Raw genomic sequence first — 71,113 nt, 5'->3', positions numbered from 1 at the left:
CAGTCCTGCTGCTCCAGGGCCTTGTCATCCCCAGGCCCTTGGCCCACAGCTGGCCAAAAGCTAAAGGGAGGTGCAGAGGAAGGGAACAGGGGGATGGGAACAAAGTCAGAGCTCTGGAGTGCAGTGGTGAGGGGGAAGGAGTGCAATGGAGACCCGGGGTCGAGCTATGGGACAGACAGACTGAGTGTCTAAGCCTAGCTACTGGAGGGACTCACCATCTACGTACGCTATATGTTTCCCACTAACGGGCCTTCATCCTGATCAGCCAGAGAGGGGAAAAGGATGAGGCCATTAGTGCCATTTGCATTTTTATGAGCGCTGAATGTTGCTTCCCATGTCAGTGTGTGTGGTTGGCACATGTGTGTGTGCATGTGCCTGGGAACAGGTGCCCAGCCCTCCACTTGCCGGACCCAGTTCAGCTGGGGTAGAAAGGACTGCCAGGCTTTGAACCATGAAAGAGCTTCGTGCTGCTGGAGCCACAGAAAGCTCTGACCTCATTGGGATTATCACTTTGCCCAGAGACTTTTTGCCCAGTGTCGTGCTGGTGAAAGCGGGCAAGTGGAAACTTAGGTGTGGAGTTTCCAAGCTAAACGAGCAGAGGGGCAGATGGAATTTGAGGATGTTGTGCTGGTTAAACCTCTTAAATGTATGCTTGTGGGCGTTTGCTACAGTCCTAAACCATCAGAATTGCAGGGAATCAGAAACGTAGGCCTGGTCCCTGAGGGACAGATTTGTGAATGCAGTTGAGTTTGGCATATAAGTAAAAAAAGTGTTTCCGAATGTGCAGATAAGCACTTGCTATTTCTGAACAGTCCTTGTCTGTAGGTTTTGGTTGAGGGGGTCCATCACCCTGTCAGGCAGACCTGACCGTGCTTTGCTTTAACACACTGCTCTGGGGCACAAGGGCCACCCTCATGGTAAAGTGCTGAATACAACTTTGGCGGCTGCGACTGCTGTAAATTAGTTAAATCTTGTATCTTTCTCTTTTCAGTGTTTCTTGGTGTTTAAAATAACAGTATCAGGAACAAAAGTGCCACAGACAGTTCCTCTCCTACCACCAACAGACAGCCGTCTAACAGTATCTTAAGTGAGAGAGACATTTATGCAGACAATGTGTTAAAAATGTGCCGCCTTTCATCACTGATGCCTAACTTATGCATGTGTGAGGGAGAGGTGTCTTTCCTACGTATATATTTACCTTTTTTACTTTACAGTTAAGATCCTTTCTGACACTGGTTGTTCCCTGTTCCTTTAAGTCACTTAGTTCTTTTACCACAAAGTGATTAAGCCCCTGTGGCAGCTTAATCATTTCTCTGCTCATTTTTTCTTTGTTGGTGTTGCTCCAGCTCCCTGATGAAGATCTTCAAAAACAATATGCACTGAGTATTTTCAACACAGCAGCTATCACCCTGTAGCTTGCTAGTTTCCCCTAGTGTCACTGCTGCTCGCTGTTAGGAAAACGCCTGATTTTACTTGCTGCTTCTATTAACCCCCCTGTATTTCACCTGCAAATACACGCACCACAGACCCGAGTGGAACGTAAACCCTTCACACAAAAGCATTGCATTAATCACCAGCTTTCTGCTGCAGTCACTCGGCCCACCAGTTCTGGGCAGTTAGACTGCGTTTTTTTCAGTGACCACCTTTTAGTAGGTGACGTGAATTTTCAGCCTGCTTTCACCATAACCACCTTACTGTTACTGTGATGCAGGGGCTAAGCGGAACACTGCAGATCTGCAGGTTGCTGGCTCCCTGCAGAACTGCAAGAAGCAGGGTTGTCTTTACATCCTAACAGCCCTACAAAGAATCTTTTCCTCTTCTTTCATTTACCTTTAGTTCCCACAGGCCTTCATTATGAAGGTTTCAATAGATTGCTGTTAACATATATTTGAATTCAATTATTTGTGCTATTCTTAGTTAAATGCTCGTTCAGCTGAATGCTTGGCCGTGTCAGGGCTCTTTCGATCAAACTGAATAAAAGACTCGACCAGGTATTCTGCATAGCCCCAGGTCGTACAAAGGAGTTCACCAGGGCAGGGACCACATGCAGCACACATTGTAGATCACGTCCAGGGTTCCAGCAGACAGAAGGAAACATTCTGCCAGGGCAGGACTTGATCTGACTATAGAAGCCTTTCAGGGCATCCTCTAAGTGGAAGGCAGAGAGTGGTAGATAAGTGTATCCACGTAAGATGATTCTTGTGATCCAGAGAGTGAAGTGCAGGCTGCACACAGACACATTACTCATTCACTCTGAATGTTTGATTTTTGTTCTCTTTCCCGAGGACTGTAGAGAAATTTGGTGTTGTATTTAACTCCCGTTACCCACCTCAGTGATGGGATACCTCAGTAATAGGATCCCCACTGTCCTACACTTCCCTGTCACCACAGCTCCTTGCTGCCTTTGTGCAGGGAGCAGCCTTCCCTCTCCCCTCGCTGACACCTGAATCTGGAGGACGGGGAGGATGGGGAGGACAGGGCACCGGGATGTAGAGAGCAGCTAGGCCTGTGTGCTCCCACAGGCATCAAGCAGCGTGCCTAGCTTCATCAGACCCGGGGCATTTCTTATGTTATGCAACAGAGATCTTTCATCTCTTCTCAGACATTTTGCTATGCCTGAGCAATGCATTACCCTAGAGCCTGCTGATATTACACTTACACCATTTTTCTGGCCAGAGTAATGCAGAAAGAGATTCTCCCTGCTCACCTTTCTGCCCTGTAGTTCACCTGTCTCCCGATTCTCCTTGTGCTGTTCTTCCAGCATCAGTGCTTTGTAACTCACCCTCCTGGCTTCGTCAGCCTCCCCTGTTAGATGCCACTTTTCCCACTGTAAAAGTCACCTTTGGATGCTGTGAAGCCTTTCTTCTGCATACGATTCCCCTACAGCTCTGAAAGTCTCATTAGAGCAAAAGGGGGCACTCTCGCACTGTGGTCTCATCTGTGTGGACTATGTTAGTCTAACAAATACTCTGTCTGGAGTATGAGAGCTCTGACCAGTAATCATTCATCAGTGGGTAGTTAATTCTCTGGTTTGCAACTGACAGCCTATGGCAAGAATCCTTCTTGACAAATGGATGGCAAAGACATGCTCCTCATGCATGCGTCCTTTCTTAAAGCTGCTTTAAACTGTCTCCTCCTCAAGGACAGACTGCCATTTCCATCAATGGCTACAACACGGTCAGTCTGTGTGTCTCATCCTTCTCTGCTGCTCTTTCTGCTTCCTCTGGCCCAGCAGTGCCAGTGGATGGATGGGAGGGACAGTGCAATAAACTCCAACAGGGAACTTCAAATTAACCTGTCAACGAAGCGGGGAGTGGAGGGGCACGTTTTTAACCTAACTCATTGCCCGGTCTCACAATCAGTTTAACGCCACAAAGGTGGGAGCAAATGGCAGCTGCCGAGGAACGCAACACTGCTGCCAAACACGTACGTCTGCGCAGTGAAGTACCACCGCACTCCTGTGTGTGTGTGCTGTGGGACACCGAGGGCAGAGCCAGGCTGACCCTGCTGCGCTTCCACCTCTCTCCTTTCCTTGAGACCCTGCACCCAGGCACTGCCCGAGAGCTCTGCTGGCCTCCTACCATCTTTCCCTCATTTCTCTCCTTATGTCTGCCCCATGTGCCCAGATTCTGCTGTTTCTTTTCGTGCCATACTCGCTGAGGAACGAAAATGTGTTTGAACTGTCACTTCAGTTGATGCTTGTGTTTTTTCGGTTGTGATTCTTGCTGCTCATATTTAGTGCTTCCTTCCACCTGCCAAAGCCTTCTGCCTGAGGACAGGCACAGGCACCTGTCAGAGGTGACATCCGTGTGTCCTGCAGTGTCTTCAAGCTGTAGCAAATAAGGCTTGGGATCAGCACTCGGACTAAGCCCAGTTCTTCACTGAGCGCCACTGTAGTTTTTCACTACAAATCTGTAGCCAGTCAGTTTTACTCCTGGGTTCACCAAATGCAACTTGCTCTTTCAGTGAACAGCTTCCCTAGTTGCTCTCCGTATCTGGTACTCCTCAGTGGAAGGACCAGAAGCTGAGTTCTTTAGGTGACTCCTATGACCATGGTATTCCACAGAGAGGACACTCACCTTGGAGAGAGGACTCCTGGTTCCTTGTCTCTCTGTTCCTAGTACTATATTGTTTTATTAAATAATCATACAAGCATAAAATACAGGGACAGTTCTTGGGGCAGAGACCAAACGCAGCTCTAGCTCCCAGCCTGAGGGCCTTGTCCGCTATCTCTGGCTCTTTTTCTGCATAATGCCATGTTTCAGAGGGAAAGAAGTAGATAGCCAGAACCATTCCTTCCCCTTTCTCCAAGAAAGACACGGTGTGATGATTTGAAATGTGCGTACCTCCTGGAGTCGAAGAGAGAATTGGACTGGCTATCACTTCTTCAGCCTATGCTTCAGTCACTGGACTAACAGGGACCTGGGGGAGAATGCCGTTGGATGTTAGGAGAAGCTCAGTTTTGACAGCACACATTATGCTGGGAAAACTCCCTGGACCGAGGCCTTCACATGGCATAGAGAAACACCCAGTATCTGGATAATGACTGGACTTACGCCAGCTCTTCACAAGCCACCCGCACTGTTCTTAGCTGACCTAGAACAGAAACAGGGCTTTATGGCATGTTCTCACTACAAAATAAGCCAAAGCCAGAGAGCTAGCTCCGCTTTTGGACCTCAGTCACTCACGCTGCAGGTGCTAGCACGGTTTTGGCTCCTGCTAAGCAGCAATTTGTGAGAGGGCTTTGGTGCAGCACAGAGCAACAGCAGCGACAGCACACACTGGGCATCATTGACAACAGGCAGTACAGATGAGACTGCATCAGAACTGCTTCCCCAAACCCTTTGCAGCCTTCTTCTGCAGGTTTTATGTTTCAAACCACATTATACACCCTAACACCATGCTGCGCAGCAGGCAATGCACGTTCTTCAAGCTTAGAGCGCTTGCCCTGTCTCAGGCACTCTGAACTGGAAAAGCACACATGCAAAAAACCACCCACGTCTTCCATGTCTTAGGGCCAGATGGTCCTCACATGAAACCCAGAGTTCGCAGTCAGCTAGTAGGGACACGTCTGGTCTGCAGAGCATGGACTCATGGCAGAAAGCTGTTCCTGTCACTGTGTCACTTGGAGCGCAGATGTGGCTGAGGCACCATCTGAACCAAAGGGCCAAACAAGCTGGTCCCAAAGTGCTGCAAAGGATGGCAGCAGAAGGGATTTTTTGCGTGGCAGTGCAGGAGTCACGCCTGTCCTTTCCCTTCGGTCTTTCCTTAGCCAGCAACAGCCATCCCAGCCACATCCTCACTCCACACAAGGTGAGACCTCAACATACATGCTCTGTAGGGGCAGGAAACCTGAGAAAGGTAACCTGCATACTCTCATAACAAATTTATATAATATAATTATATTGTATTATTTAAATAATATAATAAAATAATCATATAATAATTGTATAATATATTGTACAAGTATCATAGATGCTCTGGCAGGGGGGTTGGACTAGATGATCTCCAGAGGTCCCTTCCAGCCCTATGATTCTATGATTCTATATGCAATACGCATATCAAATATTTATAATAAATAGAATATGTAATGCATTGTAATAAAGTTATAATTTGTTATTTGTAAAACATTATCATATATTTAATACTTGCATTGAAAATACAATCATTTCCTTATAATTGCATAAGGAAAACATCACTACAGAGGTGGGTAAACACTGGAACAAGGGCCCAGAGAGGTTGTGGGATCTCCATCCTTGAAGATGCTCAAAACTGAAAGGCGCTGGACAACTGGATAAGGCTGTGAGCAAGCTGATGTGACTGTGCTTGCGTTGAGCAGAGGGTTACGCTAGAGCCCTCCAGTGGTCCTGTCCCTGTGTATGTGACTGATTTTTGACCTCTGGTAGCACTGCAGCCACACAATAAACTGTAACATGCACATGCCAAGCAGACTAGAGGTTGCTTAGGTCTTCTGACATACACGTTTCTCTGATGCATCCCAGATATTTTGTGACATGAGTTGTAAATGAAAGGAGGGAGAAGAGTGAGAATTAAAGATCAAGGATCAGATGTTAAATCCTGGCCACGCAGTTTCTGGTATCAAACCAGTTTGTAACTGTGCATTCACCATTAGCACTAGACATACCTTGTGCCACTGTACTCTGCAAGCAGACAATCAGTGTGGTCAAACGTGGCTACGGTGGTTTCTGTTTGACGACATTTAGAACTGAGTAGTTCTTGCAAATAAAAGGCCTTATCCTGGCAGCCAGTCTCCAGCTAGACGTCGCATGACTGTGAAGTAGAGGATGAGACCCCGTGTTAGCAGTCCTAACCAAGCAATGAGGTCAGTATAGGATAATGGGGAAAACTGAACTCTGCTACAACTAAATGTCATGTTGATAAACGCAACTTCACCGTTTTTTATAAACAAAATTAAACTTAATTTGCTTCACAGTAGCTAAGGTGCCGTTAATTCAAAACCCACAGAATAACTCACTGGACACAGTTAATAGTCAGCAGACCACATAGGCCAGGCTTTGAAAGCATTTAATATTCACTGAAGTGCTGCTTGTATCCAATTATAACTCACTACTTGCCATCTTAATAATTTAAATCTGTCCACTCTTTAGAGAGAGAAAAATGCACTAATCAAAGACATGAATGCACCTTTTGCTTTTGACAGCATTAAATTAAAACTAAATGGTAGATCTTGAATGAGTTACTCTGCAAGAATAAAGGCATTAATGAGGTAATTTCATTATAGAGGCTCATCCAAGCCTATGTGAAAACAAGGGAAGTAAATGGAGAGGAAAGCCGCTGAGGAAATTAGGGTTCCTTCCACACTAATTAATGTTTTGGGGCATTTAGTACAGGCAGCAAATTAACTGCTCCAAAGAACTCCATTGAAAAAAAAAATACATTGTTGCCCTGCCATGTAATTAGAAGACAGTACAAGCAGAACACTTAATGAGTATAAAGCTAGCCTTTAACTTATTCTGCCCAGCTTCTGAAAACACGCCATTGTGGAGGCCTAAGTTTAAGGAAGCACTGGGCGTACAATATAGGATTGTTTAGGTCCTTCTGTTCGGTGAGCTGTAAACAGGTAGCCCTGAATGAGAGACTCTGAGACTCCTGGGAGGCCCGGCTTCCCAGAAAAGAAAAAAAAAAAAAGGAAAAAAAAGAAAGTCTTAACTGCATCCAGAGAGAAGGAGAAAAGGTGAATAGGCCCAGCGCAGCCAGCGCAGTGAATGCTCACCGCTGTCTTAAGTGATTACATGATGTTGTGCCACCCCCTCTCATTGAGTTATCTTTACACTGCTTTTGTCTCCTCTAATTGGAGCTGATGAGGTGCTAATTGGTTGCTTTTTTAAAAAAGCACTACTTAAGCACTGGCAAACAGAGTAAGACAGCGTGAGTGGAGTTAATGAGGGCTTAGCAAAAAAAAAAAAAAAAACAAAACCACCAAAAAAACCCCCAAACCACCCAAACCCAACCAACCTCAAAAAAAACCAACCCAAACCTGAACCAGCCCCCATACGAACGTGTACACAGGCACAGGTATGGGCACGCCTGCCCGTCGGTGTAAACAGACACGGGAAGGGAGATCACGGAATTTTGGCCAATGGCTGTCAGGATTTGGGTTCCGTGAGAAAAGGGGCAACCCAGGGGCGAGGACGCGCCCGCTGCTGTGGCTGTGGCGCCTTGGGCACCTCGGCGGTGTGTCCCTTCCAGGCCCGGTGCCATGCCACCCCACGCCGCCTGCCACCCTGCCCGGCACCGCAGCCACCCGCCCCTGCCTCCCTCCCCGCCGGCTGCCCACTCGTGGCCAGGCTGCGGGCGCTGGCCGTGGGTGCCCAGCGCGGGGCTGGCGTGGGCCGCCCGGGAGGTGGTTGTTGCCGCTTGCAGAGGTTGCCGAGGGGAGGTTTACGCCTGCCTCAGAAAAATGTGGGTCGAATTTGTCTCACCCCACTTTGCCGCCCACCGGCGAGCTGCTTGCCACGGCCCCCCTCGTGGCCCTGGGAAGTGCCAGGATCTTCTGGGAGCGACAGCCTGGCTGAGCCGCCCGCTGCCCCCGACAGCGCTGGCAAGCTGGGGCGGGTGCAGCATGGCGGCCACGGTGACACTGGGGTGGCGGCAATGCGTGCCAGCTCTGCCCCTGAGGGCTGCACCCTGCGAAACCACAGCCTCGCAGATCACGCTGGGCTGGAAAGGTTTATGGTCCACAACAATTTAATGTCTTTGCTTTTAAACTGAGGTACAGGCAGGTCAGAAACAGCCCGAACACCTGTGTCACGTTCGACTCCCACTGCCTGCAGTCAATGCCAGCCCCGCAGCAGCAGGAACGCTCTTGCTTCGGGGCGAGCGTGCCGGTGGCCAAAGACATCTGTCCCAGTGTCGCTCAGCCCTTGCAGCCCATCAAACCATGGGGACGTGGGCCTCGGGGGCCATCGGGTTTGGGCACCACATGCGGAGCGGCATGCCCGGCGCTGACAGGAGCTGTTGGCCCGTGGAAGAGGCTGTCGCGGGGCACTCCGTGGCCCCTCTGCCCCCCCCCCGCAGTCAGCACCAAAACCAGTAATGGGGCCTTGGGCACCGAGTCCCTGTCACCATCCTCATTGTAACCTACAGCCATGAGTTACCTGACAGCTATGACAGGTAGCGGGGGAGACTTCTGAATGACATTATTGTCAACAAATGGGCTTGCATTAAAAAATTAATCTGTAAAGCGTTACCTTAAAAAATGTTTAAATGCTTAGTATTTTGGTAATTTTGTGTTTTGAAAATATTCTTAATGTAATTACTTAATTTGGGTATGTAATTAATAACAACGTTTTCAATATCAACTTGGACACAGAAATACCCTGAATATTTTGAACCCCATGAAGAAAAGAAAGATTTCTTTTGAAATGTTTTGCATGGTGTTACCCCTTTTTTTTTTTTTGCCAGCTTTATGCAAAGTATTGTGATTACAGTACATAGTGTTAAACCTGTTGCTACTACAACTGGATCCAGAGGTCCTAGTTTTGCCATAAACGTATGCATTTCCTAAAAAAGCTTGTGAGTGACAAACATTAGGTACTCTGCATTTTACACGTACTCTGTAGATGGGCTGATACTGCCGCCCACGTTTCTAGACCAAGTCTGAAGTTCCCCACTACTGAAAGTATCCTGAGTCCTAAAGGAGAGTACAAAAAGTACCTGGTCAATTGCTGATGTTGCCTGGCGATACACAAAAATAATTCTGCAAGCTTTTTGAAAATGGCACTGCAAGTGCCTGTGTTAAACATAGTCTTCTGCCGTTTCTGAATTTGCTTATATGTGGTCTAACACAGACGTGGGCATGGAGTGCTTTTTCAGTAGCTGCAAGGCTGCATTTCTTACAAGTAAGTGATACCTTTGGGGCTGCAGGAAGTTGCCCAATTATGACAAGCTTGTTCTCTCTGTCACAGGCTCAGTACCACCAGGCAATTCTCTAAATCCTTTAAAACTCCTCTGCTGAGCAGTTTCCCGTTAGACAAAAAGAGGAAAGGGGAGTTGAAACTATAAAACCTACAGTCAGCTCAAAAGGACAATGCACCTTTTATTAAGACAACTCAGATGATCTATTTACGCTGAAGAGAAATAAACAGTCAGGGGTCCCCCTTTCCTCACTTCTGTTCTTTTTTTCTTTTTTTGCCTGTGTATAACCGCAGTTGTTAGAAAAACCAATTAGTTTGCAAACAGCCAGTTACTTGGGTATGTGTTTATGCTCGGTAATTTGTACTCCTATTCACATTCTAAACCGGATTCTTTTCACTCTAATGCATGGTCACTTGCTTTTCTTTCTGTTGTCATGAAAACGAGGGATTTCTTGCTGGTTGGTAGAAAGAAACTTCCTAGTGGACAAAGTTACAATTAATTCCTCTAAACATGTGTTCCTACAGCCATCCATCTATAACATAGGCTACAAAGCAGAGCTCCTTGCTTTAGGAAGTCCCAAAAGAGACAGAGCTGAAAAAAAGCTTGGATCCCTAAAGGCTAATTGAGCAATTTTATTTTTTTTTTCCTCTCTCTTTTGCAATTCATGCACTTTAAAGTCTTCATGTGTTTTCCAAGGCAGGTATGATTGTGCCTGCAGAGGTCTGCGCTTCCGTCACTGCTGCCCGCTGTGTTCTCACAGAATGCTTGCAGGAGGTAGTCCCTCGGGTTTCCTTTGTTACCCATGGGATTAATAGCTTCTGGTTTACCACAAGCCAGTGTGACATGAGTTGTGAAATTGCATGCTGTGCATGCCAAGATGTAATCCTTAAACATGTTCTACCCACTTTCCACTTCCTCCTCCCGTTTACTTTTTGCCTTGCTGCTGTTGGGAAAGGTTCTTCCCAGGCCCCCTCCCTCCCTAATAACCATAGCCAATTGTGCACCGATTTAAATAGGCATGACCTTCATTTTCTGAAGGTGAAGGTGAACCTATTCTTAAGGAACAAAGAGGCAAGAGGGCTGGGGTCCTTCCCCAGCTCCTGGCGGTGGCTCCGGTGGCTTCGTTGCTGCGGTGGCTGCTTCATCAGCTGCAGCTTGGGGGCACAGGCGGAGGGGTGAATGCAGCCTTACCACACCGAGGAGGATGAAAGGTAGGAACCACTTACCCGAGCCCACGGGATGGCGTATCTCATCAACTGCTGCTAATGAGGGGATTAAAGGTGCCTTAAACCACCTCCTCTTGTTGGTAGGTTTAGGATCTGGAAACCTTCTCTTTTCCTGCAGAAGTGGCGAGTAATTCAGTGGTTGCAAAGCGCATGGAGGTGTCATGTGGCAAAGGCAAAATCACATCTGTAATTAGTGTTGCACCTGCTAGAGCAGAAGCATCCTTTGATTCCTGCTGGGAATCATTCCTGAATGCATTTTCAGGCCACCTCATCTGTGAGCCCAAGCCAGTGGCTCCTACCATCGACAGACATTCAATCTCTCATCTTTGACCTCGCAGGGAATTTGGCAGCCACACCTGCATGAGAGGTGGCAGATGGCAGCGTATGCTCAGTACAGTGGCACAGCACCTCGTGTTGAAAGTGGGGAGCATCGAAGCCACTTGCCCACCACTGCTGCCATCAATAATGTCCCCAGAGAAAGCAAGCAGCGGACGAGAGGCAGGTAAGTGAAACCTCCCTCTTTCCCCATCCTTCCTGCTGCTTTGTCCCACTGAGTCTGAAAATGGCTCTTCCTCGATATCGGTCACTCTGGAAATGTTTGTTCAGCACAAATTCACTTGGGCTAATGTTTAATAGGTAAGTCCTCTCAAAGGGAAGTAAAGCCTGTTTACAAACTTCATGTGAAGGGAAAAGGCACAAGGGGTGACAGCAAAGGACTCTAAAGTATACCAGGCAATCTTTGAAAGCGAAAAATTGCTGTTTCCAGAAGAAATACCTTAAAAGCATCACAGAAGGCTCCAAAAGCACACAAAGGTTGGAAAGAATCCTTCCTGGGGAAGGGTGGGCAGGTTTTAATGTTGTCCTTTCAAACCCCTCCTCTGTGCAGGCTGCCCAGGGCAGAAGCTGTTGGCGAGTTGGGCCCATAAGCTGCGTGCTGCGTGCCGTGGCCTGAGACACCACAGGCACAGCGAGCAACTGGGAAAGCTACAGGAGTGATGGAAATGGAAATATGGTGAGCTGGACTCACTGGCTTTAAAGAAAGGCTTACGAATTGGGCTGCCTGAAATTGACGAGAGCAAAGGAAGTGGCGTACTGTCAGTCAAGTGCACAAAGGGAAAGACACATGATTTTTCAGGCTCCGTCTTCCATTTGTACTTGTTGGCTATGCCCACTGGGGCTGTATCTCACGAGCTGATGAAGTGCTCACACACGCGCTACTACCTTTGCCGGAGTTAAAGTACAGCAATTAGGCAGGGCGCTACTGTTAGAGCCCACTCCTTCGGTTTGCGATGACTGGAAACTTATGGGTGTACCAGTAATCAGGAATACACGTGAGAGCTCAGGGATCTGATCCTCTGGGTACTGCATGCACCACTAGCCACAAGATCGACACTCTAGAAAAAGCAAGCAGTATCTCAGAGAAGGGCGAGAAGCAGCTCCTGTGATGCAAGCTCAGTTATCTTCCCTAAGATGATTCTAGCTAACAGAGAATAAAAGTGCAATGTTGGGAAATGCACATGGCCCTTTTTTATAATGCCAAAAGAACTAAGAAATCTCTCCATCCTTTAGGCAATGCTGGATGCTAAAAATACGCACTGTGTGAACCCACACTGAAATAGTTGCTGTGTAGGCTGAAACAAGCCTACAGCTTTCAGTGTGACTGAAGATGAGTGAGAGACAACCACCGTCAGTGGGAATCAGCTGAAAACGGAAGATGTGGGCTTTGAATGCAATCAAGAAAAATACAAGCAGACTCCAGCGAGCCCGTCCAAGCAGGGGTAGGATGTACGAGTGTGGGTGGCCACGGACAGCTGGGGATGGGCTCCGGAATCCTCCCGTGGGAACTGATGTGGTGAACCAGTGCAGTACCAGGGGAGGCCAGGGCAGCCCAGTTGGCTGCACTGTGTGTTTTCTGGTGCTGGGAGCTCTGGCAGCCTCCGTCCTTGGACCTGGCCGGTCGGCTCACCAGGCTGGCGTGAGTGTGCCTTTGTGTGTGTCTGTGTGCCCTGAATTCTGCACATTTCTTCCTTCTGTTTCAGAGAGCTAGTCTCAATAAAACTAAATTGAATGTGGCTTTTATCTGACTGTTATTCCTTTTGGTAAATCACTGAGAACTCCTTCCTGCTCACATATAGAAATTAAAAGGGAAAAGTGTGCAGTACACATGCTTGTGTCGAAAACGATCCAGTTGGCTCTCCATCCATCAACTGATGCTTTAGGGATCACTCCTTGTATTGTCCTTCTCACTCATACTGGCAGTTGTATTGCATTAGAGAAATGATGAAGTATCTGAAAACACGTCCAGCTACTAAGGGAGGGCCTATTGTCAGGAGGCAGACAAATATACCGGAGAAAGCAAACAACAAAAAGAAGGGAGGTGAGGTAAAACCAATGAGAGAAGTGTGGCAGAGCCAAGGCTCAAAGTCTGGGGTAGATGTCTGACAAGTGAAAGGGATTTGTCATACAGACAGAAGAGAGGTAGCGGTGAGAAAACTGAGCGGTTCAAGCTGTGCTGTGCTGAGGATCACATGAGCAGTTCCCCCAGGGGCTGCACTCAAGAAGCCAAAGTTCAAAGCCAGGGATGCTTCCATGTTCTTCATGGTTCACTTCCAGGTCATTTGATTGAAAAGATTCTAAATTTGACAACCTCTAATGTTCAAAGAGGTTCAGATATTTTTAAATCCATTCAGCTCATCCCTGCTTGAGATAAACATGAATGGGTCAATTGTTCATATTAATAACATTTGACTCAAAAATCACCATTCAGAGTCACAGAAGGGCGTGTTAGGAGGGGGTCTCTCACTGAAGAGGAAAGTGAGGATGCTCAGTTTTTAAAATGCTCGATAAAATCGGGGAGGAGCTGGCTGACTCTTGTCACTCTGCAGCCCTAGAGCTGAGTAAAGCATAAAAAGAGGTGAGTATGAGACCGAGGATGAATCATAGAATATCTCAAGTTGGAATGGACCCATAAGGATCATCGAGTCCAACTCCCTGCCCCTCGCAGGACTGCCTAACACTAAACCATATGACCAAGAGCATCGTCCAGACACTCCTTGAACACTTAACAGGCTTGGTGCTGTGACCAGTTCCCTGGGGAGCCTGTTCCAGGGAACAAACACCTTTCCAGTGAAGAATCTTTTCCTTGTGTCCAATCTGAACTGCCCCTGATGCAGCTTCATTCCATTTCCTTGTGTCCTGTTGCTGGTCACCAGAGAGATAAGATCAGCATCTCCCTCTCTGCTGCCCCCTTTGAGGAAGCTGTAGACTGTGATGAGGGTACCCATCAGCCTTCTCTTCTCCCAGCTGAACAAGCCAAGGGACCTCAGCCACTCGTTGTAAGTCTTGTCCTTGAGGCCTTTCACCATCTTGGTTGCCCTTCTCTGGACATACTCTTATAATTTGATGTCCTTATACTGAGGCGCCCAAAACTGCACACAGAACTCGAGGTGGGGCCTCACCAGTGCAGTGTAGAGTGGGGTGACCACTTGCCTCAACCAGCTAGTGATGCTGTGCTTGATGCACCCCAGGACACAGTTGGCCCTTTGAGCTGTCAGGGCATGCTGTTGACTCATACTCAACTTGCTGTCGACTCATACTCAACTTGCTGTCAACCCAAACTCCCTGATCTCTTTCTGTGGGGCCGCTGTCCACTCTCATGTCCCCCAGTTTGTATGTATAACCAGGATTGTGCTGTCCCAGGTGCAGAATCCAGCACTGTCTTGTTAATACGGTTGGTGACTGCCCAGTTCTCCAGCCTATCCAGATCTCTCTGTAAGGCCTCTCTACCCTCGAGCGAGTCCACAGCTCCTCCTAGTTTAGTATCGTCGGCAAACTTAATGTACATCTGATTCCTGTGTCCAGATCATTTACAAAAACATTGAAGAGAACTGGCCTTAAAATTGAGCCCTGGGGAGCCCCACTGGTGACTGGCCGCCAGCCTGATGTGACCCCATTTACTATAGCTCTTTGAGCCCGACCTGTCAGCCAGTTGCTCACCCAGCAATGGAATTGTCTAGCTGCGTGCTGGACATTTTATCCAGAAGGATACTGTGAGAGACAGTATCATAAGCTTTGCTAAAATCCAAACCCACCGTATCTACTGGCTTCCCTCGGTCAATTAGATCGAGGACCATGTAATAGAAGGAAATTAAGTTGGTTAAGCAGGACTTTCCCCTCGTGAACCCGTGCCGGCTGTGACCAATGACTGCATTGTCCCTGAAGTGTTTTTCAATAACTCCCTGAATAACCTGCTCCATGATTTTACCAGGCACTGAAGTGAGAGACAGGCCTGTAGTTACCAGCGTCTTCCTTCTTTTCCTTCTTGAAAATTGGGACAACATTTGCCAGCTTCCAGTCAACTGGGACCTCTCCAGACTCCTGAGACCATTGAAAAATAATGGAGAGAGCTCCTGTGATTACATCAGCCAGCTCTTTCAGTACCCTGGGACAAATCCCATGAGCTGCTGTGCCACTCTGCTCGCCCCTTGGGGATCAAAAAGAATTCTTGCACGGTAAGACACTCCCACCAGTTTCCAGTGGACATTTATGAAAGCTAAACTATCAAAATAGTAATTGCTACCATGGGGCTTCTACAGGCCAAATTTTCCAAACTTGTTAAGCTCTCAGCAGTTCATTTATTCATGTGTTTGTGGATTTAGCCACCCAATTTATGCATCCTTTTGAAATCTAGCCTCTTATACTAAGTGGGCTGTAGACAGACTGATGCCTTTTATTAATTGATGACTACGCATTATTTCTAAGATTTAGTCTTGATCTGGGAATAATAATTAGCAAACTGTGTTTCCTGAAAAAAAAATATCTGTGATGGCATCCACAAATTGGTGGCTGAGAAGGATGTGCCTTGCCTTTGTCTCATATCCATGTCATTTGGTTAACTAACCTGCTATTTATTTTGGCAACTGTAGCAAATATGAACATAAAGCTGTCTGCACAGTGAAAAGTTTTTACCTCCTTTACTATGGAATGCCAGCATCGGCAGTACTTCATTAAGAAAAGTGAAAAAAAGAAGAAGGCTGGAATCATTTAAGAAGTCAAGAGCTTGCTGAATAATAGCCAATACCTACATGGAAGCTACAAAGCCTCACCATAACTTGTTTGTGCATTTCCCACCACTTAACTGGTGGAGTGTCTGAGTTAATCCCAGGGTTCGTGTGTTACACTTGGTAAGATTTTGGCTGATACATCTGCCAGATCAAATGCTAAACTGCATCCGATTAAGTTAAATGCTTTCTTTATATATCAATTTTCCAGGGATGTTGGGATTCTGAGACTGCCTAATGTGACTAGAGAAGATAGGTACCAACATTACTTTCCAGCCCGAGCTCTGTTAAGTCAGGCAGGTTAAGTTCACTTATTCCATGATAAGTTCATACCAACGAACCTCCAAGCGATTTCTGGTACAGCTGAAAGCTTTACTTGGGCTTGCTCAGCAGCCATCTGCACTACAGTAACATGCACCACAATAGTGCATGGGAGACAATTCACAGCCAAGAGGGATGCCACAGAATATTTTCTGCAACAAAACAGCCTCGTTGTACTGTTTGAATCAGGATGCTTTATTCTATAAATTCTGGTTTTAGTCCAGACTGGGGGAACCACAGAGCTCCTCGCTGATTGTTGGGTTTTCCAAGCTCCAGATGAACTTTTTGTTGATTTACTTAAGACTTTTACAGTTACTTTTGATTATTTGCAATCAAAATAACCAGAAAAATTATGTTCTTGTCCCTATTGGTATGGCATTTTCACATGCAGACAAATTATTACTTCCAACACTGCTAAAGTCCTTTCACTGTAGTAGTGTCGTGGTTTAGGCCAAATCGGCTACTGGGGACCTGGAGGACCCCAGATGGGACCGACAGATGCTCCCCTCTACCCCTCTTCAAAGAGAGAGGCAGAGGAGGAAAAAGAGACTTATGAGTTTAGAAGGAACTAAACTAGTTTAATGAAATATTAATAACAAAATAAAAAGAAATAATGAAAAATATATACGTCGGCCATTGAAGGAAGAGAGCTGACCCTTTGATCCCTCAGCTTTTATACTGAGCATGAGGCAGATGGGATGGAATACCCTGTTGGTCAGTTTGGGGTCACCTGTCCTGTCCGCTCCTCCCCGCAGGTGGGACCCCACTATGCTTTTCCGCTTCTGACCCTCCAACGGGGCAAATCACAAAGTTGTTTGGCCGTGGGGGTTATAGCAATGAGTATAAGCAGAGCCTCTCTGCATCCCACGCCCGGGCATCAGCTGTAACCATTGGTCTGACCTCTCTGAGAGAGTGAACACTGTCTGCACAATATGCAGTTAATTTCAGTAGTTAGAAGAGGCCCCGCTAAGAAGCGAAGTTACTGAACAAAATTGGTTCTGTTTTACCTTAAACCAGGACAAGTAGTAAAAATACTTGAGGAACTAAATACTGTTACTATTACTAGATATTAAATGCTACTGTTCTTCAGCCTGGAAGTGTGAAATATGAAGAATAAAGCAGAGCAATTGCTATCATGGGAAGCAGGTGGGAAGGAAAGAAGAAATTCTGAGAGATGATCTGTACTGCACAGCACCAGGCAGACACAGCAGCACAGAGGTTGCTCCAAAAAACGCTTGTGCAGAGATGCTATGGCTTTGTCAGCACTCTCTCCAGGTACTCAGCAGTTGGAACAAATGCAAAATATCCACTAATATTTTGTATAAATTCTCCTCACCAATGTTTAAACCCATTACTTACTTAAAGCCATTATGTTTTTTCCAGCTACCTGTGGACACAGAAGGTAAATTCCCTTCTTGGGGGACGTTTGTTTTTTTTTGGGGGTGTTAACAATAAGTTTTAGGTTTGAATGGCTGTGCTGTGCTTTCCTTCATCTAATCTCTGCCAATGTAAGAAGTCTGCCTTTCTTGACAGGCTGTGTTTTCCAGACCTGTCCTCATTCCGGTGCTCTCCTTTGGTCATACGTTTCTATGAGCAACAGTATACGTATACTGCAGACTCATTTGTGCCAGCTGCTGCCTCAAAGTGTCCCAAACAGCTGTTGTCACAGGTTGTCAGCTCATCTTCAGCACAGTCTTATTTTTATTGTAAGTTCTACAGGGCATGTTTGAGACAGCAGAGTGTCTAAATTCCCCCAGTGTAAGCAGAGGTGGTCGAACACCAAATGGCCTGCTTTTATGCCAAGGCTGCACATAAAAAACCCCCAGAGATAAGGTGGCATCAAAAATTGTCCCAATTCATATATTCACAATGGATGCACATTTCCAAAAAGCATGGCACGAAGTTAGAGGTACCCGTATTCCAGATGCAAGAATGACCCAACTGTTGCAGTATATTGTATGACAATAATGTCACCTGATTGTAGCAAAAAGTAGAGAATGTTTGTTTGCTTTAGAGAAAGCTTTGAAAAATGCCTGTGCAATTCTTCCTCTCACAGATCACAAGGGATAGCTATGGTACAAGTGAACTGAGAAAGCATTTAATATTTAACGGGTGATTCCTACTCTTAGTACTCTATAATATTTCTGTTATGCTGCTCTATAGCACAATAATCTGATTTCCAGATGTTTCTTGCATTATGCAATGCCTGCATATTAACAGAAAATGTTATCTTATTTGCTTGTTAAAAAGCCTCTTCCACTGGAAACTTTGTATATTGCTATAGGAATAAAAGCTGGCGAGAAAAGGAATTTCTGAAGTTAGGGGGATTAATTTTAAATTAGACAGAAATCTGAAAATTTCTCTCGAATTAAAAAGAAAAACATTGGTTCGCTTTCATAAGGATAAAAATACTGAATGTCTATAATGTTCCTTTGGTTAATAAATGGCATTAAAATCCTATACATATACATATTATTGTATCAAAATGAAACATATAAAAGTCAAAATATCCTATTTCAAAATGGTACAGTGCTAAGATAAAAGATGTTTTGCCATCTAGTGAAATAAGTCACAATATTCTTCCCATCATCCAAACTATAGCTGAAATAAATTACCTTAAAAAACCACTAAATTTTGCAATACAACCTTCCCCCACCTTTTCCTTCTCCCCCCTCCCCCCCAAATCCTGTTTTGAAACGCTTTGATTACCTCCAGTTGAAAACATTTTGCTTCCCCTAAGTCTATTGCCATGTTTGTACATAGGGTCATTGCTCCCTTGGTTTAGCAATCTTCAGAGACAGATTAGTCATACCTATTGAAAACAAATTAAAAATTTACATCCAACTCTGCAAGCTGCACGGGCTTACAGGTAGTAAGACATCTTAGAGATAAATTCAAATCCCTGAAAAATCAGGTATGACTTCTGGGCAAGCTGCACTTCCTTTGATTAGCTCTGAAACTTGTTATTGCATACCCCCAGTATAAAACTCTCAGTGGGAGGTTTTTAACATAGTAGGAAGAAAAGCAAACAATTTCTTCCTGGTGCCAGCAATACGTGTTCATGGAGTTATGGGAACACAATCTTTATGTGTCAAAGCCTGCTGGTTATCAGGAAGAGTGGATGGAGACTGAGCCTACATACTGTTTGTAAAGCGTCAAAATTAAGGTTATGAGATTTGCAGAAAAAAAAAACCATGTAAGCTTCCATTTAAAAAATATTAACATGTTTTAGTAAATCAGCTTATGTTTGCTACGTATGAGCTGCTTGGACATTTTAGCTGTGTCCATGATGTTTGTGTGTTTGCCCTGTCACATCTTCCATGAGATTAGCTCCCAGAGCCCACAGTCCTAAGAGCGGATGCGTTACCTCCTGAGCTCTTGGACGCCTAGTGTCTTGCTTTTCAGTGTGCTGAATCCATCAGGCTGATTTCATTCCGCCAGTGTTACACAGGTAGTAACCTCTGTCAGGACCGACCTCAGGCAGAAATGGATGTCTAGCATGGAGTGCATGTGTTAGCAACAGCAGCTTACGCAAACATTGACAGCTTCACACTGAGAAGCCATGAAATCCATGAATGATGACTAAAGTAATTTTAGCTTAAAAAAAAAAAAAAAAGAGGTTTGTCAAGCGTCATCGTTTTGGACTTCTCGTGACCTCACTTAGCAGAATGGTCCGAGTGCCTGTAACCTTTGTCTCCAGTATTTTCAGTGATAACTAGCTTTGTAGGCATTTGTTTTCTATCATCAAATCATTAAATGGTAATGCAATTGTTAGTTTCATTTCCCCCGTTCTAATACATTTTGCAGCCAGAAACCATTCCCAGTTCATTAACTGACTGACCTCAGCATTAACACCCGCTCTGCTCGGGTTGCCTTGGAAACAAAGCTTCCTGTGCGTAATCCAAGCTTATCTAGCTCTTTATCCTACATGTGACCCTTAATTACTTGCTAAATTAGAATGGTTTTCTGAAAATCACAAGAGGAGGTTAATATGTTCTTCCAGAGCTGGTCAAGCTAAGATGACACTAAATTCACAGGGAATTCAAATTACATGATCCCTGAAGGCGTCTCTTTCAGAAGGAAGATGAACTTTCCCAATGGGAGGCAGTGTGCCATGATAATGCTCCTGTCACTCACTTCCCTTGCCCTGCTTGTCCAGCTACAGCTTAATCCAGTATGAACAATGTAGTAAGTAAATATCAGGTTGATTAATTATGGTGCAAGATTCAGTAACCACTTGTCTTCTGTAATTAACATTGTAATTGAAATTAAGCAATACACTTCATACACAAATTTCTGGACTAGGACAAGGAACAAGGGAGAATCCTCAAGGCTGTGACAGGGAAATTAAGAAAATAGTAACAGGGCTCAAAATATTAATTGTCTTTTTAAAATTGTGGTACATTTTAAGAAACTCTTCAGTCAAAAGAAAAATTACTTAATTACTTCCAGATGTCTTGGAGCAGAGATGAAATGGGGTTGGTTTGTCAAAATATTGCTTACAGTTTCTGAAAATACACCTTTCCTTCACCAATTTGATAAATGGAAATCGTAAGAAAAGGTGATGCTCTCCAGGATGCCCAGTGGTTTTCCTCTCCATTGTTTCCAGGGGCACTGTACTTAAAGCAGAATGAGTCTTTTGCTTATGTGAGTGGCCTTATAAATCTGTGCTAGGGCTAAAACGCTATTGCACAGTCTCAGAAAAAGCAAAGCCTGTTACTGTATTTGCATTCAAATGTAATTTTCAGGACAGAATTCTAGAAAGTTCTTACAAATAGGAAACATTTTTTGTTTGCTATAGTGAGCTGATGTAGTCAAAACAACTTGAAGGGACAGCTCCCTGTCTCAACTGCTAATTTCTATAATTTGGGAGTCTCTGGGTGTTTTCTTATGTGTCACAGTGGATTGTAGGGCAGCTTTCCATGCCTGGAAAGAAGACTTCTAAAGGAGTCAGTTTCCATTTTCAAATGAGGTTTTAAAAATCCTCCATGCACATTTGCTAATACAGTGTAGTAACTATGATCGAGTCTTTGGATGCCATCCAGATTCTTGAAAGCCACCTAGGTGTTCACGTGAGCACACACACAATATGCATACACCCTTTCTCCCTCCCTTAGAGTATTAGACTTCACACATTTCATCTTCTCTGAAAAAAACCACCTTATTATCAGGACTGGTGAGCCCTATGACATTTGGGGGTGGGAGGGGGCTTTCCAGGCATTTGGAATATTTTTTCCAACAGTTTTGATTTTCATAAGTACGTAGAAAGCATTTTAAGACATCGACGGCAGATATCCACTGTTCTCTTAAATCACTCTCCACATTCAAGGTGTGGGAAATTACAGAGATGGAAAACAGGATTACTGATGTTCAGTCACCTGCCCCTTCCCTTCCAGCCCCCTATAACACTAGGAACAAAGAAATGAGCTTCCTTCTTCCAAAGGGTACACTTTGGAGAAGGGCCAGTTCAGAAATGTAGGCCTGATCTTCATATTCATTGCGGGAACCTCATGACTACCATAAGAAATCAGACACCCCCCCCAAATTAGAAGGGTGCTGAAAAGAGAGAGAGAAATGGAGATCATGGTGCCTGGTGGCCAGAGAGAGGTCTGACCCAGATTCCCCTGGGGACAAAGGTAAGAGACAATTATCTTTATCTCTCAGTCTCACTCGTGTCCTCTACTCATCGTCTGTGTAGGTAAAAGGAGAGGAGGAGTAAAAAGAGAGAATACCACCTCAAAGAATGCAAAGCTACTAGGCTGCAGCAAGCTGTGATTGGTTTCTCTCATAGCAAAACCAAGAGGGGAATGAAGGTATCTGAATGAGACCTCTTCTAAAAAAACCCTGGCTTTGTTGTGCCATTAGGTTGACAATGTTACAGGGAATGAAGATAATCAGTTTCAAAACAAATTCTGGAGATCCCAAACAGTTGAGATTTGTCTCCAGCTGCTCTTGAGCTATTTCATCTTTGTCCCTGGTTTATTTCTTTGCTTTATATCCTTTTGGTCTCTATCTTAGAATAAGAAAAAAAAAATAATAGTTGTCCAGTAATGCCTTACTTATAGTCTATGGCATATTCCATCTCAGGATCCTAACAAAAGGTAAATTATAAGATATATAGGAATAGTTTCAACTCTGGGTTGCAATGGAAAAACTTTTGGATTCCTATGGCAAAAATGAACAGAATAGTTCAGAAAAGAAAGAATAACAAAACACACGTAGAGTGCTTGAGGGATCTAGGTAGGCAGTCAGCAAGATCCATCAGTTACCTCGGTCTGCCATGTAACTTACCTACAGAAAGAGTTTTAGGGGGTTTATAATGAGCAATAGACTCTCTACCACTGTGGTGTCCTAGGCTGTAGGGTATGGCAGATAAGCTCTGGGGAATCTTGCGGTGGTGTTGCAACCCACAGCCACTTCACAGAGTTTCTCCACATCTTTTGCTATCATCAGTGCTTCGGCGGGGAATGGCAAGGGCTGCATCCTGGCACTTCAGCTGCTCCCGTTCTTAGCTTGGCACCTAATTTTGAATATCTTTGTCAGCAGTTTCCACTAAGAAATTTATCTGAAGTTTAAGCACAGCTTCCTTTTGCTCAACTCCACTACAGCCATTAATGACACCTTCAAGCACCAAAGCGAACTTGTCCAGAGGTTTGAGGCATTTGCTTCGTTTCAAGGCTGAAACAGATCACATAGCTGTGATGATCCTGCTTGTGAAGGTCCTGCTTGACTAACCTGATCTCCTTCTATGACAAGATGACCCACTTAGTGGATGAGGGAACAGATATAGGTGTTGTTTACCTGGACTTTAGTAAAGCCTTCCACACCATTTGCCACCGTGTTCTGGAGAAACTGGCTGCCCGTGGCTTGGATGGGCGTATGCTTTACTGGGTAAAAAACTGGCCAGACAGCTGGGCCCAAAGTGTTGTGGTGAACGGAGTTAAATCCAGTTGGTGGCTGGTCACAAGTGGTGTTCCCCAGGTCCAGTTCTGTTTAATATCTTTATCAATAACCTGGATGAGGGGATCGAGTGCACCCTCAGTAAGTTCACAGACAACACCAAATTGGGCAGGAGTCTTGATTTGCTGGAGGGTAGGAAGGCTCTACAGAGGGATCTGGACAGGTTGGATCGATGGACCAAGGGTAATGGTATGAGCTTTAACAAGGCCAAGTGCTGGGTCCTGCACTTGGGTCACACCAACCCCACGCAGCGCTACAGGCTTGGGGCAGAGTGGCTGGAAAGCTGCCCAGCAGACAAGGACCTGGGGGTGTTGGTCAACAGCCGGCTGAACATGAGCCAGCAGTGTGCCCAAGTAGCCAAGAAGGCCAATGGCCTTCTGGCCTGTATCAGGAATCGTGTGGCCAGCAGGACTAAGGAAGTAATCATCCCCCTGTCCTCAGCACTGGTGAGGTCCCACCTCAAGTGCAGTATTCAGTTTTGGGTCCCTCATGACAAGACAGACATTGAGGTGCTGGAGTGTGCCCAGAGAAGGGCAACAGAGCTGGTGAGGGGTCTGGAGCACAAGTCTGATGAGGAGTGGCTCAGGGAACTGGGGGTGTTCAGCCTGGAGAAAAAGAGGCTGAGGGGAGACCTCATCACTCCTTCCAACTACCTGAAAGGAGGGTGTAGTCAGGGGGAATCAGTCTCTTCTCCCAAGTAACAAGCAATAGGACAAGAGGAAACAGCCTCGAGTTGCACCACGGGAGGTTTAGACTGGATATTAGGAAAAATTTCTTCATCAAAAGGGTTGTTAAGCATTGGAACAGGCTGCCCAGGAAAGTGGTTGAGTCACCATCCCTGGAAGTATTAAAAAGATGTGTGGATGTGGTGCTGAGGGACATGGTTTAGTGGTGGACTTGGTAGTGTTAGGTTTATGGTTGGACTCAATGATCTTAAGCATCTTTTCCAACCTAAATGATTCTATGATGGAATATTTCTGTTTTGTAAAACATGCAACTATGGTTCACTGCTGGCTTCAAGTCAGTTGCAAAAATTCCACAGATTTTAGTGGAAGCATGCTTTGATCCATGGTAATTTTTAATGTTGCTGCTAAGTATTGATGTTGGAAAGTTGTTGGGAGCTTTCCATCCAAAAGTAAGTAGGTTAATCCTGTAATTAATGTTAAGAACTACATTTTGCCAGTTGTTAACCATAAGGACTCTTTTCCTCTGAGTCATAAGGAGTCTGCTAGTGATGCAACAAAAGCATGAGGAAGGATGAGCAAGCCACAGATTGCAAGAGCGCTATCCTGTTTAATCTAGGAAGAGAGAATGTAAATTATTATTTACATGGTAGAGAGGAAAGACCACCCCCTCGACCTGCTAGTGACACTCTTCCTAATAGTGCCCAGGATGCTGTTGGACACCTTTGCCACGAGGGGGCAATTGCTGCTTCGTGTCCAATGCGTTGTCCACCAGGACCCCAAGGTCCTTCTCTGCAGACCTGCTTTCCATCTGGTGGCACCCCAGACTCTCCTGCTACATGTGGTTATTCCTCACCAGGAGCTGGACTTTGCATTTCTCTTTGTTAACCTTGACAAGATTCCTGCTGGCCCATTTCCCCAGCCCGTCCAGGTCCCTCTAGAAACAGACCCACTGTTGCACCCCAGGCCTAGGAAACAGTTCACTTTCTCCTTTCTTCTTCTAGGTACAGTAGGGCTAAGAATGGAAATGGGAGTGTATATGCAGTAAGTAGTGAAACTTTGGTTGTTCATGACTCTCCGTATTCTGAAGATTTAAAGCCTTAGCTGTGCTGAGTGTTGCCTTTTTGATCATGTAGAGGTTTTATCTTTTACCTCTAAACATAGAGGTTTGTTTCTGTTCTTGGATTGGCTAGACAAAACCTTTTAATCAGGAGAAAAGCCTGAAAAAGTCACGAGAATAGTGCTGATAGAAAAAAAAGCAGTCTGTGATTTTTCCTTATTCCAGAAAACTAAGTATTTTGAAGAATTCTGCTCTGCCTTGGCACACCCGTGCATAAAAAGCCTGTCAGGACCACTGGTCTATTATTTTCAAGCATTACCATAGCCACTGACAGACTAACTGAAACACACGCATGTTTGCTTTGCAAAGTCTTCAAATACTTGTACCTCCAAATTAAAAACTCCCTTTTGGAAAGTGACTACATGATTAAAGCCTGGCTGTTGGAGTGTGCATGGCTGCCCGGAAGTGAACTGAAAGCTCGCCTAATGAATAAAACAAATTCTTTTTGTGTTTGAACAAATACGGATAATACTGACAAGCACTTTCCTTACCATGGGTCTAGACTGCAACAAGCAGGAAACTGCAAAGACAGACACAGGTGATATTGTTGAAGGATGGCGAGAAAAGGAGAGGAAGGGGATCAGCTACCAAGCAATTTCATGCAAGATTCATCTTAAATGAAAGTACGTGCCATAGAGATGTCTGCTTCAGGCCTCGCTTGCTCCACCACTGGTAGGAGGAAAACTGTAGTTTGTTCGATGTGTTTTAGGCGTCCACTTAAGATGAGCTGACACTTGCCCTTTTTTTAGTACTCACTTCTCTGTCCTAGCTATACCAGGAGCGCAGGGTGGTCACAGCAGAGGTACATGCCTGTCCTGCAGATGTAGCTGTCTAAAAAGTGAGGTGCGATCCATCTACTGTGTCACCATAGACAAGCCACTACCTACCTACATTAGGTTATGACCACACTTCAAAATTGTGACATGTGATAGGGTCATGTCCTCAACTAACGGCTATACTGGCCCACCTTCCCCTGTATGTGCAATTTTACCCTGCAAAAACCCCTTTTGCCAAGTTTACTGGTAGTAGATGCTGTCGAAGAAGATGGCTTTACATACATTGGTAAGAGTCTTTTGTGCACAGTAAATTGTGCACAGTATTGCCCATTCTATAAAAAAAATGGGAGTGCAATACCTTTGCAGATTTGGTACGATGATGAATAGGTCCACGTTAACAGAACATTATACAAACTGCAATGTATACTTGTAGAACTATCCTGCTGAGAGACATCTCTGGCAGAAATTACATTTTCCGAGACAGAAGTTATCTCAGTGAGACCACAGTGATCGTGACAGTGGGCATTGCAACCAACATGGGCTTTAATGAAGATTTTTCACATAGTTTGCACTGCTGGGGGGCTTCCCAGAATAGCTACATGTTCACAGGTATGGGTCAAACTTCCTTGGCATCAATCAAACCTCCTTGGCACCAAGAGGGATATGAGTTTAAGAGTGTAAGTGCAGGGGCCACAAAGGGAAGACATGAAGAAAACTGGTTGTTTGCTCTTTTTTTTAATCAAATATTTCAAAGTTTGATATCACTAGACTTTCTGCCACTTAGCCAATGTATGTTTAAAATATATATTCATACATGTGAAAGTTTGTATGTGTGCCTATACATATGCACATGCAGTCTGATTACTTGATTTTCTTCTTCAACTGAGGGAAATGAGTAGCTGAACTGAGACAGTTACTGGAGTGTAGAGGAGCCATTCAGTACAGACTGACTGTACAAACTAAGTGGTGTTTTCATTTTTGACAGTATGGTAATAAAGAAATAACCATATGGTGATCTGGGAGATCCTGTTCTTTAACTACAGACTGCTGTCAAGTACTCTGGAATTCTGTATGTTCTGTGACAATTATGAAACAACTATGAAGTGTTATATAAAACAAAGGGGCACAGTCTGTCAAATAACAGAAGAGTTGATAGCAAGAATGACACAGGCAAAAGTAGCTGCATAATGTTCTACTTCATCTACTAATAAGTGGAGACAATTTAATGTAACATCATAAAGTTATGCAGTACAGTGTCTGTTCTCTTAAATCATGTATTGCTTCTATGCTAGTGCCTCTAAGTGGCAGAATTTCAGACCTACTTATGTGTGTGGGTGAGTGGGTCAGAGAGAGATTTGTTTCAAGGCTAGTGCCTTTGGATTTCTAGTTTCTTGCAGTGTGGTTTAGTTATTTTATTAGCATGATAAGTTCCAAAATTACTGCCAAATATATGAGGTAGACAGGACATGGCTTCATGCTGTTCTGTTTGGATCTCTGACGCATACACCATTTTATCCTCCTGAAGTAATTGCAACATGCTGTATTGCTCCAGTGTCCTAGAATTTTACCTGAAAAAAACACTTTCTAGGTCTTTATAGAACTATAAAACAGCTGAGTTTTCTGTGTCTAGTTAGCTGCCAAGAAGAGACTCCCAACTCCCTTAACGTCTCCCACAGATGTACTCTAAAAAAGTAAAATATATTCTTAGACATATTTTTAAATATAATTAGATGGAAGACACTATAAAAACCAAAACATCAAGTACTTCTTTCTCTGTATTAACAAGTATTAACTTATGAAGAACACTTAAGATATACAAGTTCTTCTAAAATTTATCTTAGAAATATTTTTCTTGTATGTCTCATCCAATCAATATATTTGCTTAATCCTTTGTGCAACTGAGAAAGAGAATGTACCTTTCCCAGTGAATGCGTGAGGTTTTACTTTCATCCATGCTGAAGTAGATGTATGCCATTTTAAAAAAAGAATTTAATCTCTCCTGAATGACTCCGAGATCATCCTCTTCTTTAGCAGGCTCTGAACCTAATTACTGACTTTTAAATTGCTCATACTCACAGATTTGGTAAGAGGAAAAGAAGGCATGTCAGAAACAAATGGATATGACAAAGGTAGAACAAAACACAAGGGTGGAAAGAAACTGAAAAAAACCCCCACTCCTGATAATTATTTTCTTCTGGAATTAGATGATATTTAGGAATGCAAAAGGAAGTTCTAACTGTTGGTTCCATCATGGATTTGACAGGGGCACGCTCTGGCCAGGCGGACTGCTACTCCAGCCGAAGGAAGCTGACGCCGGCCCTGCTCTGTGGTGCTGCACACTGACCAGCACCCATCCTTATTCCTCACCTTTCTGCCTCTGGCCCGCTCTGATGCAGCGTCCGCATCACTAACCACCTTCCACTACCCTCAGCTCCCGTAATCGAGGGCGCCAGTGCCACCAAAGGTTAGCTTTGCACGTGTCGACGGAAGAAGGTTGGTCTCATCTGTTGTGAGAAACGGCATCGTTTTTTCGGCAGGATTCCCGACTGTTCTAAAAATGAACAGATAAGAGCCTGTGTAGGTGGCACCTTTGCTAAGGAAGTAACACTGAGGGAAAGCACAGGTTATTTACCCCTCCAACACCGCAGGCTGGTAACCGCGCGCAGCCGGGCAAGAGGCGCAGCACAGGGCAGGCCGCAGAGGTCGGCCGGCCGGCGGGGCCTTCCCGCAGCCGCGCACACCGCCGCGGACCCGCGGAGCCCCCTGAGGGTACGGGAACGGTGTCGCCGTTTGGGCCGGACTAGCCCCGGCGGATCACCGACTCGGGGCTGCTCGGAACCGCGTCCATCCCGGCTCCCCTCGAGCCGCCGAGCCTCGGGCTCCCCCGAGCCCCTCCGTTCCCGGGGAACAACCATCCCTCGTGGCCGCCGGACGGAAGTGGGGGGGGAGGGGGGCAGAGGCCCGGCGCGGCCCGGCCCACACAGGCGGGGCGCCCGCCCGCCCACCGCCCCTCAGGAACGCTCCGCCCCGCCTCCCGCCCCGCCCCGCCCGGCCCCCGCGCGCAGCCAATCAGACGGCGCCCTGTTGGCTGAGCCCGGCGCCGCGCAGCACGGCCCAAGATGGCGGCGCGCGCGCAGCAGGGTGGCCTGGCGGCGGCCCTCCTCGCCGCTGCTCTGCTCGCCCTCGGTAGCGTCCCGCTCGCCCTCGGGCAGGCGGCGGCGGCGGACGGCTCGGCGGTAGCTCTGCCGCACCGCCGCTTTGAGTACAAGTACAGCTTCAAGGGGCCGCACCTGGTGCAGGCGGATGGGACGGTGCCGTTCTGGGTGCACACGGGCAGTAAGTGCCGGGCGGGGGGCGAGCGGGGCCGCACCGTATCCCTGCCGGTGTCCGGCCCCGCGGGGTACGCGTAGTCCTCGCTGCTTGGGGGAAGGAGCTGCCGCAGGCCGTGGCCGAGGGGCCGAGGGGCACGGGGAAGGTGGCCGGGGCCGGTCGGCCGTGGCTGCGTTCCGGGGCATCGAGTGGGAGCGGCGGGGGCTGCGGCGGCCGGCGGAGAGAAGGGCGGGGCCCGGGCCGTCCCCCGCGCCGTCTGAGCCCTGCGGCGGGCGCCCCGCGGGGTGCGGGTGGCTGCGGGGGGGCGGGGGGGGGGGGGGGGGGGCGCCGCCGCCGGCGCCGCCGCCGGCGCCGCCGCGGTGGGAGATCGGGCGGCCCCCCCGGCGCCGGCGGGGGAGGGGCGGGGCGCGGCGCGGTGAGCCCCCGGTGCCCGCGGCGCGGTGAGCCCGGGCTGCGCCGCGCTGACGTGTCACGGGCGGCCGCGGGGGCGGCCCGGTCCCCGGCGTGAGATCCTGCCGTGGGGACTGTGCCTCGGGGGCGGCGGAGGCGGCGCGTGCCGTTGGTGTGTCCCCCGCGGCACTGGTCGTGCGGAACGGCGCTCCCGCCCCTCCCCGAGCCCCCCGTGAGCTGCGTTGGTGTCCTGCACGTAAGGCCCTACCGCAGGGTAGTTTCCCGGCAGTGCCTTCTGCTGAGGTTTTATTTTTTTTTTTTTGACAGACTTTAATTTAGTTTGTATGTTTAGTTTATATCGGTTAAAGTCACGAGTTTTAATTTTTGACTCTTACTTGACCTTATGCTACGAGTGACGTGGACGAAACTGTCTACAGATGAGCTTTTTTCCTGCTTTTTTAAGCAGATAATCACAAAAATAAGTTACTTAATACAAGTGAATGAATCTCTCTCTAAATGTATGCCTGTTGTTCTTTTAAACTATTGAACAGAAAATCAGAACATCTGTTTTCAAAAAGCGGAACAGAAATCTATGATTTGTGAAAAGTTAAATGGGGTACAACAGAAAGCTAAACCTGATTATCCCCCCCCCCCCAGTTAACTTAATACATATCTTACCAGCAAGACCAATGTTCTATGTAAGTTGTACACTGTGGTGCCAAATGGGAGTTGATTAAGTCTTCCGTAACGCAGTGGTAATCAAGTTGTTGAAAGCAAATGTGTGGTGGTGTTTTTTGTCCCCCCCCCCCCCCCTCAAGTAGGTGAGTACTCCACTAAGAAGTTATTTTGAAAACTGTTAACTAGTTGAGGAGATCAGAAAATGTTGTGACTTTAGAAGGTTTGTTAATTGGCTACTTAGGCACTTGCAGTACTTTCTCTTTCATATACTCAGTGTTGGTTCCTTTCCTTTCTAGATGCCATACCGAGTGCAGATCAGATTCGTATAACAACATCTTTGAAAAGCCAAAGAGGATCAGTGTGGACAAAAACCAAATCAATATTTGAACACTGGGAAATTGAAGTGACCTTTCGAGTTACAGGAAGAGGCCGCATTGGAGCTGATGGATTGGTATTAAGAATTTGATCTCGCTGGAAAAAAACAGACATGCTTTAAAAAGTGAACCTTGACTTATGACTCTTACTTGCTTTCTGTAATAGGCAATCTGGTTTACGGAAGAGCAAGGCTTGGACGGACCTGTTTTTGGGGCAGCTGATAAATGGAACGGTGTTGGAATTTTCTTTGATTCCTTTGACAATGATGGAAAGGTTAGTCGGAAGCAAATTCTTCTAGCAAAGATTATAAATTAATTTCCTGCTTGTTTTGTGCGTGTAACTAACTGTGGAAAAAAGTAGGATGTTTTCCTATTCTCACCCATTCGTTTCAAAGGGGTAAATTAAAATAGTCAAGTTTCCCTTATAGAATTTTGTCTAGACTCTTTCACACTTTTTTTTTTTAAGCTTGAAAGTTGAAATATAACACATAATGAATCTCCACTGAACATTGGTTCATGTGTTAGGTTTGGAGGGAAAATACCATGTACAAGCTGAAATTTGGAATGTCCGTGCACAATTTGAAATGTTGATGTATCTGAAGATGTGTGCTTTGGAAGAAGCATATTGTACCAAAATATGACACTGTGGAAACACGGATATCTGTGTCTGTCTTCAGAGATGCTCTTTTTCTTGGAACAAATCTGCCTTGAATAGTTGGAGAGAAATCTGTAGCAGATGGGGGTGACGGTTGCTGTTTTGAATTTGCAGTTTTCCAGTCCAGAATGATCCTGGGAAACTTTAACAATACACAGTAGGTTCGCTTTGCTTTTTTTGCTTTTCCTGCCCTACTTTGGCTTGCTTTTAGATGTTTTGGATATATTTTTGTAGGTGTACAAGCTTTTTTTTCCTACAGGTGGCTTTTGATACATAGCAAACTTCAACATATATAAATGTTGAAAGACTGAAGGTGACATTTATGTTTCTAATCTTCAGATTAGACAAGACATAGAATTAGAGTATTGTTCAACTTACTAAGAATTTTTAAATTTTTCTGTTTTCCTTTATTTCCTGACTTCTGGCATGGATATGGACACTGGTGTAATTTAGCAGGCTGAAGATTCCATCTAACAAAAATTGCCTGCGGACAACACTATTTGCCAGAACTTTGATAGCACTGGGACTCTGGTCACGACACGTTTAGTCAGTGTGGTGCGAAAACCTTTTTTAGAAAGTGATGACGTGTCACTTCTAGTCAAAACAGAAGTCTTTGTCATGCCTGTATTGGTCTGACGTGTCTTAAATACTGGAGTTTGTAAGTCTTTTTTTTAATGACAACTTGTTACTTTCTTCAGTCCTGGTATGGAGAAATTCTTCTTGTTACTGTCTCAGTGTGTTCACTGGAAGATGTTTGGTGCTGTAGCTGGTGCTCAGCCTAATCTGCTGGCATCCAGAAGGGGACTTCGTCTAGTACTGCCAGCTCAAAGCACCCTGTTTGTGATGCTGACTTTAAAACTGCAAAGCCTTTTTTCTCTTCCCTCTAAGGCTGCAGGTTATATGAGAGCTGAGTTTTTATTTCTCTGTAGAAGTAACGACAAGAGCTTTTTAAAAAGAGAAATAAAATTTCACAGCTCTGAACACCTGAAATAGTAAGAACCACACTAAATGTCATAAGAATTTGCAGCACATCTTTCCCGAGACCTTTGGAGGCAAAAAAAATATGAGGAGTTTTTCCCTACTTTGGATTCTCTACTGTCTTTCAAGTTCTTGCATGTGCTTGCATCCAGACATGATGCTCAGCAGAAATTGGACCGTCCATCGACCGTTATCATTGAACAATTTTGTTAGTAGATGTCTGCTGTGCTCTAAGGTAGACTAGACTTGGGTTGCATTCATAAATGCTTGGAAACTGAACTGTTTGTATAAAGTTTGCGCAGAATATATGCAATATGAACTAATTCAATAATACTGTTCTTAAACCAAAAAAAGCAGTAAGGAGATGACATGAAAGTATTCCAGTGGTACTAAGCAGGTAATAGTGATGTCAAAGCAATTAAGCTAAGCAAATTCCATTGCTGAGCAGGAGAAGCACTGGTGTGTTTCTCTATACTGGTGTACTGTGAATTGAGGAGGACATTATTTCTTGAATTCTTTAAGTCTTGAGTCTTGCTTCCTTTTGTGAAGAGCTGGCAGTCTGCCTGGTGGGGACAGTATATGCCTTTACGTCGTGGTTCAGCCCTGGTAAGCAGCTAAGCACCACACAGGGCGGGGATGGGGGAGAGAATCAGAAGGGTAAAAGCGAGAAAACTCATGGGTTGAGATAAAACACAGTTTAACAGGTAAAGCGAAAGCTGTGTGCTCAAACAAAGCAAAACAAGGAATTATTTCACGACTTACCATCGTAGGTAGGTGTGCAGCCATCTCCAGGACAGGGGGGCTCCATCCCGCATAACGATGACTTGGGAAGACAAATGCCATAACTCTGCACGTTCCCCCCCCCCCCCCCCCCCCCTTCCCCCAGCTGTTATTGCTGAGCGTGATGCCGTATGATCTGGGATATCCCTTGGTCAGTTGGGGTCAGCTGTCCCCCCGACTTTCTCCTGCACCCCCAGCCTACTCACTGGTGGGGATGGTGAGAAACAGAAGGCCTCAAGGCTGTGTAAGCAATAACTAAAACTTTGCTGCGTTATCCACATTGTTTTCATCATAAATCCAAAACATAGCCCCATACAATCTACTCTGAAGAAATTTAACTCTATCCCAGCCAAAACCAGTACACTTTAGGAGATGATGAGTCGAAATGTTGAAGAGGGAAGGGAGATTAACTCTGAAATCTTGTGCTCGTGTAAAAACTGGAGTTTACTTCAGAAACTCCTGGAGGCAACTGGAATAGCACTGTAAATCTGTTCTGCCATTATCATTTTAGCCTGTTCTCATCCTCAAGCAATTTAAGTAACTGGGGCTGTTTTTAAAAGACCGTTTAGTCTCTGATAGATAGCTCCTGAGGTTTTTCTAGTGACTGTGACAAGGTCAGTAGGATGTCGACATTATGTGTGTGTTTGGATGTTTTTCCCAGTGGTATGTAGCCAAAGTTGGATGTATTAAGTGATCTATTAGTTTTAAGATCTGTATCTTCACTATATACTAATTTCTCCTACCCGTGGCTTTTATATTCCTTTATTTGTCAAATGATGGTAATGGGTAGTGCATCCGGGAGCTTAACTTGTGTGGGTTTTTTCACCCCTACCTATGCAAAGAGCGTAGCAGTCTCTTGCACAGCATGCTGTATGACACAGTGCTACTGAGTCACTTTGTTTAGGTAGTCCTGAAGTACAGAAAAAATACAAACGTGTATCAGTGATGTTACTTATGTTTCAATTCAAATTAAACTTTGTTTGCTATTTCTTTTTCTAGAAAAACAATCCCGGAGTGATTGTTGTAGGCAACAATGGAAAACTTCTGTATGACCATCAAAAGTAAGTTCATTTTCGGTGTCCGTGGTGAATGTTTGCTTTTGTATGATGAAATGCTGCGTGAAACTTTGAGAAACCTTATAAAGGTCTCTTTGATGTGAAACTTTGTTGTTTCCTTTGCATTTGAGTTTTTTCTGTTTGTTAAAACACTGTTTTGGCAGTAACAGCACAGAAATTGGCAACTATTTAAATGGCATATATCCTTTGGGATGGGTGAACTCAGATAAATGGAGGTCTGGACTTTTTACCTCTCTGTTGCTTACGGGTGTCTTCCACACACAGCTAACAACTGACAAAAGCGACCGACTGAAAGCTAATTGCCTGTTACTAAAATGAATTGATTTAATTTTGATTTCTGATTGTTTATTGCCAACAGCACAAGTGTCATCTTTTTGGATTCTCTGAGAAAGAGACGTGTCTAGCTTAGTTTGTGTGATCCGGACTGTAGCTTGTTTCCATCTCAGTTCACAGGTGCAGGAACATATCTCGGAAGCAAACAGATTTCCCTGTTACTGCCTTCCATCTGTGTTGTGTCCTGTGTCAAGCAGCTAGGACTGATCGCCAGACCTCAGAAAAGCTCAGTGCAGTTGTGGGACAGCTTTTGAAAAACTTGCATATTGAAAAACTATCACGATGTTGCTTAGTGATACACCGATGCTTTTTTGTCTTAGCTGATAAATCATAAGATATAGTTTTATGCAAGTTGTCTTCTTGCATAGTGATGGTTCCACGCAAGCATTGGCATCCTGTCAGAGGGACTTTCGTAACAAGCCGTATCCTGTTCGAGTAAAGATAACGTACTACCAAAAAACTTTGACTGTAAGTACTCTGAAATAGCGTATTTACTCATGTTTCTCAGCTTTTGAGTGTGAGATTGCTGCAACTATTTGAAAACCCAAAGACCCCATATATTAATTCCAATATTCTTGAAAACATTGAGCTCGGTAGCCGAAGTTGGAAGGAGGTGCAGCATGTTCAAATGTTAGACAAGTTCTTTGAACTACCTTAGTGCATCTGTAGTTTCCTGAGCTGATTGCTGATTTTTCTGACGTTACTTAGGAGTGAGTTGCGCTAACGTACTTGTATGTGCTCAGACCCTTCTGTTGCTGTTGACTTGCCTGTAGAGGTGTCCCAAAGCCGACATCTGTTCCTCACCTTCTGAGTGTTTGAGCAGCTCCTTAACTTGAATGGCATTTCTCAAGCTGATCTGAGAGCTGCAGAGGTTTTTGTAGCTGATTGTAAGAGGTTCTTGAAATGCGACTATAAAACCAAAGCTCGGTCTTTGACAGTAGATTTAAATTTGCCACTTGAGGCTTCCCACCTCCAAGAAGTAGCAGGGCTTTGAAGATTAAAGAAGATAGAAAACCACTGGTATAAGGGAGTCTTCAAGACTTCTTAAATACTGTTCAGATGATTGTGAATTCCTTATAGATAAGGAGAGAAAAACACTAATGCTTGGTTGTGGCGGCTATGAAGTGTGTGTTTCTTGCTTTCTGATTTCTTCTGAAAAGGTGCTGTTCATAGGTATTAGCCATAGAACACAGCTGTGATTTTGTAGTAAAAGTTTCTCTAAAAGTAAACATAAATGCACCTAAGAGAGGGTGGACCTTGTACTGTGTTGTAATGGTAAAAGCTATCTGTTACTCTTGAATGAAAATTGAATTTCAGACTCCCAAGGTTGCTCTCTTTTTGAATGCACCTGGTCCCTGATGCCTTATCTAGGAACTCCTCTGGCCGAAATGTTGCTGCTAACCTTGGCAGTTCTGCAAATGCCTCCGTGGAGGAAAAGAGAATCTCGAAGCTTAGAATCAACCGAAGAACATCAAGGAATGACTCTTCTAGATCAGACCAAAAGCTTGTGTTGCCCATCCCATATTGGGACGTGGACTTTAGATAGACTGGCCTTCAGTCATCCCCGAGTCAGGGATTTCTTGAACCATAGTTGATACTGTTAGGCTGTAATCAGTTTTAGAATAGAATAAATCCATTTGGAAGGGACCTACAATGGTCATCTAGTCCAACCTGACCACTTCAGGACTGACCAAAAGTTAAAACATATTATTTAGGGCATTGTCCAAATGCCCTTTCAACACTGATAAGTATGGGGCGTTGATCACCTCTCTAGGAAGCCTGTTCCATGTTTTCTAGCAAAAAAAGTGCTTCCTGACATCCAGTCTGAACCTCCCCTGGCACAGCTTTGAGCTGTTCCCAGGCGTCCTGTCCCTGGATCCCAGGGAAAAGAGCTCAGCACCTCCCTCTCCATGTCCCCTTCTCGGGAACTGCGGAGAGCCATGAGGTGCCCCTCAGCTTCCTCCTCCCCAAACCAGACAAACCCGGAGTCCTCACCCGCTCCTCAGAGGACTCGCCTTCCAGCCCTGTCATCGTCTTCAGGAATTTCCCAGACATGCTTGTCACAGCAGTATGGTGTTTCCAGTAGATCTTTGGGAAGTCGGAATATCCCTTAAGATGAGGACTGCTGATCTAGAGAGTTCTCCGAATTGCCTACAGAATAACTCATCAGTGCTATTGTCCTGGCTGGGTGATCAATAGTGGATGCTCATAGTGACATCTGCTTTGTTTGCCATCCACCTAGCCCTCACGCAGAGGCTCTCAGCCACACCATCTGTAACTGTAAGGGCTGTACCATCAAACCTCTCCATGGCGTACAGTGTGACACTACCTCGCCCGCCCTGCCTCTCCATCCTCAACAGCCCGTAGCTTTCTATCCCAGCACTCCACTGTGGGACTTGTGTCACCAAGCCTCACCAACACCAACGACATTGTAGCTCTGGGAATGGACCAATGCTTCCAGTTTGTCCTGTTTTTCTTATACGGGGTGTGTTGGTGCACGAGCATTTCAGATGTGCCCCTAAACCCTCAGTGCTCCCTGGAGCGGTGTAAGTGCCCCCATTAGCGGTGCCCTGCCGTCCCTTGGCTTACCTTCATCTCTCCTGGTGGGATCCCTTTCCCCCACATGTTGCTTTCCACACACTAGTTTGTCTTGCTTCTTCTTATAACTGAAATGAATACATTTTTATAGGTGTCTAAATTCTATGCAGTATGTCCTCTTAGGTGATGAATAGAAAATGTTGAATTTTGGTCATGCCGAACAGTGAATCGGGCCTTTTTTTCCTTTTTGAAATAGAAAGCTTGTGCGTTTTCTTTGCAAAAAGTGTCTTTCAGAAGAGACACTTTTTTCTGGTTTCTAGTATCAGCTGCAGAATTACCCAGTAAGTGTATTTGTGACCATTACTGTAAACTGACAAAGCTATTAATACAAGTAGGTTTATGTGGTAAAAATTGTATTTATCCTTTTAGGTATTAATTAACAATGGCTTCACTCCGGATAAAGAAGACTATGAATTTTGTGCGAAAGTGGAAGATATGGTGTTGCCCTCACAAGGATATTTTGGAATATCTGCAGCAACGGGGGGACTTGCAGGTAGCAAATGTTAAAAACTGTGGCAAATGCAGTGGAGTCTTGCAGGGTTTGCAGGAGAGGTGTTTTTTTACTGCTGGTGTTGATCCATTATACCAATTTTCCACCGTGATGGTGGAGTTAACCCTCTCCCATTCCCGAATTACCGATATGCTGAGGCCTTTTCCTGGCTAGAGCAGAAGGACTTTCATTTTGTCCTTACGAAGACATGGTACAGTCACATTCCCCACTGCATAAGCTCTTGGGAGGACTTTGGGAGGATTCTGTTGCCTGAAGACCCTTTGCAAGTGCAAGGTTGACTTGGGAAGTAATGGTGGGTTTTTGCTTCATTTGTTGAATACAGATGATCACGACGTCCTGTCTTTTCTGACCTTCCAGTTGACTGAGCCTGGGAAGGAAATAGTAAGCGTCTTTGTGCATAATTAGTAAATTATGTTATTGTATATGTTTTGCACGTAGCACCAGATTCAGGTGTTTCCTCTGAGTTTATACTTGGCATCCCTGTTTTGGGATTTTGGCATGTAGCTGTGCTGTCATCTGTTTTAGAAAAATGAGACTAATACTGTAATGTTTTGGTAGCATTTTAATTAACGTTTTCAACACCAGAATTCTTGAAGCGACACTGAATCAACAAAAATCCTGACATTAAATCAAAACATGCAGAGGAAACAAACTAAAAACTACGCTTTGTTTGGAAAGTGGACAGATAATCTGTTCTTGCTTTCAACTTCCCATACCTCTAGAACACTTCCGTGCTGCTAAGCAGCACCTATCCTTGTAAAACTTGATTTCCTTTCAATCGCGGAAAGTACCCCTCTGTCAGGAAAAAGCTATGGGTCTCCTATGGGCGTCTGGTTTCTCACTTCAGCTGTATATATCAGTGTGTTCTGCTTATTGTGTTATGTCTTCAAATCTGAAATCTGAACAGCCTTGATGGAGAGTAAGTTATATAGGAGTGGTGGAGAACATGAAAAAAAATATCTCTCCCTGTCCCCCCTCTTTTGATAATGTTTTAAAGCCGACACCAGATGCAGAAATTCCTCAAAAAGACAAAGAGAAGTATCAAGAAGAGTTTGAACACTTTCAACAAGAATTGGATAAAAAGAAAGAAGAATTTCAAAAGGAACATCCTGATGTGCAAGGACAGCCAGGCAAGTGATTTGAGCCGTTGTTCAGTTGTCGAGGACAACGTTTGCCTTCCGGCATATTCGGAACTAGGGACTGGTACTCTGACTGATCTTACGAAGCCCCTGCTGATGATATTTGCTTTATTTAAGAATCTTTGGTCTTTTGTTTGTAAAGTGTTTTCTGAGATACGAAGTCCCTTTAGTCATGCCTGGATTGAGAACAAAACAAAGGAACGGGACCATGATGGGAGGGATGAGAGTCTGCACGGAGCAGTGCAAGGGAGAGCAGGTCACACATCCCTCTGTTCAGCCGTGGTTAAGGAAGCATGGCCTTTTTTGTTTTTTGAAACCGTATTTGAAAAGTCATCTTTTTGGTCTGTTTCTGCACATTCGTAACAAATTTTGTTTTTTTCCATCTTGTTTTATGGATGGTTATTAAAGATGGGCTAGTGGATGTGCTGGAGCTTATGCTTACTGGGAAGAGCCTTTTAATGCTTGCCTAATAATTGGGCATGTATTGAGTTCTGCCAGTTTCATCACCACAGCATTAGCTGGCATTCGGTGTTGGTATTTGGGTTGGCCGATAACCAAATTTCCGGCTTGATGTTGTTAAAAACTGTGGCTTTTATTTTTCTACTTTAAGCTATTGATAGGAAATTGAAGTTTGGCTGGATGAGGCAGAATTGCCCTTTCCGCTATTGATACCGTGCATCTGCAGCTCTTGGCAGGTGTTGGTTTAAAGATATTTCAGACTGAACAGCATTTTTCCACTGATTTCAAATGATATTTAATTTAGGAAAATTATAATAATGACTCTTGCCCACTTTTTTGACAGTTTAGCCAAAGTGCTTTGACTTCGATTGTTCTGCTATGGAACATGGTGGAGGTTTTGTTCATTTGCTTGGGTTGCTGTGGGGTTTTCTTGTTTGCTGCTTGTTTGTTCTTTTTTTTTTTTTTTTTTTTTTTTTTAGAGCTGGGCAAAAAAGAATCTGCTTATTTGAAAATATAATGGAAGCCAGTCTGTTTCTTACTCTTGTGGATTGAATTAGCCGTATTTGAACATGCACTCTCAGGAACGTAGTTTAGGCATCTAGAAGTGAAATTGTAGCTTCTCATCTTTATTTGCACAGTGATAAGTTAAGCCTGTTCTAAAGGTCCTACACCACTTAACTTCATCTGTGTTTTCGAAATATTGTCTGGCCTTCCATTGGTAAGAAATAATAATCTTTGTGCCCCAGAGTCTTTCGGACTTTCTTCTTTCCGGTGATGTTGAAGCTGTGGAGGAACTCACTCAAAATGTGCAGTCACTTCTGTATTTACTTCTTAAAGCTCACTTTTTCTAAAAATTAGCTGTTAGTTAATACCTGCAAATCTCTTCTGAGGATAGCTGGTAGTACAATGCTAGCTCGTGCGAAGATAGCTGCCTCCCAGTAATACCAGCGTCCTGTTTCCGTTTTAATGCTGTGCATTGCCCAAGTATTGAAGTAGGAACTCTGAGATGGGATCTGGGCTTGAGTGTGCGGTTGTTATCTCTGTTCAGTTGTTCTGATCCCATTTGGGTATCCTTTGTCATGGCAATGGTGATAAATAAACACCAAATATATCAACTTATGGGGAAAAAAGTATATCCACGTGGAAACTTTAAAGGTGCAAGAAAAATGATACGATGCAACTTATGAGGAATGCATATGTGTAAGAAATACGTGTCCTTTTTTTCTTATCAGCGGATGATGTTTTTGAAACTGTAAGTGATCGTGAACTGAGGCAAATCTTTGAGGGGCAGAATCGAATTCATCTTGAAATCAAACAGCTTAATAGGCAATTGGACATGATTCTGGATGAGCAGAGACGATATGTCTCTGCAGTCACAGATGAGATTGCTAAAAGAGGCGCTGGTGTTCCAGGTCAACAAGGACAGGTAAATAAAAAACCAAACCACTGTGATTGATAGCTCAGCCTAATTTCAGCAGCATGATCGATTTGCTTTTTCCAAGACGCGTTGATCTTTTTCTCCGCCTCCCTTTCCCCCGCCCTGCCAGGTTTCCCAGCAAGAGATTGAGACAGTTGTGAAAACTCAAGAAGAGGTCATTAGACAAGTAAATGAAATAAGGTAAGTGTTTTCTAAATGTTAAGGCTGTGTTTTAATTTTATATTATTTACACCTTTTAAATCCTATTTATTATTTCAGTAGGAGAATATTGACAAACTTGAAACTTCTCTGTGTCAATTTCTTAGTGATGACTCTCCGCATACACTTAATTTCTGTAGTGAAGTAAGTCCATGTCCCTAGGGTGGCTAAGCCCCCTAATTTGCCCCCTCCCCCCCCCTCTTTTTTTTTTTTTTTTTTTTAATGTCATGAGATTCCACTTCAGCAGGTAAGTCGGGTCCCTCTGAAAATAGTCAGTTTCTGCTAATGTGATAACCTGCTACCTCATGGAAAGTTGTTGCTCTGATTTTGGAGTATTGATAACAACTTGAGCATAAATACTGTGGATTTATAGCTAGTGAACCTAAAAAAAGGTGTATTGGAGGGTCTTGTCCATATACTCAGTCTACTCCTGATACAGTGATTAGGTGAGTTTATTATTAATAGAACATTATGAATAAAATATATAATATTATATGAGATATATTTGAGGTTTTGTTTAATGTAAACAACCTGCAAAGGCACGTAAGTAATTCTGAGAAGTCTGTACAAGTGAAAATGTCTGTGCGTGTAATAAAAGTTACTGAGATTTATTGCTTATTCTTCTAATTATTATTTTTGTATTTTTAAAGTAGTTCACTTGTTTCTTCAATGTTGACATATGTCTTTGGCTTTTTTCCCTAATTTTGCTATAACTGCCTAAAGCTCACATGTTAACTGCTCCATAGTGTTCTGTTAGCGTTACCGATTTTGTGTATCACAAAAAGTATTTACAGTTTTATGTCAAGTCTCTCAGAATTCCAGTGCGTACAACCCTGATTAAAGGGCTGGAGCTGCGGGAGCTGGGATTGCGTAGCGTTGAGAAGAGGCTCGGGGGTATCTTATCAGTGGGTATAAATACCTGATTTTGGAGGTGATGAGGGCGATAAAGCCAGAGCCAGACTCTTCTCACTGGGACCCAGCGGCAGAACAGAAGGCAACGGGCACAATCGGAAATACGGGACGTTCTATGTAGACATCTGAAAAGGAACGTGTGAGGGTAGTTGAAGTGTGGAATAGGCTGGTTGACCAGGAAGGTTTTGCAGTCTCCATCCTTGGAGATACTGGAAACCCAGCTCTGACTAAAATTCCTTGGTTTGTTAGGTGCTAAAGCAGATTGTTATACAGCACTTAAGGGGAGGAAAAAGAAAGAAGAAAAATAAAAAGCACTTTATGAAATTATTGTCACTTACTTTGCATAGCGCAGACAGAAATGTGTTGGGTTTTTTTTTCCACGTGCCAATATATTGCGCAGCCCGTTTTAGTGATCTTGTCCCTACTGCTCGTAGGCTAGAGGAGAACGGGAAAACGTTTTTAAACTCCTGTTTAAAAACACCTGTTTGTTCTTTACCCATGGGCTGCATGCTATTACTTAAAAAATACTTTTGCTCTGCTAAGGGTGTGAATGTTTTATGGTCTGATTTTTATTTACTGTGTGGAAACCAGGCCTATCAACTGATTTATCAGTGTCTTTGGTAGCAAAAAATCATCACATTAAAGGAGCCTTTGACGGTTGCAGGCTTGTGTTCTTGCCTGGGTGAAGTCAGTGGTGTGACAACCTTGGGTGGATTATCGGAACGTAACTGTACTGCACTAAGACTCCTGGGGGGGCGGTTTGGTTTGGGTTTTTGTCAGGAGGCTTTCTGCCGGTAAGCTTTCTCAGGAAACTTCTGCGTCTGCAGGGACACTCGCAAGTGCCCAAGTGATTAATAATTTTGCTTTTTAAGATGAGGTTTTCAAAATCGGTTGAGAGATACGCTTTACGTTTTTAAAATACATTACCAAATGAGGTGAGAAATCTTATCTTGAACGTGCTATACTGCTGAAATGGTTTTGAGAAGATTCCTGTGTTTGATAGGAATGTCTGTGTACGGCGTCTAAGTTGCTTTACAGTTGCTATCTTTAGCAGGAATATCTTTAAATTGGTTTAACCCTTCATTTATAGTGGTTAAAACATTCCTTACCTTGGGCTTAAAGAAAGGAGAAAAACAATTCCTACAACTTGATGCTGTAGTCCATAAGCAATTGTGGTTTTGGTTTTTTTTTTTTCCTGTATGAGTTCAAGGGCAGCTCTTGTGATTTATCTAAGTAGGTCAGTTTTTTGCAGAACGAAGATTAGAGTGCTTCCATTTTTGCACTTGTTCTTCCACGAAAGCTTTTGTGGTAATATTCTTGACAAATCTTTATACCTTGCAAGCAAATTAGATTTTCTTGTTAACATTGGCAGTCTGCCCTTTTTGTGACTACTTATTAGGTATGCGTTTGCGCAACATCATCTTAATGTTTTTCTTAGATTAAAGAAATGTTTTATTTATAGACAGAAATGAACAGCCCGCTGTTGCGTTGCTGGTCATCCCGGAGGAAAAGGACTTACTGTCTAAGTAATTTTCTTGTCAAGATTTGTGGATTTCTTAATCATCTGATTACAGCAGAATCTCGCATGTTCGTACAATAGAAACTGTCAGCATGGTATTGTTCATGCAGAAGTAAATGTAAATTAAATTTGATACGGACCGTGTCTATTTAGGGAAGTTATTTTGCTTTTAAGAAAGAGTGGATCAGTCTGGAGGAAGGTGGGCGTGCAGCTTTCGGTTAATTACATGGGGACGGTGGTATTAGGAGGGAGAGGAACGAAATGAGTGTCACAGTTGTGTTCTAACACTGAAAATAAACAGTGTGGTGGATGTGGATAGACAGAATTACTGTCAGCATTTGTTAGCCAGTGGTCGTGATGGTGGTTGCATGGGTTTGTGTGGCTTTTTTAAGAAAAAAATCTTCCAGGGAAGAACTTACTTCTAAAATAGGTTGAGGTAACGCCAATTCAAAGTACAGGTTTACTTTAATCTGTACAGTGACAATACAAAAATATAATTTCTGGATAGCTTATATGCCAATTTAAGTTAGGACAGATGAGAGTTTTTTTGCATTCGTTTTGTACGTTAAGTTCCAAACCAGAAATGTAGAACGAGAGAAGGTAAGGACTGCTGTGATCAGTTTTGTTGGCAGTGGCTTACAGAAGCAAACAGCTGTTTTTTCGGTAACTCCTTTTGATAACTTTGCAATATTAGAAATGAGCTTATTGAGGTAAATGTTGAGAGTTTTGCAGAAATCCGCGGCGAACTCGGTCTGGCCTGGAGCGCAGTACGTTGTCTGGAGTAATGGGAAATGTAACTGTGGAAGGTGACTGAGGTTTGGTTTTGTTGTTTCTTTTTTCTTATGTGAAATTTCCGACACAGTGTTCAAGGCCAGGGCGGACAGGGCTTTGAGCAACCAGATCTAGTGAAAAAGATGTCCTTGCCCACAGCGGGGGCGTTGGACCATATGATGTTTAAAGGTGCTTTCCAGCCCAAACCATTCCGTGGTACTATGGTAAATCGCTGACCGCTGCACAAAGAGTTAGGACTTTACCTTGAAGGCATCGAAGTAAGCTCTCATCAGAACAAAATGCAAAGTTTTAAGTAAATTAAAAAGAAATCCAAAGACACGCATTTTGATTGTTTATTCTGTTAATAATGAAGAGATTAACGTTCACATGATAAATATTTTAGCTGTAGAATAATCCTCTTTGCAACTGAAAAGAGACATCACAGCGGGGGAAAATTATATAAACATATTGATTAGAGATTAAGTATTTTTCTCTCATTGACTAGTTTATCTCGAACAAAATTAGTTATGGAACCTCAACTTTTTACGGATTTAATTTGATTTGTTGTAGAAGCAAAATGAATTCACGTGAAGACAACGTTGAGTATTATGACAATGCATATGGGAAATGAGTTTCTTGTATAAATGATAATCACGAAACAAGGATGTATCTAAATCTTTTCTTATCCCTAAAGCCTCTTCTTTATTTTTTATTTCTTACATGACTGCTTTTATTTATTTATTTTTCAAACAGCTTTTGGTTTTCTTCAAAGATTGCGTTAAACTCTGCTTATCCTAAAGCCTTGCCAAGACCCTCAGATGAAACACTTGTTTTAGACTTCATCAGTCGGGCAAAGCAGATGTCTAGCAATCGAATATTTGCCAGATCTTGTTTTCAGCCTGACTTTGGGAGGTGGTGCACTGTACAAATTGAAACTGTCTGCGGATTTAAATATTTAAAAAAATAAAATCATACTTGGATTAAGGAATTATTTCTTGATAGGTATTCTTGGAAGCTAGAAAAAAATGTTTTCTGCCTGTTGGGGCAGCTGTGTATTTCAAATTAATTTTAATGGACTAAAAGGCGTCCAGAATAACTGCTGTTCGTAGAAAAGCTGTTCTCTGCTGAAAGATGTTTTGTTGTTTGTCTTGTTTCAGAAATTCCATGGCTGATACTCTGCGGCTGATCAGTGGAGCTCAACATCCTGGCTCTGCTGCGGGAGTCTATGAAACAACTCAGCACTTCAATGACATCAAAGAACACCTTCATGTCGTGAAGAGGGACATTGAGCATTTAGTACAACGAAATATGGTAATTTATGTGCTGGTAGTGTAAAGCACGACTGTAATACTTCTTTATTTGGCTGTTAGTGAAAAGCTAGGATGAGCCAGCATGCAATTTACGGAGCAATTAATCCTTCATTAAGCTGCTTCGGTAAAACTGCACTGCCTTGACCTAACTGCATGATCTGTGTCTTGATGAGAAGTTTTGCACAAAGAGCATGATTTTTAGTCTAATTTCCTGTGGAAACAAGGTCAAGCAATTAGGCTTTCTGGGTGCTTTTTTTGTGTTTGTCCCCCTGCTTAACAGCTCCATACAGAGGAGATTCTCTATTGCTCCTGCACAGAAGGGAGAGCTTTAATCAGGGGAAACTCGGGCAGGCTCCGCTTCGGGTCTCGAAGTGTGAAAGATGGCTGCGGTCGCATTCAGGAACACCTTAGTCTAGCCTAGGTCGCAATTAAGCTGAATTAGCTTGTGATCCCGTAGGGGGTTCTTGACTTCTGGGTTCATTCACCAAAGGGGTATTGTTTCCCCTGTAACGCTCAAATTAACAGCAGTCAGTTTGGCTGAGAAACATAAAGGTGACAGGGGAAAGTGAGACGGTGAGTAAGATTATGATTTTTCAGGGTAGCGTTGTTTCTGTCTGGTTTCTGCTTGTATTCTGATTCTTAGATCGCGTTGCGAAGACCTTGTTTTGTTTCTTACATGTGACCGTCTGTCCGTGGCATGGCGTGTTTGCTCTTTTCTCAAATACTGTTTTTTGTGTTTTTTAGCCATCTAGTGAGAAATCGAAGTGTCCGGACTTGCCGCCATTTCCATCGTGCTTATCTACAATGCACTTCTTCATATTTGTAGCGGTGCAAACAGTGTTATTCATTGGTTATATCATGTATAGGTAAGTATGTTTTTCTTTAAAGACAACAGGGCAGATGATTTTAGAACTTCTGACTGGAAATGCAATTGCAATGGTATGATTATGTTAATCTTCTTTAAAGCAAGCAGTCATTCGGATTGGAAGAGACCTTGGGAGGTCTCTAGTTCAACCTTCTGCTCAAAGTGGGGTCGACACTGAATTCAGACCAGGTCGCTCAGTGTTTACAGTGGTCAGGTCCTAACCTCCAAGAACGGAAAATTCACCCCTGTTATGGACCCCATTGGAAATATTTAATTATCATAATTAAGTTTTTTTTTGTTCTAGGTATATCTTGTGGGCACCTGCCCTGTTTCAATTTGACTATTGTGTCTCTTTCTTGTAATGTGCATCATGTCTGTAAGACAACCGTCCTCATCTCCTCAATAATGTCTTGTGGGTATTAGAGAGCTGCTGTTAGACCCCTTGAAACCTTCTTTTGTCCAGGATGAAAAAGCCCAGTTCCCTCCCTCTCTTCTCTTGAGGCATGTGCTTCAGCTCTTGACCACCATCCATCGTTGTGGTCCTCTGCTGGACTTACTGAAGTTTATCGATATCTTAACAAAATCTGATGTGATTTTTTTTTTTTTTTTTTTTTTTGCTATGCGTACCTACAAGCTGCTTATCCCACTTCACAAGTTTCTCAGTGAACATTTTTATGATGCATATCCCTTCATCCCTGTCCTATATAAGATATTGATAAGTGTATGGACTTCTCCCCCTGCCCTGATCTAATTGGCATGCTTTCTCTGGTCTCCTCATTGTAATGCCATAATGTTCAAATTAAATCTGCATTGATGGAAAGGAAAACCTATTGAGAGTAAGGAGTGACTTGCTTGGTAGTCTTCCCTCCTGCTGCTTGCACGCACTAATCGGGATTAAGGAGTAGGGACCAAAATAGCTGCACTGCCCTTCAAAGAGAAGATGCTGATTGCTACCCCTGTGGAAGGATGACTAGTATTAATATAAGACCAGTGCTGCTGATGGCACTAACTGCTATTGTGTGTCCGCTTCTCTACAAAGTGGAGACAGTGTGTTTCTTACCTATGTCACGTTATGCTGTCAGCTGGAAAGATGGCTTCCAGGATCAGAGGCGCTGGTCCCCTCCAGCTCTTTTTGATGCCCTTGTAATTCTAACATCTGTGTGTGGCTGGTCCACAGTACCTGTATCCACTAAGAAAATGAATATGTTTGTTTATTGCCAGAGGGAAAAGGAAATCCCGTTTCAAGTAAATTCTTTCACTGCTTAGTTGCACGTGTTTCCTTTCCTATGGTGATCTTTAGGCCAATTGGATACTGAGAAGCTTTACAAAATTTTAGTTAAAATATTTTAAAAATCAGTTTGTATGTTCTTTCACAGTTCCTGGCTTCTGTCCAGAATGTTTTGTTTCCTTCTGTGTCTGATGCAAAACTGGAACCATAGTGATGCTACCGATGTCTTTATAAACAGAAAAAATTAGTATCCTGGTTTTGTGATATGACTTACATTTGGTTTTCCTAAGTCTCTGTTGACAAGGAATAGAATATTTTAACCCCCAAATAAATGAAATATTTATTTAAACCAGTTAGTTAGTTTTATACCTGTAAGTACTTAATGAATTCTCTTCTGGTTTTTCTTTCAGGACTCAACAAGAAGCAGCAGCCAAAAAGTTCTTTTGATGACCTGTTCCTTTTGTGTGTACATAACAGCAGTATGTATGCACAGAAAATTATACACTTCTGTAAATGAGGGAAATTTTAGTGTCTGATATACTTCAATATTGTAAATTATTGAATTTTGTTAAACAAAATAAGTTCTCATTTAAACTGTTAATGCTAAAGTTGGAAATGGACTGGGGAGCAGCGGAGCAAATGGTGGATAGGGGAAGACTGCAGACCCTATCCAGGTCTGTGTTTTCAGCTAACTTTCTCATAAATACTGGAAGGCAAACGCCGTGTTCCTCCTCTTTCCTTAAGATTCCTGAGGAGGGAATTCAAACACCCAGGTTTAATTGCTGTTCGTAGTGAGAATTGCAGATGGATGATTTGTGCAGAAAGCTTGCCATTAAGTGTCCTGACATAGCAGTTTGAAAAAACAAAAGCAAGCAAACAAACAAAAAAAAACCCCAACCCCAAACAACTGCTCTTCTCTGGTTTTTGAGGGGGTAAAAATTTGTTACAAACATTTCATTTCTTTACCACTTGGACTTAACAGTTTAGGAATTATTTAGTTAATTCTAACTCTTCGTGAAATACAGATTTAAACACTTTTTAATATGTGGACACAAAGACAGGTCTTTAGCAGCCTGACTGTTGATAGCTGATACAGAAAACAAACCATACAGAACAAGGAAATAAAAACATGTCTCCTTACTTTGGGTTTTGGTTTTAGGCAGTGAGAGAAAATATGATAAAGTAGTTTCTTCAAGTATACTGTGGGACTGATTTCTTTTTTGTAGTTTCAAGTCTGTCTGTAATTTTGTTTGGAGATTTGTGGAACTTCTTCAGTGAAGGTGTCATTGCTTTACACCTCTTCAAATCTGATTTTATTAGGCATGTGTTTAGTGTGTGTATATGTCTTCACTTTTATAGAGCTGTCTTGGTTCTTTCATGTATCAAATACAGATGCTTTGATTTAAGCCTTGACACGGCAAGTATCCTAAACTGCAGATACCGAGTTTTAACCCATTTCTTCCCCAGCTCTTGCTCCAGAGATGTTTGTTAATCCAGCAGCTATTGTAGAATCAGTTTTGTGTGTTGATTCCTGCTTTAATATCAAAAGCATAAGACTGAACATGTGGTTTCAATACTGCTTATCAGGTGAACATTTGCTCCAGGAAAGAAACAAAGCAGATAGCCCAAATTAGGAATGTGAAATGAATTCGTTTTGCCGTGTTTACGTATCTGTGGTAACTTTGTCCTTGAGTTGTTTGTGTGTAGAGTTAGAATAGGGGGGTTTGGGTTGTTTTTTTGTTTTTTTTTTTTTTTTTAATTCTACAAAATACATGAATGCATCAGGATATTTCACTTTTAATTATTAATCTGTTTGTCTGAATCTGCAAAACTTATTTGGAATCTAGCATATGAATACTGCATTCCTGCAGGCTGCTCCCTTGGAGTGCAACACATGCTGCCAAATTTGCTGTAACTTCAGTATTGTGCCTGTCAGTTTGGAGAAATGATCCATCTATGCAATATATTTTGTTATTTCAAATACAGTGTCCAAAAAGTGGATGTCTGTGCTATACCAATAAAATGATACTACCTACATACCTATTTACATAGCTACAGTATGTAGTATACTGTAAGTGGTATAGCTTTATAGATTAATTTCTAAATTTGAGAAGATTGTGCTGTACTGGTTGGAGAAACTACTGCCTCAAGCTAATCTTGCTGGATAAATAGGGTAAATCGATGAAGAAAACTTTTTGGATAAGCCAGAATAACACGTAGGCATTTATCCATTCAGTTCTTTCAACACCAGCAAATACTTACAGGTGCCTTGAGTCTAAGCTACGACAACCCTGACTCTTCTAACTAAACTTACCATATTTTCTTAACTTGTCCTGAAAACGTGCGGTGGCGTTCCGTTCAGTTGCAAGCCTTCCTGCAGGAGTGCCTCTCGCGCAGCAGGCTTTGCAGCACCCTTTATAGGGAAAGGCTAGCGGTGGCGTTTTGATAAGTAGGTGCGTGGATCTGGCGTAATGAGGAACAGCTCTCATGTACCAGTTGGCGGAAGGCTGTATTTTCGGTTACTGTGAATTTATCCAACCATAGCTGTGTGTTAAAGCTGGAGCAGCCCGTACTTTGCGGGCTTTGTTAGAAGAAAAGAGAAGGCTGGGGGTGGTGTCTGGGGGCACACTTGTACCTACAGTCGTATGTTCGGTATGAGGCTCGGCTTGTGCGTTTATGCTGCTGATAGATCTGACGCGCCTCCCACGTGCAACTGGGAAACTTTTGTATTAGGGAGCAGGAGGTCTAAAGCGTAGCATCCAAAAAGTGATAACTTTGCTTCATGCTTCATTTCACAGTCGTCTCTCCTTGGAACTTCCGTAATTGCCTCGTCACTTACTGGATCAAAGGAAAGCTCCCAATTGCCCACCTCAAATTTTGTCCTCTCTGTTCTTGAAGTGATAGCGACAAATTTGGACTTTAAGAATGTTTGTTATTCAGTGCAGCCTCCTGTTACGGCTGGCTACTAGGAGTTTCTTTCAACACTGATAGCAGGTTTGGTTCTTATCAAGTAAGATTTCCGGACTAGGAGGAGAAGACGTTTTGGAATATGGTTTGACAATAAGGGGGGGGAACAAGTCTAATCATTGTATTTGAAGTGTGGATGATAAGTAGCAAATATTTGGCAGTGACAAAAGAATCTCGTTGTACTGGTCAGGGTTTATTAAATACATGGTCACGTCTGAATCTTTCAAATGTGAAATTCACAATGTGGTTTATAAATTACCTAACTTCCTGTTTGAAGAAAATTTGACGTTTATCAATGCATCAATTACTGTAACACCGAAGACTGTCTACTGTCTTTTTAAATTCAAACAGCTGACATTTTCATATGTTTGTTTCTGACTAATGTAAATTGACACTTGGAGTTCAGAGATAACCTTATTTGAATAAAGATGCATATTTTTAGTAAGCTTTTTTCTTTTAATTTGGTACATGTCTGTGAAATCCAAGCAAGCGTATTCGAAGCATTCGTTACCCGTTGTTGTTTCAGAGAGTTTGAACGGTTTTGGGTTCAGTCCTACCCGGTACTGGAGAGTTAACGGCATTAAGGGGTTGAGGCTCCGCCTGTGTCGGGGACAGATGAGCGCCGTTGGTCAGCAGGATACGCCGAATCCGGCCTCGGCTCATTCTGTGCAAAGGGATTATATCCCCTGTGTCGCAGTCTAATGCGAGGGTGACTAACCTGAAAGTAAGAGATTCACTTGAAATCTTGTGTTAAGAGTATCAGCCTTGCCATAAGTATCAGACACTGAGGGTCAAACGTAAAGCAGTATGTCAACTTCTAAGTCTCTTCCCAGCAAACCGAGTTGCTTGCTGGCTGATGGGAGTAGCCAAAGTACCTCCTTTTTCTGAGCTGAAGATTGCCTGTATCTCTGAAGCTCTTCCTCCAGATTCCCCGAACCCCTGGCTGCTCTGCTCCTGTTTGCCGGAATACAACGTACCTGCCCAAAACAAGTCGGGCTGTGTCTCCTTGGGGTTTTTGTGGTGTGTGGTTTTTTTTTATTTTTTTTTATTTTTACTGTTCTGTCCCGTAAGCTGTGTTTGTCTGTGATATCCTTCTGCAGGAAGAGTAAGAATTCCCTCATTGACCATCATTTTCCCCCAGCCAGGAGCAATTTCTGTAAGAGGTGGGGAAAGCCCTAAAATATTTATTTCTCTCTTTCTGTGCAAGTGATGTAATGTTCCGGCTTACATAGAAGGTGACAACCTCTTCTAGATGGGTGAAAGATGGCAGTCTTGGGCCTCTCAAAGAACACTGAGATACTTCGGAGTTACGTGTCTGGAGTTGTCGCTGTGACTGCATTTTGGGTCTGTAGTCTCTAGAGAAGGCTGGAGTTGGGATGTTTGCCTGCCTGCAGCGTTTTTGTGCTGGCGTCTCTGAGGCTTTTAGAGTTTTGCTCTTTGTGATTTGCCTTTTTTGAGACGGTTCTGCCCGGGGGCTGGAGGTGCCCATGTTCTTTGGGTTCGGAGCACAGGCTTTTGTCATATCGCCCACTTCTGTCAGACAAAGCAGGAACTGAGCCTTTAATTTTGTTTTCACATAAGCTAGAGGGAAAGGACGTTGATTTCAAGCAAAACGAGTGGCAACAGGAGTACTTAATTAGCAGCTGTCTGTATGTTTTCATTAAGCCTGTGATCCCTGTAATCGACAAGAAGTGGTAAGTGGTTTGTAACTTCCATATAGGCAGTAGTTAAGGCATTTGTCAGGAATGGGAATCACTCTGGAGGTACTGGTCCCTGTTGACACCCAAGGTAGCTGCTTAAAACTTGCTGCTTTAGGTACCCTGTAAGCAATTGGTTCCTCATCAGTCTGAGTGTTTGTTCGTTATTTGTGATAAATACCTAAACCGCAACGAAGTGAGCAGTTTGCTTGCTGGCTCTGTCATGTCTTCCAAAGTTTTGTCACGAGTCTCTCTGGTGTTTCCCAGCAGCTTCCAGTGCCAGTACGGCCAATAGCTTATACAGCACTTTTTGTTGTGTTCGATTTTGAATCTAACATTAGGAAGCCTTTTGCTGTTAGGAAGGTTCGTGAGACCTCTCTCAAGACCCAGAGGTCAAGATCTCTCGGGTTCTCGGCAATCCCTTCCCGAGCCAGTTTTCAGCTTTCTTCCCTTCTCGGTCCATTCGGCGAAAGCATCTCTCGTAGGCGGAGGGTGGTGGTAGCAACACTTCTGTAGGGATCAAAGCCTACAGCCAAGGCTCCTACCCAAAGTTAGGGAAGCTTCTCTTCAGTAAAGACCGATAGCACGGGGTTTAACAGATAAACTTCAAATACGCTTTGAGAAGACACTGAGACCTGATACTGGAGAGAGCAGCGCTGCATGTCGTATTTGGGAAGCGCACGGCACAGACACGCTGGTGCTCCCTGTTCCAGTCAGGAGAATTCTCAATAAAGATGAGCCAACCGCTGCAGGTGGGCTGGAGGGGCGTTTGGTGCTGGGGAGTGATGATGTGGGACAGCATTCTAACGTTTAGTCGGGTGGCTGTCAAAGCACAGAGAAAATGCGAACAGTCAAAAGTTGCATTTATGTGATCTTAAACTTCTCCTGTAGCGAACCAGGGAGGCCTTTGGGCCTAACAGCGTCCGATGGGCTTTGCTGGGCCCCTTGTGGAGTAACCCCCCGGGGCAGGAGCCGGGACACCTTATGTAAAAACTAAAACTCCAGCAGGAAGCTTATAAACTTTGCCAGATAACAAATTTTATTTAATTTTATGCGTTCAACTTCAGGCAAATGCATGCTCAAGTTTAGCATTCTCTGCTTAAACGTTAGACAGCTAATCCAAATTTATGATCCCCGTTCTGTTAGCTGTTTGGGCAAGTACAATAGAGTTTTGGTAGTCAAGGTCGGAGTTGGTCAGATGTAAAAAGTTGAGTCTCCCCACAAATTCTTGCAACTTTTGCGTAGTTCTGAAAGCGCACAGTGATTGTAAAACATCAATTTTGATTTAAGAAAAATGCTTTCTGGGTATTTGTAATATATCAGAGTAGTTTTGTTGTGATTTGGAATTTATGCTTCTGTGTGATACTCTATTTCAAAAAGAAATTTAAAATTTCTTGTTTAATCACTAATAATCCAGGATTACAGAACCTCCTGCTTTTTTTTTTTTTAATAGTAACAGGTCTGCTTTAATTAGAAAGGCTCTAATACAGATTAAGGCATTAGGCAAACTGGAATCCTCCCATCTCTCAGTGAAATTATGAGTGTTGGGAGAACCATTTAGATAATCGAAATTACCGAACGTTTCATTAAGGCGCGCACTGTCAGTCATAGTAGGATAAATGCTCAAGCCCCCAAATCGTGAACTTCTGAGACCTAGCAGATTATTTTCTTTCCCAAAATAGTCTATGATCGAGGTAGCAGGTCCTGCAAATCTTCACCGGAATAGAGCTGGTGGGGCTAATGACAGGAGTAAGTGTGAAAGACGGGGCCCTACGCAGGCAGCCCACAGACAGAAGGTGTCAAGGCTGTGGTATAGCACGTTGAATCAGTCAGATTCGTTTATCCTCTACTGATGGGTAAGAATACAAACAGTAGGTATTCTGAGCAGCACCAGTCAAAGTGGTGATCTACATGGACACAGCCTGGGGAAGAGCTGAAATAAACACGAAGGAATGAAAAGTGGGAAAATGCCATTTGCTTTTTTTCGTGGTTACTTTTGGGGGGGGGGGGGGGAGGGGGAATAAAGTAGTGCCCCATTCATTTGTGAGACAAACCAACCGTGTGAAAAGTGGATGAAGGAAAATCATTCAATATACTTTCTGTCCAATGTGATAAAATATAATGGATAAAAAGGATTGGGTTTTTTGCTTAATGAAGAATTCCATTTTTCAAATCTCATTTGACTGTGTAAATCCAAAGGAGTTTTCTGCACAGTAGCCCAAATTTTAAAATTTTACTATGGCCATTTAGTCAACCAGGTTTTTAATTCAGATCTGTTGTGGTCCAGGGAATGTTTTCATCTCTGTGAAAGTGAGTTTCAAGACTGAAGAAGTCAAAATGCTATTGCACACTATAATTGATTTTTGTGTGTGTGTACAATTAGCTTAAGGTATTAATATAAAAAGTAGGTAGCTGCATCTAATGATTTTTTTTTTTTTTGAGTAATCTGAACCATCTGCCTCTATATATTAAGGAGTTCACTCTTTAATCCAGATTATGGCTGACAAACTGGTTTTGGCATTCACGTTTCACTAGCATTGTGCCCTTGAGGAGCTGATGTGGCTGTAGAAACTCTCGCTTACAATTGTTGGTTTTGAGAACGGTTTTGGTTTGGTTTGGCTTTCTTGTAGTTTTCTTACAGCTCCTTTTTCCTTGAGAAGATGGCCTTTCTAATGAAAAGTATGTTGAGCAACCAGGTAAAGAATTTGGGACTTGGAGGTGGAGGGGAAGAAAGCAAAGAAGAAAGCACTCCTTCTGATCCAGCAGCAGCTGCAGGAATGACCAGAGAGGAGTATGAGGAATATCAAAAGCAAGTGGTTGAGGAGAAGTGAGTACCTGTTCCCTTGTTATCGGTATGGGGTTGATTCTTGGTAACTTTGTGCAGATAAAAATAACCCAAGAAAGTCAAACATTCAGCTCTCTTCCCTTTCTTTAAAGCAGACAAATCTTTGCTAAAGAGACTTTCCGAAATAAACGTTCACCAACTGCAAATGATAAAATATTATGTCCCCCTCCCCGCAACTCTCCCCTACACTTTCCTGATGTCTCCACACCTGAATATGCTGGATTCATTCCTAGTCGATGTTACTTTATCTACTAATTTTTTCCGTCGGTACAAAGCTGTTTGTAGTGCAGGAGTTAATTCTAAAATGTGCATGATTTGTTCTCCAAGAACTCCATGTGGAGTACGCTTTCAATACATAATCTTTTATTGGTCCACACTTATTATGTCAGACATGAAAAAGTAATGAGTGCTATGTTAAGTGGATTATATTTATCTAGAGAAAGTTTTAAGATTTTTTTTGTAGTTGAATTTCTAGTTATTTTTTTCTGAAATCTACTAAATAAAGCAGAACTTTTCAACTGATTAAATCTTAACTTTATTTTGTCTGTAATTATAATCTTCACCGCTTGCTGTGTTTAAGTATCAAAACAGAAGTAAAATAAACGATGTGTAGGAGTTCAAATCATGCATAATTATAAATAAAACAGCCGACTTCTAAATCTCAAATGCATCTGTTGCTCTAATGGTCAATTACATAATGGTTGTGTAAATCCTTCGTGTAAGATGATTATGGGTGAAAGGTTAATGACTGACGGAATTTGAGGTATCCAGGTCTGTATTTAGCAGCAGCCGTTTCTATCATAAAACCTTGAATAGGTATCATCTGGTTTGGAATAAAACACAGAACGTTTCGCTGTGCATTTTGTCAAGGGATGTTTAAAAGAGAAATACCCACCTGCTGGCAGGAGGATGCTTTATTGAGGCTGAGAAGCAAAACGGGATTGCTGGGATAGGGAAAATACTCGAAAACATTATAGAAATAATTCTTTTTCTAAGTGCGGTGTGTGTCCGTTACGTGCTGAAGTGTATTGAGGAATCAGTGCAGGAGTACTTCTGAAAGAGTTTGGTACTACAATAGGAACATCTGAAGTACTTTCAAAGGGAAAAAATCAGCCCAGGACAGTGCACAGTGGTGTGGTTATGTGAATGTGTGTCAGAAATCTTTCTCATGGGCAGAGCATCTGTTTCAGGGCTCTGCATTTTACCCCATTTTCAGCTGTACAGGGGTGGAGATCAGGGAAGCAGAAGTGCCTTGCTGGAGTCACGGGCAGGCGGGGTTTGACCTTTGATGCATGACCGCCCTGGCTCTGGGTTCCTCTCAAGTTTTGGGTTTGGAATTTTGGGTGGGTTTTTTTTTTGTTTGTTTGTTTGTTTGTTTTGTGATTAAACCCACAGATTGCTGTTTCTGAGGAAAATGTGTAACGGGCAGGACCAAAGAGGTGGCTTGTGCTGGCAGTCTCCAGCATGGTCGCGCAGAACTTGCTTACGGCATCATGAGGGTTTGAGCACGAGGGGGCCACCAGGGACCACCCGGTTGTGCTGCACATCGCAGGCTCTTGGCTGTCATGCAGCTACTCTTACACCTGCGTCCTCTTCCTACAAAGCGTCATGTTCCAGGGAATGATTAGATCCTCCAGAACAAAAAGGTGTAAGGTTAGGCCAGACAGGAGGGCCCAGGCGATGGCGGGAGACTGAGTGAGTGAGTGTTGCCAGCTCTTCCCATGGCACCAGGACAAGTGAAAAGCTCAAACGTACCGGAGCAGAAAATCCCCTCCGGCCCCTCAGCCTCACAGGGCACCTGAAGGGGTGTGCGGGAGCGCTGTGCGCGCTGCCCCGTGGGAACGCGGCCCAGTACTGGCCATGGCTGCTAACGGCTCCTCGGGAGGAGGAGTGGGCAATGGAAGAGGGAGGGTGAGAAAGAGAGGGAAAATATGCTGGAAGGGCTCAAAAAAATCTCTTTCCAATCTTCCCATCAATGACTGGATGAAAGAAGTTTAAGATGACTTCCAGTTAACATGAGCCTTTTTTTTTTTTTTTTTTTTTTTTTTTTTTAAATAGAAAGTCTTTCTATAAGTGTTCACTACTGTCTAGTGTTGGAGATGGGGCTCCAGGATAGGTAAACTTTTGTTCTGGCCCTGAAAGACCGTTCTGCCATTGTGTGTGTGTGGTGTTATGCTGTGAGAATGTCACGTTTGCAGAGCAGGAGCATTGGCGGGCAGCCGCGGCTCTGTCAGTGCCCCAGTGGAATAAGCAAGGAAATAAGTGGAACTTTTCTGTTCCGCTTACTGGAATTGTTCATTGTTACGGTGAGCAATAACAGCTCGTTCAGGTACAAACTCCAGACAAATGGTATCGGCTTATCCTTCATTCTCCACAGGGCTCAAGGGCATAGTTTGAGAACAAGCTTGGGGTACAGGGGTTCTGGCCCCTTCGCACCCCTGTAGAGACAGGGCGCCTTCTCTGCCTTTGGACAAGTTACACAACTTCGGGAATAACTCCTGTGTGTAGCTTTTTGCAGCCAAGCAACTGGTTCAGCGTAAAAAAACCAAACCAAAACAAAAAAACCCCAAACCCTAAACAACAAAACAGAGAGAGAAAAAAGTATTTTATTGGTATCTTGAAGAAGCATTTTTTCTGCTTTCCAGGATGGAAAGAGATGCAGCATTTGCACAGAAGAAAGCAGAGCGAGCCTGTCTGAGGGTTCATCTGAGAGAGAAGTACAGACTCCCTAAGGTAAGCCTGTGGTTTGTGATCTCATCTGCTTCAGTGGCCAACTTTGAAACAAACTGACTGCCAGTGCAGAGTTCTGAAAATGGCAAATCGCCTTCATTAGCAGGATCCCCACGGCAGCTCAGTGCAGAAATGGAGGCAACCGGAGCCATGGTTTTCCCTCGCGGCTGCTTCTTTTAGACCCTTTTTCCTCTGCTCAGTAGATGAATCTCACGGAAAAGTTCTCATAATCCCTCTCTGTGCTGTCAGATCTGAAAGAGGTGACCAGGCAAGCTAAGTGTCTGATCTGATTCTGTCTCACAGTTGGCATATGTTCTTAACTTACCAACACGCAACAGTTCAAAAAAAAAAAAAGCTACAAGTGAATAAGCAACATCTCTGAAAACTCCTCTACAGGTTGTATGTCTGACTTCTGCTGAACTTCTGCAGGCTCATTTTTGCTATCTTCTCCCAAGAGGTACAAGCAAACTGCCCATTCTTTTTTTGCCAGTGCTTCTGATAGTGTTTGTCAAATATCCCCAGGAAAACCGAAATATAAACAGATGGCTTCAAGCAACAGAGAAACTTGAGGTTTGTTAAAAGCAGGCAGCAGCTGCAGTAGCTTCTGGATCATGACAGAAAGCATAGTTAGTATTTAGGTTGAGAGTGTTTTCCTGACATAAAAACACATGGATGCAAACAAGGATAGCCCTCTGCTGTATTTAAAGTGTTTTCCTGGTTTAGAGGGAGGGCTTGCTCCTCGGTTTCTTTTCTGATCGTCTTCTGTGTTTTCAGGGATTTAACTGCAGAATTTTTGTTTATCAAAGGTTTTTCATAGTACAGGCTTTAGTACTAAGCCTGTACTAAACATCCACACATCTTGCCTATTAAATAAATAAAAGTAAAAGAAAAAAAGTTCTGAAACATTAATATCCTGGAGATGATTTCCCATCACAAGGTGGTGATGCTTCTATTGTGAAGAAAGCCGGTGTCTCTTCTAGGACTGAGGGCTGGAATGGAAGTGAGCTAGGGGAGTGAGAGCCAGAGAAGGGTTCTGCAGAACAATCGGGGAAGATCTGCCCATAGCAGAAAATATTAAGTGAATTCTCAGCATTCATTTTAACTGCAGGATCGCTATGAAGGTTTCCCTATGGTAGTCTCTTTATGGGGGTGAATCAGGAATGTTCTCGGCTCAGTGTTGTCAGAGGCGGCTGTTAAACAACGTACAGTACACTGGGGGCAGTGGGTCTCTGCCCAAGAACTCTAAATGATTTCAAATTATGAATTGCCAAACTTACTGAGGCATGTAGTCTGTCATTCAACCTCAGAAGACAAGAAATGTGAAGACATTTTCAAAAAAAGGCTCCAAAAGATGTCCAGGGAGCAACAAATCAGTAACTGACTACCACAAGGGAAATGAAGGAAAACTACTAAAGATAGCTAGCGGATATATGGGCAAAAATTATGTAATGGGATGAAGAGAAATAAGATTTTTGTACCAGAGGGCTCAGCCTTGCAAATCTATTCGCATGCACTGAAGGGATGACTAATCATAAGGGTGAAAATGATTAGTTCTAGTTTAAAAAAAAAAAAAAAAACAAAAAAAAAACAAAAAAAAAAAAAAAAACAAAACACCACCAAAACAAACAAACAAAAAAACCCCAACAACAAACACAACAACCAAACCACCACACAAGAAAAAACATTGGTTTTGGTTGCATCCATTCCTGAACTTGAGTCTATGTAGGCAGTGAAAAAAAGCTTATTTCCGGAAAGTCTTTGGAGACTCATGTTTGCATAGGCTCCTTATTCACAGGTTGTTAAAAGGTCATGTGAGCTCTCCCAGGAATAACTAATCTCAGAACGGTGATGGTTTATGTGCTGTTAAACTGCTCTTAGCCTGGTCACTCTTCATTGCTTATAAAAGATTTCTAAAGAGATTTATTTTTCCAGCTTCGTTAAGATGTCCTTCGCATGCAGTTACACCAAATATGACTTCAGTGACTTGCTGAAAACTTACCGTTTGAGCAAATGCCTCCTGGAAATAATGGCTGTTACCTGGAGTTCTCTGGTTGCTTTGCGTTTTGCCGGCGGTGTTGTGACTGTCTGATCTGTGCTGTCTCTGTCTTTTTTCGTTCCGTCTCCTGTGGTCAGCAGAGCTCAGGGCTTGCTGGTTCATCAGTCACATGAGAATACGGAATTCTTTGTGTTTTGGTGGCCTTTTTTTCTATCACCCAGCTTCCAAATAGGATGAACTGAGATAGGTTTAACTACAGGCCTGTGTCGCTGCTCTGTGGCACAAAACCGCGAAGGTATTCAGGTGCCGGTCTCCAAGGGATCTCCAGGGAATTGAGAGCCTGTATCGCCCTGGGAGCGTGAGCCCCGGTAGACAGAAGTCTGATTATTTTATCAGTGTAATTAAAATATCCTGGCAGTATCTGGCTCGCATTTCCCAGACCCCTCTGTCCTGGGATGATGGCCCCGCTCGAGGTTGAGATCTATCTGTGCCACTTTTTAGGCTATATTAATTCAGCAGCAGTAATGAAATCAACTATCAAGAGGGAGTTCAACACATTCAAAACACGGTGGGCTAACACATGAATAATGCCCTGGGGTTCGCTCGCGATTGCTGCGGCTTACAGCCCGGCCAGCGCCTGCCTTGTGCGGTCCCAGCTCAAGGAAAGTTGAGGCAAACACATTCCCAGGAGCTGTCAAACCCTGTGATGTTAGTGCTGGGAGGGGATTGTCCGAGTCTGAAACACCGATCGCATCTTCCAGCACCGATGGGAGGAACGCGTTATCCTGAAGGGAGGAAGGAAAAGGCAAGGTTGCAGGGAAAGGCCCTGCCACCCGAGGGCTGCCGTTGTCCTCCTTTCGGTTATGTCCTTCGCTGGCCGACAATTACCTCAAAACTTTTTTTTATCTGAATTCACCTGAATACTGGTTTTATGTCTGTTGGATGAAATAGTTGTGCTATAAAAGCCAGCCCAAAGTTACTGGTGGAGTAGTTGAAAAGAGCTTTGCAAACATTTATTTTTGTTGTACTATTCTGCAGGGTTTAAAACAAGCTAAGTTTTCTTTTGGATTGTTTGGGGAAAGTTATTCATAATATTTTTAATGAAAAGTTTATAACAAGTCCGTTTTAAAAAACAAACAAACAAACAAAAAAACCAACAAAAACCAAACAAAAAACCAAACCCACAGCTTTGTAAAAGTGCTATTTTGTGGAAACAAAGATTTCCAATAGTGACTGTAAAACAACCAAACCAACCAAACAAACAAAAAAAGCCAAAAAGCAAACCCCAAAACCAACCAAACAAAAAAAAACCCCAAACCACAAGCACAACAACAAAAACACCTAACTATTACTTTAAAATAGTTGGAGCTTTTTGATGTTGTCGAATTTTGATGTGGTGAAATATCACTCTGATGTTTTTCTACAGCAACAGGTTTTTGTATGTAAAATTTCTGTCAAACCTAACTGGCAATATTAGACCTTCTCACACAAATGATTTGTTCTTGCCTTTTTGAACTGAGTGGGAAGGATTTAACCTGGCCAAAGGTATTAAAGATACCAAAGATATTTAGCGTCCTTTCTTATCCCTGATCTGGAGGGAATTTGAGAGAAGGAGTAGAAGTGTTGGTCAAGATTTCCTAGCGATTTGGTTTCTGTGGCTTTGTGTTTGCTGTCCAACCTTACCTCATTAAAGTCTGTCTGGTTTTTAGTGGAACTCGGGTAAATGGCATTCAGTTCAAAAGTATTTCCTTCATATTAAGATTATCTACCCTGTTTTCTTGTACCTAGTTTGCATTTTAGATGAACCAAAATATATTATGCTGGTGGGGGTGGGGTTTTGAGACTGGGACCAGGAGCCCGGTGGAACTCTTGAACTGAAGCAGAAATCCTGGGCTGTTTGTCAAAGCTGGGGCACGCTCCCCGGTGCTGCGGCGCCGTCCCTCCAGCGTCGTTCAGCCGCTGGGCACTCCCTGGCACGGCTTTGGCCTGAGCCAAATAACCCATTAGATTCCGTTACCTGTCGTGACGTGGGAGCAAAGGCAAATATGGAATTTTAAAGCCTATCTTAGAGCCTGCGAGCAATAGAATTGGATGGTTTTGCATTTTCTGTGGCAAGTGCAACTAAATACTAAAACATTTGCAACCATCCATCTCTGCTGAACTCTTTAAAGAATTTCCCATTGAAACATCGGAAACGCCAGAAGGGAAGGGCCCAGCTGTCAAGCAATTAAAAATTAACACAGTCGCCGATGCTCGGAAAGGGATTATATAATGTAAACACAGATTGTAAATCATCTATTTTTTCCACGGTGTTAGTTTGATGCTGTTTCTCACCCTGAGCCATCAAAGGCCCTCTAGTGCCACACTCATAAAATTGCACCACTCTTAAAACAATCATTTGCTTGAACCCTAAAGGCAAATTACAATTTGGATGAGAAGTGAATCAAAGATTCGGATTATACCATCTGTATTTAGCCATTCGGGCAGGCCTCATTCATAATCAAAAACCCAAAACCTTACTAACTGACTTTACAAGAAAGAGAAGTGCTCTCTTAAAAAGGTACGGCGAGATGTTTAGAGACAGGCGCTGGGGAGGGGGCCGGGGGAACAAGGGAAAAATGCTGTGGAGAAGGCTCAATTAAGCTACCTCTGCTGGCCCTCCCAACGTGCCGGTGTGGGGCGGAGAGCACTGAAATGAATACAGTTCTGTATAACAACTCATTTCAGATGAGTTCAAACTCTCTGTAAGGACATCTGACTTTTAAAATTATCTGAAGGCACAGTGTCATCTTCAGAAATGGAGGTGTGTTACTACACCTACAGCTTCTTGTTCAAATGACCCTTTTAAATGGAAGTATTATCAGCCTGTGAGCCTTTCGCAGGTGGTTGTACTTGAACTTGAACTTTGATATATCTCTCTCTCTCTCTCTGTCTCTCTCTCTCCCTAGAGGTGCTGCCGTTATGGCTGCGGGTCCCTCTATGGCAAGCGCATGTCTGTGCTGTGTAGCCCAACGTGCCCAGGTGTTCCCAAACCTGCCTTTCTCCTGCAAACTGCACAGAGCATCGGCAGCGCCTCCGGCTCTTTGGGGATGACTCGAAGGTGCGGCGCTCCTTCGGCTTGGCAGCGCAGTCCCGGTGACGCCGGTGCAGTGCGTGCAGTGCGCCAGCCCGCGCCGTCGCAGGGACTGCTGTAAGCGCGGGACACGCTCCCCGTGCGCCGGGCCCGTGTTTGCTCTTGCAGTAGGTGTGCTGGGGAACCGTTGGCGCTCCCTCACAGCCGTAGCCGGGCTTCAGGAAGACGAGGGAAACATACCACGTCTTCAGGTTCCCTCTAGACAGAATGTCCCTCTGGAAGAGACCCAGGTATGCCTGGAGGACCACGGATATATGTTCCTGCATGACCGGGGTCATACGTAGGGGTAGAAGGAGCAAGGGCGGGTTTTTTACTATGCTCGTCTGTGTTCACCAGTTGCAATAGACCGTCTGTTCTAGGCCGTGAGTGCTCAGCGCGGTGACAAGAAAGAGGAAAACCTATCCTGAGGGTGAGTTTAATTACAGAAGGATTAATTATGCAAAAAAAATGAAGTACAAGATTTTGAGTGGTTGATTGGATTGTGGACCTAACTCTCTAAACACCAGCATTTTAATTAGCAGCTGAGTAGTAATATATCATTAGGCTTTGTTTTCCTGTTGGAGGCATGTGCTGAGCCAGCTACTGAAGAGCGTTTCCCCACAGCCTCACCACCCGCGGTGAGGCCCCGGGTTTAAATCCCAAACAGGGCTAGTTTCTCAGGCCTCAGGACGCTTATGTGCCCGGCTCTCAACTAAAAGTCAGTGGAGCTGGGTGTCCCCCTCTGATTTTGAAAGTCTCCCATCCATAGTGCTTTTCTCAGTTCTGAGAGGTTGTTCAGGTCTCCGCGGTCACCCTTGGCTGACCGCTGGCAGGGACACTGCCGCCTCGTAGCACCCGAGAGCACGCAGTGGTGATCTGCCCCACCTCCAGCACGATCTTGACTTTGGTGTACACTATGTGCTCTTTGGGGCCGAATTCCAGTGTTAACAGGAGGCTTCCCTCCGAGGTAGGACAGGAGCTCTAAGCCGGCAAAGAAGATATTAAGCATATACTTAGCTTTGCTGACTCGTGGCGATTGCAAGTAAGTTTTGCAGGATAGGCTTTGCTGCATTTGCGTCTACTACTTATATAGCATTTCTTGGTCTTGAAAGTCTGCTCTCTTTTCATCAGTCCTTATGAAAATGTATGTTGTTTCAGGAAGAAAATGAAATCGTTACGTGTACTCTATATGTCTCTGAAAAAAATTCAACTCTTTGATACAACGTTATGGCAGCAAAATGCTCGCAGACCTGTGATAATGCATTAATTATTTGGAAAAATGGAAGTTATTTCAGGTAGCCTGGTAGGAGATAGAAACCCTGAATATTACCATTATCAATCACTGGCACACATTGTAAACGAAAGCACGAAATTCAGGACTAAGCAGGGCCCCCTTTTCAGTGCAAAATCTAAAGCTCCATGCTATCTGGGCCAGATTTATAAGAGAAAGCAGTCCCTTAATGAACCTAATCCTATTAACAGAATTGTCAACTTAGGTTTGTCATCTGAAAGATGTTTTTAGCCATGAGACATTTGATCTGTGGACAGCTTTTTCATCTTCAGAGTATTCAATGCATCACTTCCAGACAATTTTTTTTTTTAATTACACAAATACATAGATAAATACTTAAATAAAAACTCACACCATACTCTTCTATTCACTTACTGCTTTTTTCCTGAACTGGGATCCAGCAATCAATTAATTTCTGCAAGGTCTAAACGCAGGGGCTTGAGGTGATGGTGCCTGTGATGCAGGAGAGGAAGATCTGACCACAGGCCCGTCCGTCCTGTCCAAAGACCTCATCTGCAGCGCAGCAACCTCTCCCCATGGGCCCCACCACCCCTTTCACGTCTCTGGTCTGCACGTGTATCCACCGTGTCACCTCAAAGGCCGCTTATTGTCTGTCAGAGTATTGTCACATCAGTGCCGTTCTTCTAAGTGTTGGGCACTGTGTTGCGATAGAGATGAATTTCTGGCAGCTCAGCAAGGGCCTGTGTCATCTTGTCCAAGCAGGTGGATCCCTTCCCCTTGTCAAAGCGCTGCTGTGAGCACTGCTCTGCGAGATTCTCCCTTACTGAGCAGCAGGATGTTTATAGTTTACTGATATTTAGAGGGAAAGAATATTCAGATGCAATCAGGTGTCTTTTCAATAGCAAGTGCTGGTAAAGACATTGAAAAGGAAAGCTTCTCGCCATGAAAGGGATGTGTAGTCATCTACTCTCAAACAGCTTTTGCCCTATTATGCCGTGATGGGAATATTGTGAAGACTTGATTTAATGAATAGCACCATCCCAGAATTAAAGGAGTTTTTACTTGTATGCAGCCATTACACAAGCTCTAGCTGCGCCTCGGGGACACGTATTGCCCAGGAGGAAAGAGAAACTTGTCTCAGGAGAAGCTCTTCAGTGCATACAGGCTTTCGATAAGTATCTGAAAACATGTATTTGCTAAGCTTGAAGAATTCTTTTGCTGATCTAAGTCTTTTCTTAATAGGGCAGGGTGAAACAGCTGTGGATCCACCGTGGAAAAACGCAGCCACAGCGTGGATGTCAGGAGGCAGCGGGGTCAGGACTGCTCCCTGCCAAGGTCCCGGCCAGGGGGAGCCCCAGCCCAAGCAGCACCCTGGCCCGCCGGCGCAGTCCCGCGGGCTCTGGAGGAGCGGGAAGGGCTCAGGGTGGCCAAGCACGGGCTGTCCTGGAAAACCAGCCAGGCTCAGCTGGGGACTGACTGCCTGGGCATGGGCACAGCCCTGAGGTGGCTTAGAGCAGGACTGGGGGCCTGGCGTGAGCTGGAGTGGGGTCTGTGGTCCCTGGGGGTAAGGGGGTTCTCGTTGAAGGCAGTTTGGGCACTGACATGTCAAGGAGCCTCCGCACACCTTCCCCGTGCTCCGGACTGTGATCCCCGTGTAGGGGCACAGGAGCGCGTTTGTGGGGGAGAAGGCTGATGCTTCCAACCCATGGCTCCTCGTACCTACTTGTGGGGTACCCGCAGACCTTGGGTGGCGTGCGCCATTATGGGGCTGCCGTATGGCTTATCAAAAGTCCTGCTTGCAGGTCAAGGCAAGATGAACTCCGATTTTGTATGTGACTGGTACGTTATAGGTGATGAATCACGGGATCAGGTCCAGATCCACCTCCCTAAGGTTCTCTGCGCACAGGCACAGGTGAATGTCATGACAGGGTAAGTTAGAGATGAGGAAAGCAGTACATCACACAGTGATGCTGGAAAACAGTTGACTGCCCTGTGGATTAGTCCGTGAGCTTTGATCTCTTTTGTTTACAATCATACCATATAAACAGATGTTTAGACTGTGTTTTCTGCTTACACCTGCGTACCGTGTATGTATGAATATCTCTGTATTGTACTGCACTGTAACAAAACAGATCTGAGTCTGACTACAGCAGATGCATAATCAGGGTCAAAGAATATTACCAGGCAGTAGGACTCCATCGCCTATACTGTTGAATTGTCAGAATAGTGTCTGACCCAGTTTTGGCCTGGGCACTCTCCCAAGCAGTTCCCAGGGCCAGTTTGGGAGGTAGGACAGGCATTCCCAATGGGCACTTAGATGGGACCACCCTGTTTGGTAGGGCGAGAGAGTTCAATAGCGTAGCGGTGGGTTGTTCCAGGCCAGCTGGCCTTGGGGCAAGAGACCGGTGCCAGGCATATTTAGTTTACTAGAATAGATGTCGCTTCTGTGTTCTCAGAGGTCCTAAAACGGTGGCTGAACGCTGGAGACTATGGCGATTAAAGTCATCAGGAGAGAGGCCATCCAGTCCGGTGCAGGTTTGCCAGGGTCCACGGGGGCTTTCTGTGCGGGTTTGTTAGAGCCCATGGCCCCTGCTGTCCCGTCCGTGAGGTCTGCCTGGTTTGGGTGCTCTCTGTAGTCCGCACTGAGTGTATTCTGATGCAGAGCAGTGACACTATCGCTGTCAGAGCCATGTCTGACCTTGGGCAAGTAACAGTCCCCACGTGTGTGCGTGCTGGGGATCTGCAGTAGGGATCTGCACGCCCTGCTCACGCTCCGAGTGCGAGCTGCTGTCTGAAACAAACGGACACGGTGCATTTCCAGCACCATGCTTCTGATCCCGACTTGCAGAAGCAAGCGCTTGGAGCTGCAGGCTCACTGTATTTGGCCACTTGCAGCATTCGCCTGACTTTAAGAACATCCTGCGGGAAAATATTTCGGTCTCTCCTGGTGAGAAAACAAGCTTTAACTTATTCCCACCAGACTTGGAAAACCAAACCCCAAGAAAACAGGGAAAATCAGAAACTCAATCCTACATTTCCATTTCAAATCAAAGTAACAGAACTAGATCTGTCAAACTTTAGAAGAAGGAGAAGAGGCCATATGCATCTTACGTGCTTCTTGTCGTCTTGTTGAGTGACCCTGCCTTGTTGAAGCTCATACTCGGTCTATTCAAGGACAGGCTAAATGCCACGTGGGTAGAGACAGGTGACTTGGGCAGAATTGTATCGCTTCAGATTACACCTGAATGTGTTCTTCTTTGGTCAGGGAGCACTTTGAACCCCCAAACTGTGTTGTGTATCACATCTCGGACTTCGGCAGGACAGGGGGCTTTGGTGCAAGAATGTGCCAAACAATCGTTCACAACACCAAAGTGGCTTTTGTGTGTGCTGTGTGGGCATCTCTCCGCATAATATACAGTAGCGTGCAGTGATGATGTCTTAAATTATAAACAGTTGTGAAGAAAAGAACTCGCGGTTGTCTGCTTAGGGGGACTTTTTCAGTAATTAACCCAGTATCTTTTTTTATCGTGCTCTACTGCTACTTGGGAGAACTTCAGCAGGGCTAACTCCTCCGATAGCCAGCACCTGCTGGTTAAAAGCTTAACACATTTTTTCCTGCTATGCAATCAATAAAGAAAACTTCTGCCAATTGGGATATTGTTTCTAGCTCCCACAGATCTGACTGCAGCAACCCTTACCCAAAGGGGTCAAGAGATGTCCTCACCTATTTTAGCCACATCGCAGTAATGACCGTGATACACCTCGCCGTGGTTTTGTAAGAGATATGGGGGGAAATCAGGTTAAAGGGAAGTACAGTTATTGCAAACATAAAGCTGTGCAAATACATGTAATGGTAAATAGGGGCTATGCAGTCAAGCATCCCAGCCTGCCTGTCCTGGCTAAGGCCTGAGACTACCCAGACATCGCTCATATACGTCCTTCCATTCATTCTTGCGTTCATTCATTCATGCAAACCCAAGACCCCTCTCACTCTCAAAAACACCTCCTGCTGACAGCATTGCTGCTTATTCATATCAGGCCTTTGCTGCTGTCATGCTTCATTTTGGAGATGTAATGAGGCATTAATGCTTATCTTTGATGTGTGAACTGTGTCAAAATATCCTCTTCCTCTGAGCTCTGGATCCATCAGAATCCACCATAAAACGTGAACAAAATCGCCATTGTTTGAAAAATTGACATAGCCGCACTGATAGAGCGTTTCAGCGGTCAGGCAGGACGCGTGTGTAGCTCTTACTGCGTCTCAGCCCTTTTAATTGCTCAACCAGTTCCTTCTCCTGTCGCCTTTTGCTGTCTCAGACTCGCACCCAACCTCCATCCTCTCTTTTGTTGTCTAAGTCCTCCCATTACCCCACTTACCAGCACTGCAACACTGCTCCGATTATGTGCCAGGCAGCCCCCGCTCCTCCTCGCAACCCAGAGACGCCAACCAGAGACCTCGATACAGTTTAGACATGGTTTGGGGAGGGTGGGGACCTTTTTTCCAGCAATTCTTTCCTAGGTTTAATGCATCTTTCTTCAGGAAGGCTTCAGTTTAGTGCTGATACCTAAAAATATGCACCAACGAATGAATAGGGGAATGGCAGCCACACAGTTTTTGTAAAGCTAACGCTTTGTCGACCAAATCACAGAACGGATGACAGCCTGGGCAGTGTATTGCAGCGTGTCTTTGGTGGACACGAACAACTTGTAGTGGATTTTCTGCAGTATCAACGTGTTGCCACAGCTGACACGAACAGCAGAGATTTCTAAAACAGCAAGCGACACAGAGGGCTTCGGTTCTGACACCACTGAAACCCTGCAAAGAAATGTAATTGGCATTGTCCGAAAAATCATAGCACTTGTATGGGGGCTGACTGAGCCCCCAAATTCCCAAGCTGCGTCTAAAAGCTTTGACTGAAAGATCTGTGCATATGTTTCGGTTCTCCCTAAAACAAACAAACAGAAGAGAGATTCATTGGTAGATCCTGGGACAGCAGAAATACTCTCATGTACTGTTTTTATTTTCTGCTTTCTGTATCAGAGTGAATTGGACGAGAATCAAATACAGATGGCTGGAGATGACGTGGATTTGCCAGAAGACCTTCAGAAGATGGTGGCAGAAGATCAGGTAGAGGAAGAGGACAAGGACTCTATCCTGGGACAGCTGCAGAACATCCAGAATATGGACATGGATGCGATCAAAGAGAAGGCACAAGCCACCTTCACCGAAATTAAACAGGCTGCTGAGCAGAAATGTTCTGTGATGTAGAAGAGACAGCACTACCCAAGGGCTGTGAATTCAGCCTCGTCTCACGGGGGCTGCAGGGTGAGGGCAGGCAGAGGAATGCACTTAGCTCTATAGCATTAAATGTAAATATAGAAAAAGCGAGAGAGAGAGAGACTTTAAAACCCTGAAGGGGAGGGCGAAATTTACGTGCTGTGAGTGCTTAGTGCGAACTTAGGACAGATCCTCATTTTTTAACATAACATTTTTCCCCATGGAAAAAAAAAAGGCTTTAAAAAAGCTAATATTGCGGAAAAAAATGTGCCTTTTTCCATTTTTTCAAAGAGATCAAAATGCTATTAAATGTGTATTTCTTAGCAAAATTGTGCTTCTGATGCATAACATATAGGTAGCTACTCATTTAATACCGCTTGCAGAAATAAATACATATATTTTTAATAAAAACATGTCTGTTTCAAACATTTTGAAACAAACCCAGTATTCAAATGTTGACATTTTCTGAAGAAAAAACCAAACAACAAAGCCCAAACTGAAAAAAATGGTTTTGACCATCTCTGTACTAAACAAGGCAAAAGGCAAAAAGTGACGCGTATAACTCTACAGCTTGGGACAAAAATGTCAGTGTATATAGAACGGAGCGGGGACTTGAGGAAAGGAAGGCCTGGTAGCTGTGAGGGAAGCACGGTCAGTCAGCAGCGCAGACTTCTCCAGGCTGCTTTAATTTCACAGCCTCTCGGTCTTCAAACGCCGCTCGAACGCCAAGTGATGGTGGCGGCCCTCTGCTCGGCTGCTGCGTGTGCCAAACTCCGGGGCTGGGGCTACCAGCACACACCTCGTGCGGGCTCAGATGCGCTCACCTCAGTTATGGTAGGGGTTATCTCCATAAAGGCTAAACATAAATCTGTCCGACGGGAAGATTATGCCAGGGTAGGGCACCGGAGCCCCGAGAGCAAGTGTGGCTTTCACTGGTGCGGGATCTGCGCCTGTGGGACAGGCAGGATCCGGCTCAATGGTCGCAGATTCAGGACCACGCAAGGCTTTCTTCGCTGTTGTTCAGAGGGGTTTTTTTCTGGGGAAAAACGTAGGTAGGTGCTGGCGTGATGGCCTCCCACTGCCCAGCGCTGGTGGAGCTCACGGTTGGAGGAGCACGGCCCCGTCCGCAGCAGCCGGCGGAGGGCTGGCGGCAGCCGGCAGTGCTGGCAAGGACGCCGGCCCCCGGCAGCCTGGGCAGGCCGCGGCGGGGACGGCAGAGGCCATCTCCACCAGCCCGGCAGAGCAGGGTCCTGTGGTTAAGGCAGGTGGGGGCACGTCTGTCTGCGCTTGCACAGCCGTAGCAACTACCATGCACGACCACCCCAAGAGCCGTACAGCCCCTGCACATGGGTGGTGCGTACAGTGCTACTCCCCAGGGGCTCACGTCTTCCCTAAAGTGACGGACTTTGTAAGTTCTCCAGGAGCTCGCCTGTGAGAGAATTTGCAAATGAATACGTGTAGCACCTTCCTACAGGTTTTTAAGTCTCTTTCTCTCTCTCTGTCTCTGTCTCCACCCAATCAAGTAAAAATATTCATTTTCAATGAATAAATGCACTAAGTATGGTTTGTCTCTTTTCTTTTTCTGTCTTTTCCTTCTTCCTTCCCACCTCCCTCCTGCCTGCCTTCCTTTTCTCTTTCTCTCTTCACCTTTTTGTCTCTTTCTCTTTCTCCCTTTTCCTCACCTCACTCTTCCTCTCCTCTCCTCTCCTCTCCTCTCCTCTCCTCTCCTCTCCTCTCCTCTCCTCTCCTCTCCTCTCCTCTCCTCTCCTCTCCTCTCCTCTCCTCTCCTCTCCTCTCCTCTCCTCTCCTCTCCTCTCCTCTCCTCTCCTCTCCTCTCCTCTCCTCTCCTCCCTCCTTTCCTCCATCTTTCTTCCTTAATCCTGGCCTCAGGTATTGGTCTGTGGAGTGCAAAAGATACCCCCACTGTGCACTCCGGATGTGAGATCCCCCCTGTACTGAGCCCCCTGTGCCGGGGTTGGGTCGCATCCTCCAGCCCCACAGAACCCCACAGAGCAGCGGTGGCTCTGCCGAGCCCCAGTGAGCTGCAGTGCTTTGTGGCGATCCGACGGATCAGCTTTCTGGAAGGGCCCTTCACCAACAGGGAGGATCTGCTGGGGGCTGCAGGAAGCAGCTGGCTGTCCCCAGTACC

At 44.4% G+C, this 71,113-nt stretch overlaps 2 protein-coding genes across 2 annotated transcripts; both read left to right on the top strand.

Annotated features, from left to right (window-relative positions):
* Positions 1 to 28,633: 28,633 nt before the first annotated feature.
* LMAN1 (lectin, mannose binding 1) lies at positions 28,634 to 50,493 on the top strand. The gene is made up of 14 exons (XM_082497957.1): positions 28,634 to 28,881; positions 30,240 to 30,394; positions 30,484 to 30,591; positions 33,730 to 33,791; positions 34,508 to 34,607; positions 37,107 to 37,230; positions 37,571 to 37,629; positions 38,246 to 38,378; positions 40,079 to 40,272; positions 40,394 to 40,464; positions 44,842 to 44,995; positions 45,739 to 45,860; positions 47,498 to 47,566; positions 49,886 to 50,493. The coding sequence occupies exons 1-13, from the start codon at positions 28,665 to 28,667 to the stop codon at positions 47,532 to 47,534; spliced, it is 1,536 nt and encodes a 511-aa protein (XP_082354083.1). The 5' UTR covers positions 28,634 to 28,664; the 3' UTR covers positions 47,535 to 47,566; positions 49,886 to 50,493.
* Positions 50,494 to 54,164: 3,671 nt separating this feature from the next.
* On the top strand, positions 54,165 to 70,508 carry CPLX4 (complexin 4). The gene is made up of 3 exons (XM_082497958.1): positions 54,165 to 54,578; positions 57,242 to 57,329; positions 68,728 to 70,508. The coding sequence occupies exons 1-3, from the start codon at positions 54,412 to 54,414 to the stop codon at positions 68,953 to 68,955; spliced, it is 483 nt and encodes a 160-aa protein (XP_082354084.1). The 5' UTR covers positions 54,165 to 54,411; the 3' UTR covers positions 68,956 to 70,508.
* The last annotated feature ends 605 nt before the right edge of the window (positions 70,509 to 71,113 follow it).

The sequence above is a fragment of the Vanellus vanellus genome, assembly GCF_965231255.1.
Source record: "Vanellus vanellus genome assembly, chromosome: Z".
NCBI lineage: Eukaryota > Metazoa > Chordata > Aves > Charadriiformes > Charadriidae > Vanellus > Vanellus vanellus.
This window is presented reverse-complemented; position numbering and strand designations above follow the sequence as displayed.

Bases quoted from the DNA above. Each gene is read 5' to 3' on its own strand.
- LMAN1 (XM_082497957.1), top strand. From the start codon at position 28,665: ATGGCGGCGCGCGCGCAGCAGGGTGGCCTGGCGGCGGCCCTCCTCGCC. The intron at 40,465-44,841 runs GTAAGTGTTTTC...GTCTTGTTTCAG, and splicing joins AGACAAGTAAATGAAATAAG to AAATTCCATGGCTGATACTC. The intron at 44,996-45,738 runs GTAATTTATGTG...TGTGTTTTTTAG, and splicing joins ATTTAGTACAACGAAATATG to CCATCTAGTGAGAAATCGAA.
- CPLX4 (XM_082497958.1), top strand. From the start codon at position 54,412: ATGGCCTTTCTAATGAAAAGTATGTTGAGCAACCAGGTAAAGAATTTG. The intron at 54,579-57,241 runs GTGAGTACCTGT...TCTGCTTTCCAG, and splicing joins AAGCAAGTGGTTGAGGAGAA to GATGGAAAGAGATGCAGCAT. The intron at 57,330-68,727 runs GTAAGCCTGTGG...TTTCTGTATCAG, and splicing joins AGAAGTACAGACTCCCTAAG to AGTGAATTGGACGAGAATCA.